The sequence below is a fragment of the Malus sylvestris genome, chromosome 4 (assembly GCF_916048215.2).
Source record: "Malus sylvestris chromosome 4, drMalSylv7.2, whole genome shotgun sequence".
Taxonomy (NCBI): Eukaryota; Viridiplantae; Streptophyta; class Magnoliopsida; order Rosales; family Rosaceae; genus Malus; species Malus sylvestris.
In genome coordinates, this window is record NC_062263.1 from 5,772,807 (window position 1) to 5,838,043 (window position 65,237).

The 65,237-nt window shown below is 40.9% G+C and overlaps 3 protein-coding genes and 1 pseudogene across 4 annotated transcripts; 2 read left to right on the forward strand and 2 right to left on the reverse strand.

The window, feature by feature from the left end:
* Positions 1-2,125: 2,125 nt before the first annotated feature.
* On the reverse strand, positions 2,126-4,044 carry LOC126619956 (50S ribosomal protein L35, chloroplastic). Of its 2 annotated transcripts, none has more exons than XM_050288393.1 (3): positions 3,696-4,043; positions 3,299-3,415; positions 2,126-2,403 (listed from the first exon to the last, which is right to left on the reverse strand). In XM_050288393.1, exons 1-3 carry the CDS (start codon positions 3,972-3,974, stop codon positions 2,326-2,328), a joined length of 474 nt encoding a protein of 157 aa, XP_050144350.1. In that variant the 5' UTR covers positions 3,975-4,043; the 3' UTR covers positions 2,126-2,325. The 2 variants fall into 2 exon arrangements, with proteins under 2 accessions (XP_050144350.1, XP_050144351.1); XM_050288394.1 differs by lacking the exon at positions 2,126-2,403 and adding an exon at positions 2,614-2,737 and having other exon boundaries at positions 3,696-4,044.
* Positions 4,045-4,977: 933 nt separating this feature from the next.
* Positions 4,978-11,283, reverse strand: LOC126619615 (T-complex protein 1 subunit alpha-like). The gene is made up of 17 exons (XM_050288028.1): positions 10,990-11,283; positions 10,826-10,890; positions 10,110-10,199; positions 9,939-10,025; positions 9,773-9,832; positions 9,577-9,627; positions 9,139-9,234; positions 8,869-8,934; positions 8,517-8,734; positions 7,994-8,090; positions 7,285-7,371; positions 6,735-6,869; positions 6,484-6,588; positions 6,036-6,164; positions 5,820-5,941; positions 5,469-5,559; positions 4,978-5,365 (listed from the first exon to the last, which is right to left on the reverse strand). Exons 1-17 carry the CDS (start codon positions 11,060-11,062, stop codon positions 5,285-5,287), a joined length of 1,653 nt encoding a protein of 550 aa, XP_050143985.1. The 5' UTR covers positions 11,063-11,283; the 3' UTR covers positions 4,978-5,284.
* An 8,011-nt stretch (positions 11,284-19,294) lies between these two features.
* Positions 19,295-25,558, forward strand: LOC126620074 (uncharacterized). Its single transcript, XM_050288545.1, has 2 exons — positions 19,295-21,131; positions 25,386-25,558. The coding sequence occupies exons 1-2, from the start codon at positions 20,454-20,456 to the stop codon at positions 25,431-25,433; spliced, it is 726 nt and encodes a 241-aa protein (XP_050144502.1). The 5' UTR covers positions 19,295-20,453; the 3' UTR covers positions 25,434-25,558.
* Positions 25,559-29,576: 4,018 nt separating this feature from the next.
* On the forward strand, positions 29,577-60,708 carry LOC126619738 (uncharacterized; annotated as a pseudogene).
* Positions 60,709-65,237: the final 4,529 nt, after the last annotated feature.

Here is a 65,237-nt window from a genome sequence, read left to right on the forward strand (position 1 = left end):
TTAATAAACCTTGGGCTTGAATTATTTTGAAAGAAATCTTGAATCATAGGAATAATAATATCTTTAACCTCTTCTCAACAACCTTGGTAAAAAGCAGCACAAAGACCATCAGGTTCGGGTGCTTTCAAAGCACCAATGTTATTCACCGCTTCCCAAATTTCCTCATTTGAAATACATTCAAGTAGTTTCATATTATGCGTATGATCAATGCAAGGAGTTATGATATCAACCATTGTAGCCAATGTCTCCTGAGAAGGGGAGCTATCACAAGAAAAACGCAGTTTAAATTCCTGCACAAAAACTTGCTCTAGACCTTCCCCATAATTCCACCAGAAACCATTACTATTTTTAACATTTTTTATTTCATTTCTTTCTTACGGATAGAAGTCACCATTTGAAAATATTTAGTATTTGTATCTCCTAATTGACGCCACTTAACCTTGGCTTGTTTAGCCCACATAATTTCCTCTTACTATAAAACTCTGTTAAGCTCACTTCTAATTTTAACCTCTTCATCCATGCTTATAGAGTTATCCTGATCCCTCATAATTTTATTTTGAATATCATAGAGAGAGGTTAAAAGCTTATATTTACCATCTTTGACATTACCAAAGGTCACCTTGTTCCACTTCCTTACCAAATACTTGAATATCCCTGCACAAACAACAAAATTTTCTTGTGGCCTTGAAGTATTTGTACAAGTCCAAGTACTTCTGACAAAATTCCTAAAATTAGGATGACGTAACAACTTAGCTTCAAATTTGAAGGAACAAGAGCCTTTTCTGACAGGGTTTACATTATTAGTAAGATGGGACTATGATCCGATCCAAAGATAGCAAAATTATGGGAAATCAAGTCGCCCCTATTTAGAAAATTACTGAAGTTATTCATGTAGGTAGTAGTATTGAAGCAGCCCCCAAGCTTTTCAGTGAAGTCCACAATATTATTGAAGTCTCCAATTAAACACCAAGGGTGGTTTGCCGGTTTATCCGCTAAAATTTGATCCCAGAGATTAGCTTGTAAATGTTTAAGAGGATAAGCATAAACAAAGTTAATGAATTGCACCTTATCATTATGCAAATCTTTAACTACACAGTGGATAAAACGAGGTGAAGAGCTAAAAACAGTAATGCTAATGGAAGATGAGTTCCAGAACAAACAAACCCCACCAGCTCTGCCAGTGGGATTGCAGCAAAAAAAACTGATCAAAGTGCCTACTGTAGAAATTGCTTTGGACCTTGTCTATGGACATCTTAGTTTCAAACAAGTAAAAAAGGTCCAGCTTAATCCAAGTACACAAAAAACTAAAATTACTATTAAAATCAGGTCTCCTAAGACCCCTACAATTCCATACCATGCACTTCATTGATCAATATTTTTTAGCTCACAATCATCCAATACAATGGCAAACAATCATCCAATACAATGGCAAACAACCATCCAATACAATGCTGAGTCAATACCTTTTCAATTTAGCAAATTGGGTCGCCCAAAATATTTTAATCATTGTTTAGTAGAGGTGGAAAGTAAAACTTGGCCCCAACAAGATAAGATGAACTTAAACTGAAATTAAAATTTGAAAAGTTGGTTGAAGAGTTGATAATGTTGATTGAGTAAACGCAAGGCCAACATATTAAGTAAACCCAAGGCCAAGGTCATACCTAGCTAGCATTTTCAATTCAGTTCAATCAGTAACTGAGTAAACCACAAGATTTAGGAAACTAGGGGATACAGGATTCCAAAGCACCTTGGCAACAGTCAAAAAATGAGAACCCGCTAGACATCTACTTATCCATAACTATACCATTACCTCATCACCTTCTCTATAACAGGATTACCACACCCCAGTTTAACGCACAGGGAAGACTAAGTGCACGATGTAACAGCAGTTAAACAATCCGCACACAAATGCTAAAAACAATCCTTCCATGGTACGATGAATGATAAATAAAAGAAGATAGACCTATTCTATCAATGATAAATATAAGTTTACAATTCATAGCACAACACTGACACTCCGTCTCACGTGCAACTAGGCTCCCCAAAATGAAGTGCATAGAATAAAATGCATTGTAGCATGTTATCATATTGTCTACATTTTCCAGCAGACCCAAGTTCTAGAATCTTGCAAAAGAGGAAACTACATAAAAAATAAGTGTTTCCATGATATATGTCCGTAAGTTGAAAATGTAACAGCAACACCCTCAATAGACAAGGAAATAAAGATCATTGAAGAAAAAAAAATATCAAACTCTTGTACAAAGATTTGAGAAATAAAAGAGTACATGTCAGAAATTCCATTCGCATCAAGTTTGCAAATCACCTTTACTCTGCCTTCCTATTTACTTTTAGATATGGCAAGGCTCCAATCACGTTGTCATAGTCACTTCGACTAACTGCATGCTGCACATAGCAAAAGCCAAACTAACATAAGAAACCGAGTAGCAGTACTAAACCTGTGGGCATCTAGATGGTGGGGGTGTGTGGATTGAGTGCTGGGTAATTGGTGGGCTATGGACCTATGGTTCATTTAGATGAGCTGTATGTGTTCATTTCGACGAGCTAGATGGGTTTATAAGAACCAAGTAACATAAGAAAACATTATTTTTTCCCTTTTCCCATAAAGAGCTCACTCCAAAGCTTCTCCTTCCCCAATTTCAACAGTTCACTCTTTCCAAATTGCAAGCTATTGAGGGTATTGCCTTGCCTTTTGAAGTTGAGCTTTAAAACAAGCCAACTAAAAAATAAATAAATAAATAAATAATCACACCGATAATGATAAATGCTATGAACATATGAAGCATACAACAGACAAGATAACAAGTAATGGATGAGAAGACAATCATTATTTCTATAGAACAAGAACGAATGATAAAGCGATTGCAAACTATGTACCACTTTTTTCAAAGTTCACGAACAAATTGTTGATAAGTGAGAAGGAACCATTTCTTGCTCAAGTTCCACTTGAACTGGTTCTAAAAGTAATCAGGGTTCAGAATGAGCCCTTAAAATCATGGTAATATCGCAAATTAAATTCAAACCTAAACTCCTTGAGTCAAACATTGAATAAAAAGGTCGTACCCAGTGCACAAGGCTCCCGCTTTACGCAGGGTCTGGGAGAGGTGAATGTCGGCTAGCCTTACCCCCATTTATGGAGAGGCTGCTCCCAAGTCTCGAAACCGAGACCTACCGCTCATGGGCGAAGGCACTTGAGTCAAACATTGAATGTTTCAAAGAAAATCATTCTATAACAAAACACCAGACAATTGAAAGTGGAGATAAGTTATACAAAACGCACCATTTTGGAGAGTCGAGTTCTCCTCTTGGCATTCTTCTTTACAAGTAAATGTTGCTTTCCAGCTCTCCTCCGAACTATTTTTCCTCTACCCGTCACCCTGAAGCGCTTCGCCGAAGCCTATCAACAATAATTCACCAAATACTTACTACTTAGATGACAAAACAAATAAAATTTTCAAGGCTAACAATTAAACAAGAAGAAACAACGGCCTAAGCTGGATTTGATTGGGGGAATTCACAGTTCAAGGTTTCACTAAGAATTTATTCGGTGGACTACTATCAAATTCGAATTCACTACTATACCAATAAAGAAGAGAATCATAATATCAACTCCAGATTCCAAATTGCTTATTTTCCAAAGATTTTCTCAGTAACCAAACAAAAATGACGAACAATACCTTGTGGGTCTTCATTTTGTAGCCTTTGGCGGAGACGATGGTAAGAGAGCTAAGGCGGCGAGGAGGGGTGGAATTGATAGCGCAGAGCTTGCGGGGAAGAAGCGAGTCCAACCCAGAAATGCTATGCGATTGCGAGGAACTGAGTCTCAAGGGTTTGGGCCTCTTGAACCTACCGAGTTGAACCGAGCCGTGATTGAGTTGAGTTGGGTAAGAGCACGATGGGTAGTATCTCAGACCAAACGATGCCGCCATGGTCATGGTTACACCTACACAAGCCATTCTTACACTCTCTTCTTCCGCTGACAGCAAACAAGCTTGTGGATGAAGTTTGTGTTCCTCATATCCTCATATCCTTTGTGTTATACACGGGGCTTGGGTCATCTCGCTTCCGGACCGATTTTATATGGGCCGTTTGATGCACATCCTACGGCTGTCAATTAATTTTTCTTTTCTTTTTAATAGTTTTCACATACGTCACCCCCTGCACTACCAAAAAACAATTACGGAGGACATGGTAGCCCATCCTTATTCAGCACATGCACCAACGAAGATTGGGGGTGGTTACACTTAAACCTGGCATTCGTGTCGTCTTTTCCGCGTTTGTGTCGTTTTCGTGTCATACCCGATATCTTAACAGGTCATGTCATGTAACACCCGTTAAAATAAACGGGTAAAATGACCCGACCCGAAATCGACCCGATAATATTAACTGGTAATATGACCCGACCCGTTACCCGTTAAAGAAAATATATTTTAAACCAATAAATAAACAAATGAAAAACATAATACTAAATAAGTATATACATATCATATTGTCACATCCAAAACATAAAACACTATTTTCTTTTTAGTATATTTTCACTTACCTAAAGTCTTTAATAGTTTTCTAATTAATGTATAAGTGTAAAAAAATATAGAAAAAATATATAAACGCTCGTAATGACAAGCTTTACAACTTTCATGAAAAGTTTAACTTCGAAATTCGCCACTATAATCATATAAATCATAGATCAAAATTTAACCGTTGATTGTTGTTTACATTTACGCTTCATTGTTCTCATCAAATTTTGTTTTTTTCTGATTTTCTTTTTTGAAAACTTGATCTATTAGATGATGCAGGAAGATGAACGGTTTAGATCGTTGAAATTATATTAAGAGTTTTATGGGTGTATAGAAAATACCCAAAAAATATCACATATTAAAAATTAATTCTTGGCTTATAGGTTGGGTGAAGAAATGAAGTCAGGGATTTGGGATGGAGGACAGGGGTGAAGATCGGGTATTGAAGTGTTTAATTTGTTGGATTGATTGATTTTCTGTTTGAGATCAACAAGAAAGATGGCTGTGTAGAAAATCTGAGATGCAGGACCAAAACCCCCAAAACCCACTTCCTCTAACCAGACCAAACCGTTCCCTGAATATCAGGGTTTAATAGTAATTGAAATTCCCACACAAATCTACATGACCAAAATCCTCCATCTGATTCTTCTAGTGCACGCAACGAACGTTAAGTCCTCTTCGGGCACAGACTCACTTCCCACCCATTGACATTCTGCTCCGGAAACAAACAGACAAGGAAAAGTTCAAACTTAACCCTCTTGACTTTCATCCTTGGCTAGCCTGATCATGTCATCAATTCGGAGAATTGTAATAGCTGCTTCAGTTGCAAACTGCCAAACCGAAAAAGTTTCAAGTTTACAAACATTGCAAGGCTGTTGGTTATCTTCACAGATTATCCTAAATTATTACTGATTTGTATGTAGGATTTGGTACCTGAATGATCTTCACTTTACTCATTGCAGGCTCAATGACTCCGGCTTCTAGGTTGTTACGAACTTCCCCCTTTACTAGGTCTAAGCCCATGCTGCAACAATAGTAGAGCGTTCACCGTAAGTATGCAGCCACAGAATGTGCAAGGATTTTATGCACCCAAGAATCATATGACGGAATATAATTTTAGTTGCACTGTCATCATATTGGCATACTTTTGTAAGTCTATTGTTGCATATGAGCAAGTCTAATGACAATGCCACAGAATTCAATATACAGACACCGCAAACAATGACGACTGTGGAAACCAAAAATATAAAATTGGGCAGAATGCCCTGACAATACTCAGAATACCTAGAATAATCCTTATCCTTCTTGTCAGTCCTGTTTGTTGCCTTGGTTTGTGCCCTGTGGTGGTTGGCCCGTAGTATTGAAACTAAATCTGTAGAATCCTTGGCAGCATTGACAGCAAGAACCTAAACCAGATAAAAGTCACAATAGAAACACCATTAACATACGAAAAATAGCAGAACACAACAAAAATACAATTTGCAATAAGATGTTTAGAACCTTTGGTATAATCAACAAAGATTCAGCAAACTCGGCAATTGCCAACTGCTCACGTGATCCTAATGTTGTAGCAAAACCCTCCAAATACAGAGACAATGCAGACTCAACTGCACCTCCACCTGGTACTACCTGTACGGTAAATTCATCAATGAATTAGATATGTAAATAACAAGAAACTCTCAATGAAAAGACGACCACCAAACTCGGTGGTGAAACCTTCACAGTTTTATCTTCATATTTCCATTGAAAAATACATTTCATGTTCTTCCACACCTCCCCCAAAAAATTGCATTGCACAAATCAAATAAATAACCATAAAACCCATTTCGCATGAAAAAAAATACCTCATTAATAAAAAATAGCGTCAAATATAATTTCGTTCAGAAGAAAGTAAATTTAAAATGGTTCTGATCCTTTTCTTATCACTTATGTAGTAAATAAATTATACCGTGTTAGATTCTAGAGTCCTCTTGACAATAGACAAAGCATCATGAAGAGCTCTTTCCATCTCATCAAGCATATAGTCATTTGCACCTCTGAGAATCAATGACACCTGAAAAGAATACATTCAGAAAATCAGTCCATACCATAAGATTATAAATAATGTCCTATATATAAATGTATAAACTTCACAAAAACTTGAAGCAATTAGAACTCAACATCAAGCACGGAAAAATGTTAAAAATTAATTAAACTCACTGCACTGTTATTTTTGGTTCCTTTTATCAAAATCACATCATCATCAGAAATGCGCTCCTCCACAACTTCATCTGCAGATCCAAGAAGTGACGTATCAAACGTTTCCTCCCCTTCCATATCAGCGAAAGTTGAAACCTACAGATAAAAAACAAAACCAAGATGACATAATTATTCAACATATGGATCTACTTTCTGATAAAAAAAAACACAAATACAACATTTGTGAACAAGTTGATTGCTTTCGGTTAAGTATTGTTTAGTACTACACCGATGTATTGTTTCAAGAGTTCACTGATGTATTGTTTTCAAGTATTCCACCGAAAATTTACGTTTAGCTTCTTCACACTTTTGTTTTTGTATATTTATGTATTGTTTTCAATTTATAGGCTGATGATCAGGACATGACACATGATGATTCCAAAAGAAAATAGTATTGCAAAAGAAACTATTTCCATTGAACACAAGTGATAGCTGAACTCCAAAATAAATCCAAATGAAAATTAATCTGCTAGACAATTATATTATTAGAGAAGCACATGAAGAATATTACCATTGTTGCACCTGTAGCCTTAGCAACATGGCGCATATCTTCTTTCTGAACACGTCTGACAGCAATAGCCCCAGCCTCCACAAAATACTGAAATTACAATCAAGGATATAAAGTTTATGCAATCGCCAAGCTTAATACACCTGGTGCATGTGATAAACATTCATATACCCATGCTGGAAATATATAGAAGTACATTTGTATTTTGTATTTTCATAGCTCATTGTATGCCGAATAACGATAAAGGAGTTAAAATAAAGAGAGTACAACTACTAGTTCGTCTCATAACATGGTTATGTTGAGACCTCAAACTTCTGCATTTCTGTATTAAACAACAGCATATCTTATAGGCTTAAACACGTATTGAAGAGGATAAGAGTAACATATCGTAAAGATGATACACAATTTTCAAATAAGAGAACCTACAAAAGAAAAACAATTGCCAAAAACATTAACCGTGAGTGTTCAGCCATTCAAATTTTTGGCCAGGTCCAAAGGCATATGACCAAGCTAAAATTAACCCATAATATATAAAGACTTAAAAATAATGATAATAAGGGAGCTGCTATTTGCAATCCATAAAAATCATCATGCACTCCTTAGAAAAAAAAAACAAAATAAAAGAGAGAGTGCAGGATATTTTATTGGAGTGTTAATAATCTAGTACTTCAAAATAAAAAAGTTAGAGAAACAAATCACAAAAGAATCTTGCCTTGAGTGCCATGTCGTCAATCCCTTTTGTGGTCAGAATAACATTTGCTCCAACTTTCAGAAGTTTCTCAATACGCTCTTTTGTCATATCAGCTTCTCTGCAGAGATAAATATCATCAGTACATTGCCAAACATACAATTAAGCATCAAAAGATGTCTTTTTATGACATAACAATCTATCAATAAAGAAAAAGTGATTGAAATTCTTTCCCAAGCATAAGCAATCCCAAACCTATCTATTTGAGGCAGTTAACATCTGCACAAGCAAATTCCATAATTCTATTTGGGCCTATCAATTTCACTGATTAAAGGGCAATTGAGCTAAGTCTTTTTAGCAGTATTGAGAAAAGGATTACATAATATATCAGCAGAATCACCTATTCTATACCACAGCATGCTAACTGTATTCATACCCTCCAACGCATGCTATGGACAGGGTCTGCAAAGCTGGCTGCGTGATATACATATACAATGATATGACATATACAACTTAAAAAGAAAAATAAGGTACATCATCTTATCACCTTTGGCGAATCTTTTCAAGCTCCCTGGGATCACTAACTAAAACTTGGACACCCATTTGCATTTTGGTCTTTTGAAGATTAAAGTCAAGACAGGCAATCTTCGCAGGGGAAACTCTCAGTGGCATTCCTTGTGCAGCACGGCCTGTGTTTAGTGCATAACCAGTTAAGAGATAGCTATCTCTTGCACTTTTTCCATGAGCTTTCAAAATATTAATCCCCTGAAAATCAAAAGAGCAACTAAGACAAAGTACAAAGGTAAATACAAACAAAAGATAGAATAACACAAGGAAGCATATGAGCACATGACGGAAACTTCATGACCATGGGTATAACACAACTACTAAGTGCCAACCTTGATTGGGTACTTGACTTCCCCCCGAGCATTGGTCATCTTTACAGCTTGTACGGCATCTACAACCTAGAAAAACCAATTATATACTAGTATCGTTAAAACACAAAAGGAAAAAAAAAAAAAAAAAAACTAAGGGTTTAACTTTTGCTCCTGAAACCACAGATAAGATTGCCAATTAATAAACTCTACACAAGAAAAGGAGTTCATATGGGTGACAAATCCAGCAACATTAGCCCTTAAGAAGATAAAATTTAAATCCAAACAGCATACCATATTTGCAAAGAAGTCACTGTCACCGCCTATCAACTTTGAGGACATGCTTGTCTTTGCACAATTTACTAGAGAATATTTTCCAAGCTTGTCAACCTGGAAAAATCAAAACACAATCAATTAAACAAACAGGAACACTTTTTGTATAAAATGTTTTACAGATGAACCACAAAATTTCTATATGTCAAAGCATATGGCCTAGAGACTATCATGAATTGTGACCATGAACATATGAGCAGTAAGCCTTCTTGGCAAGAGTCAATTGAATATCCAAAACTATTAATTTCTGTTCACAATATATGCAACCCTTCCAAACATCTAAAAAAGTTTAAGAGAGAATTCCCGCATACTCTGTATGGCCAAAGTGAAATTTAATCCAACAACAAGAGACCCTTCTACTACACACATCGAAATAAGATTTCTCTGAAGGGGCCTCACCTTCACAGCTAACTTTTCCTCAACATATTTGCATGCTTCCCTCATAGCAAGCTGTACAGAGGGTGATACGATCAAACATAAGAGGTTCAAATACAATAGAACAGCATCATGTTATAAGCCACAAAATATTTTAGAAGCAAATGCAGTTGCTAAATATAGAATCCGAAACAGAAAAGAAACAAGAATAGGTGCTCACTCTGTAACCACTGATTATGGATGTTGGGTGAATCTTATTCCTTACAAGATCATTTGCTCTCTGCAGAATTAGAAGCAAACCGTTGATTCCCAGTTAAAATCTTTTAGAGTATAAGATTGCTTCTAGAAAAGCATATGGGGTGAGGAGAAAAACCAGACAGGATTACCTTAAGCAACTCTGCAGCTATAATGACCACTGACGTCGTCCCATCTCCAACTTCTCGATCTTGAAGCTCAGCCAACTCCACAAGCACCTACACATGTATAAATGCATTTTCAGACATGTATAAATGCATCTATAGTATAATATTTGCAAGAAATAACTAACTTTTACACACCTTGGCAGCAGGATGCTCGACTTCTAACATCTTGAGTATAGTAGCTCCATCATTAGTAATAGTCACATCACCGATATCGTCGACAAGCATCTGCAATGACCAACCAATAAACATAGTAAACCAGATGAAACCCTTGCATACTTAATTTATAATATTGTGCAATTGGGCTATAAGATGCAGTGTTTTGAAAAACATCAACTCCACTAGTGATTTGAAGCATACGAATTCACCATAAGGACAAAAATAAAAGAATGAAACTCCATACCACTATGAGGGGCCCCTTTTTGAGTGATTATGGGCGAGCCAAAATGACTTATAGAGTGCTTAGCAAAAATTGAAGAGTGATTTAAATGAGATTTAAAATCACTTGAAGTAATTTTATGAAGAAGCCCAAGTAAGGTGCTTCTCCTTGGAAGTGAATTTTTTGAAGAATCAGGGAATCTTACAGGGCTTCTAATCAAACTTTTGAAATACCAAAATCACTAACGAGTAAAAGCACTTCTATAGAAGCACTATTGATGGCAAACATAAAAAATTAACTGAATTTTTGAAGCTTTTAAGTAGTAAAGTACACCAAACAACATTACTAGTGGTATAAAGTACAAATAAGCCAACTGAAACCTCATACGCACATAACATCTCAGATTCATACAAATATACATATATATATATATATATATATATAGAGAGAGAGAGAGAGAGAGAGGGAGAGAGACCTTGTCGAGGCCAACGGGGCCGAGTGAGGATTTGACGATGTTTGCAACAGCTTGGCAGGCCATCACTGTGTTCATCAAAATAAAGTCGGACAAAATTAGCAGCATTTCAGTAAGAAACCTAAAATGGAAAACCCACAAGGGGGAGAGAGAAAGACAGAGAGTACCATTTTGGGTGCGGACGTCCTGACCGTACTGACGGTCGCCCAAGATATCGGGGGTCTGAGAGGACATGGTCATCGAAGAGACAGAGAGAGAGCAGAAACCCTAGATAAACCCTAGATCGGATCTTTGGAGGAAGAAGGGAACCGAATGAGAGAGAAGTAGAAGGTGTTTACTGTAAAAGCTGCGAGTCCCGAATGTTCTCAACACACCCAAACGCAAAAGCACTTCTTTCTTCGGCAGTTCAAAACGGCCTGCGCCAATTTTGCTACACTGCGCAAAATCGGAAGGGTTTTCATGTGCGACCACGTCGTTTTGATTCAGAGTCCACAATACATCCCAAATAAAGCCCGCTATTCTATATGGGCTTTGTTATGGGCCTGGACCTCTTTATTGGTACTCTTTTTGTTTTCGGATCTTATTAACTCCTTCAAAATAAAAGGTTTTTTTTTTTTTTAATACATCGATATTTTTACATTAAAGAGAGGTGAGTTCGGCTAAGCCACACAATGAGCAGCCTAATTTGGTATCAAATTCTCCTACAATGCCCTAGGCTGCTATGTGGTTTTCGAGCTCATTGGGACTTCAAACTAGGCGAAACGGAGATGACGGGTGCACATATGGCTGGTTCTCTATTGAAAGAGAGCTTCGATCTGGTGTTAGTATTGCTTTTGAGTATTTGGAAGGAACAAAATGCATGCATTACTTTGGAAGGGATCAGCCTTATCCCCAGTATGCAACTTAATTACAAGCTCAAGCATGGTTGCTTGAATACAAAAGATGGCATGATGTGAAGCCGAAGTGCAGAACAGACAGGTTACAGAAATGGAAGAAATCGGAGGAAGGATGGATTAAATGTAATTTTGATGGCGCTTCGGATGAGAACGGAGCATTATGAGGCATTGGGGTAATGGTCGTTAAGAATGCCTTGGGGGAGTTTAACGCTGCCACCGTGAAGAAATTAGGCGGGGTTAGCTTGCCCATGCTTGCCGAGGTTGCTAACTTGCTGCTGCTCGTAAGCAGTTTTGTTTGCACAGCAGTGGCCAACGACACAAGTTGAAATGGAGGGTGATGCTCTAGTGGTGATTTCTGCAGTCTAACTCAATGTAGCAGTTAACAACGACCCCTTTGGACATCTCTTGGATGATACACGCAAGATTTTGCAGTCCTTCACGAAGTGGAAAGCTTCTTTCGAACGAAGAAAGACGAATAAGGTGGCTCATCGTTTAGCTAGGCTAGGTTTAAATTTAGAACATCCAGGTTCGTTGTTCGAGGAACCTCTTGTTGGAAACATTATCAACATATATGATAATCCTAATCACTTGTATAAACTAATTAGAACTCTTACCTGAAGAAGACATTGTCTCAAGTTCACAACAATTTTTCGACTCACTCAAGCCCTTAATATTCTTATGGTGATAGAACCTTATGTCGAAGAATGAATGCTTTGTGAGCAAGGAATTACACATATATATTGAAAATAATGACAACCAACTCTCATCTATCGTGGGGTGTCGGTTATAGTCCCATTGTACCAATAATTGAAAGTAGTGAAGTATTGGCGAGGTCTGATTCGCACAATGAATGTGTTTCCATTAATATATGAGATCAGTTTATCTACGTATTTCACTCTTAATGAATTTGAAATACCAACATTTATCTTAACCTTTATCATAACAAGTTGAGTCCACATAGGATTCTTACATTCTCCCACATGGACCTTAACTAGTTATGGTTTACAAGATGTATGCCAATGCAAATTCATTCCTTAGTGATCACAGAGAGTTTACGTCCCTAATCATCATATACACATTTGCCAATATCCATTAAAAAGTTGAACTCCAGGAAATAATACACGTAAAACTATTGCATTCACCCTGAAATCACATGTTTTAAATTTATATCGCATAATGCAAGTGAAATTGCATTTATACATATTCTATATTTGTTCACTTTACTTCTCCAACATAATATCCAAATCCTTTTCATTGATTGAACTCAGAATGCTTAATTTCAAAATACTGATTCAATACCATTTTAAGTCCCTGCATTATAAAATTCAGTCAACATGCTCTTTGGAACAAGGATTAGACATTTTATTGCATGCTAATAATTAAGAAAACTCCGCCGTGTAAGTTTATCTTACATTGCCGGTCCCAAGCCCGGATAAAGGAGGAGGGGGAGGGCGTCAGGTAGTCGACAGCCGGCACTCCATGATCACGTCGAATCTTTATGAAAATGAATCCAGAACGAAATCGCGCTAAAGCTAGGGCGTCACCCGTAAGTGGCGCGCTGTGTGGCCCGAGCACAGTGATAAGTGAGCAAGGGTCGCTGTATCTCCATCGGCACCCGGATGCAGTGTTAAATGAGCAAGGTATTAGGACAGATGATACATCATCCATTTCTGTTAATGATAAATAGTTTGGAAAAACTAAATGTAGTTAGTTTTGCTATTAGTTGTGGTTAGTTAGGATTGTACAAGTTTAGTTAAGGAAGCTAAGGGTATAAATGTAAAGAGCCAAAAGGCTATATATATGTACATCCATGTAATTGTTTATTCAGTCAATGAAAAACAATCTTACAGAAGAAGATTTGTTTCTTTATGGTATCTCGCCTTTTTTGCTTCACAGCATCGTATCCATCTTCCGCATCGATCGATCTTCTCTTGATCGATTCTTGGTGTTTCAACTCTGATTCTTCACTCTTTCTTCTCTGATTTCTCTTCTGTTCGTCGATTGATTCTTGTTCGAGATCATGGCTTCTCCGTCAGATTCGTCCCCAATTGGATCTTCTCCGACTCCAAACCCTAATTTCTCTTCTAATCCTCCTTTTCTGAATTCGTACACTTCTCTGACGATTCACAACATTGGTAGTATGGTGCCGATTAAACTGAAAAGCTCCAACTATCTTCCATGGCGAGCGTTGTTTGCTCCTATTTTCCGGCGTTATAAACTTCTCGGTGTGATTGAAGGCACTGAGATCTGTCCACCGCCTCTCTTGGCTGATCGCTCACTGAATCCAGCTTTTGAAGAATGGTATGAAAAAGATCAAAATCTGCTGATCTGGTTGAATTCCACACTTTCTGAAGAAATTATTCCGTTCACGGTTGGCGTTTCGTCCTCTCGCGAGCTTTGGGTGAAGCTTGAACAGCGTTTTGGTGGTGTTTCGGAGGCTAATATTCATCAATTGCGCTCACGCCTTCAATCGGTACAGAAAGGCTCCAATTCTATCTCGAGATATCTCCAGCAAATCAAGGAAATTGCAGATTCCTTACATGCTGCAGGTGCTTCCGTCTCTGATCGTGATCTAATTGCTGCTACTTTACATGGTTTGCCTGATGAGTTTGAGTCCTTCATTGATTCTATAATGCTTCGTTTGTCTTCGACGTCTCTGGATGAACTTCACGGTCTCTTACTTACCAAGGAGCTTTCTATGGCTCGACGGAAGACAGTCGCTTCAGCATCTGTGGTTGAACCATTTCAGGCTTTTTCTGTGCAGTCTCAGCCTCCTCTGCTTCCTACTCCCTCGGCATTTGCTGCTCAGTCTTTACCACTTCACTCTGCCTCTCGGTACAACTCCAATCGTGGCAAGCCTCCCAGGAGTCAATTCATTTCCAATCGAGGAAATCGCAATTCTCGTGGTAATTTCAATCCTAATCGTGGTAATCGGATTTATCAAGGCTCGCGCAATCATCCCGGTTCTTCTACCTTCAAAGTTCAATGTCAAATTTGTGGATCTACCAGTCATGAGGCCCTTGACTGCTTTGATCGCATGAACCCCGAGATCTGTGGTCGTATTCCTCCGGCTAAACTTGCTGCCATGTGTGTACATCATTCTGCTAAACCATCTCAGCCTTGGTTAATTGATTCTGGAGCTACATCTCACATCACCAATGATGTTGCTAACATCTCTTCTCCTACTCCCTACACTGGAGAGGACAAAGTGTATATTGGAAATGGTAAAGGTTTATCCATTCATAATGTTGGTTCCTCTTCTCTGTATACTCCTCATCATTCTTTTAAGCTGCAGAATGTTCTTCATGTTCCTTCCATGGCACATAATCTTTTATCTGCTTATCAATTTCTTAAGGATAATGATTGTGAATTAACTCTTGACCCTTATGGATCCACTGTCAAGGATCGTACTTCGGGGAGGATGCTTTTGCGGGGACCGGTTAGAGATGGTTTCTATCCCCTGCAAAGTTCCAGTACCTCTTCTCCTTCGTTACACTCTGCCTTTCTCAGTGTTAAAGCTCCTGTCCAAGTGTGGCATCAACGCTTAGGTCATCCATCTTCTTCAATATTTCGCAGGGTCATCTCTACTAATAAGCTTGCAGTGCATGGTAAATCTTCGGTTGACTTCTTCTGTTCAGACTGTGCTCTAGCTAAGAACCACAAGCTTCCTTTTGGAGTGGCTTCTTCAACTTCAACTCGCAGCCTTCAACTGTTGCACTGTGATTTGTGGGGACCTGCTTCTGTTAAATCTAGTAGTGGTTTCCAGTACTACTTACTTCTGGTTGATGATTTTAGTAAATATAGCTGGTTTTTCCCTTTGAAAGCAAAGTCTGATGTATTTTCTACATTTGTTATCTTCAAAAACTATGTAGAAAATTTACTTGGAAATAAAATACAAACTTTGCGTTCAGATTCAGGGGGTGAGTTCACTGGTAACTCTTTTGCTTCCTTTCTTCGCACACATGGTATTCTTCATCAATTTAGCTGTCCGCATACTCCTGAACAAAATGGATGTGCCGAGAGGAAGCACCGCCATCTTGTTGAAACAGCTCGTACTTTACTTGTTGCTTCTCATGTACCTCATGTGTTTTGGGTAGAAGCCTTCTCGACTGCCATATACCTCATCAATCGCCTGCCCATCTCTGGTCTTCCAATCTCTCCTTGGGAAATTTTATTTACTCAGCCGCCGGATTATTCCAAACTCAGAGTATTTGGCTGTCAATGCTTCCCATGGCTCAAACCTTATGTGCATAGTAAGCTGGATGCTAAGAGCAAGAGCTGTATATTTTTGGGCTACAGTCTTCAACACAAAGGCTATCGCTGTTTTGATCCTATTGACAACCGAGTATACATCTCTAGACATGTAATTTTTCATGAAGACGCATATCCTTTTCAGTCCCTGCCTCTTCATTACTCTCGGTCAGCCACTGCTTCTCCAGTTTCTTCTTCTTCCATGGACCTTTACTTTAGCAAGTTTACTCAACCTGCTAATCCAGGTGCTGCTACTTCATCTTCCTCTAGCCCGAGGTCTCTTTCTACACCAGGTGCTTCTCCTCCTGCCTCTATGCCTGCCAGTCCTGCTGTATCACCAACTGCAAATCCTGATGTCTCACCACCTGCATCTCTGCCTGCAAGTTCTGATGCATCACCACCTGTGCCACGCCCTCTTCCCATTTCTGTTAATGTTCATCCTATGATTACTAGATCTAAGGCAGGAATTTACAAACCTAAGGCTTATGCAGCAACTAAACATCCACTCCCAGTTCCTCTTGATTTTGTTCCAAGCACCTATTTACAAGCGTCTAAGTATGCTCACTGGAGGGCTGCTATGCAGGATGAATATAATGCATTACTATCTACAGGGACTTGGTCTCTAGTTCCTTCTCATTCCACTCAAAATGTCGTCGGCTGCAAGTGGGTGTTTCGTGTCAAGACAAAGGCTGATGGTACTGTTGATCGATACAAAGCCCGGCTAGTGGCCAAGGGCTTTCATCAGCAAGAGGGAATTGATTTCCAAGAAACTTTTAGTCCAGTTGCTAAACCGGTTACCATTCGAATTCTGCTTACTCTTGCTGTTCAACACAATTGGTTCTTAAATCAATTAGATATTAGCAACGCATTTCTTCATGGTGACTTAAAAGAGGTTGTTTACATGCAACAACCCCCTGGTTTCATTGATCCTCTCCTTCCAGATCATGTATGCAAGCTCAGAAAATCGTTGTATGGCCTCAAACAAGCGCCTCGCGCTTGGTTTGATAAACTGTTTCAAGCATTACATGCTCTTGGTTTCACCCAATCCTCCTCTGATGCATCTTTATTTGTATTGCCTGGTCCTCAGTTGGTTATAGTTCTTGTGTATGTGGATGACATTCTTGTCACTGGGCCTAACTCCACTCTCTGTCATCAGTTTATTCAGCAGCTAAGTGACAGATTTCCGGTGAAGGATCTTGGTCCTTTACACTATTTTTTGGGGTTGGAAGTTCAGAGGTCTTCCCACGGGATCTTTCTTCATCAAACGAAATATTTACTTGATCTTCTACAGCGGACAAATATGGAGGGTGCAAAGCCTTGCTGCACACCTCTTGGCTCTCAAAAACTGGATCACAGTGGGTCACTTCTCTCCACTCCGACTGAATATCGGTCTCTTGTTGGAGGTCTTCAATACCTCACCTGGACTAGACCGGACATTGCTTTTGCTGTTAATCAGTTATGTCAATTCATGCATGCTCCGCGTGATCAACACTTTCAGGCCGCTAAAAGAGTCCTCCGTTTTCTCAAAGGTTCTTTTTCCCAAGGACTGTGGTTTACCAAAGGTTCTGTTGCTCTCTCTGCCTACTCAGATGCTGATTGGGCAGGCTGCACATTTGATCGGCGGTCGACTACTGGTTATTGTGTTTTTCTTGGCTCTAATCTCATCAGCTGGAGTGCAAAGAAACAAAGCACTGTTGCTCGTTCTTCTACAGAAGCCGAATATCGGTCTCTGGCTCACACTGCTGCAGAACTCACTTGGGTCTGCAAAATCCTTCGTGACCTTCACTGTTCTATTCCTACACTGCCTACTCTGTGGTGTGATAACATCTCCGCCATTTCCTTAGCTTCAAATCCTGTATTCCATGCTCGCACTAAGCATGTCGAGATTGACTACCACTACATTAGAGAACTGGTTTTAGCTCATCTGCTTAAAGTGCAGTTTGTGTGCAGTGCTGATCAATTGGCTGATCTACACACCAAGTCCTTGTCCAAAACCAGATTCCGCTACTTGTGTTCCAAGCTTCCTCTTGGCATCACTTCTGATTCCTCCTCTCGCTTGAGGGGGTGTATTAGGACAGATGATACATCATCCATTTCTGTTAATGATAAATAGTTTGGAAAAACTAAATGTAGTTAGTTTTGCTATTAGTTGTGGTTAGTTAGGATTGTACAAGTTTAGTTAAGGAAGCTAAGGGTATAAATGTAAAGAGCCAAAAGGCTATATATATGTACATCCATGTAATTGTTTATTCAGTCAATGAAAAACAATCTTACAGAAGAAGATTTGTTTCTTTACAAGGGGGCTATAGAAACTTCTTTTCGAACGACTCCACTCAAAGTTGTTTGGGAGCATATGCTCCTATCAACTTTACACGGGACACACAAAAGTACTTTAATCCTATTAGACGGGGAAGGGTGAAGAAGCTAGGACAGAAGGGTAGAGTTCAAGAGAGCAAAATGCGTTTAGGAACGTGGAATATAGGAACCTTGACGGGAAAATCTATGGAAGTAGTAGAAGTTATGGTGAGGAGAAGGATAAATATTATATGCCTACAAGAAACTAAGTGGGTTGGTCGTAAGGCAAATGATCTAGAAAACTCAGGGTTTAAACTATGGTATTCGGGCACAAATAGAACGAGAAACAGTGTTGGCATCATCGTGGACAAGACCTTGACACAAGATGTTGTAGATGTCAAGAGGGTAGGAGATAGAATCATGGCAATCAAGATTGTAATAGGACAAGAACTTATCAATGTGATTAGTGCGTACGCACCTCAAGTAGGGTTGGATACGAGTTCGAAGGATAAATTTTGGGAAGACCTTGGAGACTTGGTGCAAGGAATTGCTCAGACGGAGAAGTTATTTATAGGAGGAGATTTAAATGGACACGTGGGCAGGGAGACAGGCAACTATGGAGGTTTTCATGGTGGCCATGGTTTTGGGGAGAGAAACGAGGATGGGGAAGCTATCTTGGATTTTGCAATGGCATATGATCTCTTCTTAGCCAATACCTTCTTTAAGAAGAGAGAAGAACATGTGATCACCTACAAGAGTGGGTCGTCAAAAACACAAATAGATTTTCTTCTAATGAGGAAAAGGGATCGTATAACTTGTAAGGATTGCAAAGTTATACCAGGAGAGAGCGTGGCTAATCAACATCGCTTGTTGGCGATGGATGTACATATCAAAAGAGTGAGAAAAAAGAACAAGACTTGGAAGTGCCCAAGGACTAGATGGTGGAATCTAAAAGAAGAAAAACAAGCCATTTTCAAAGAGAAAGTAATCACCCAGTGGTGTGGGATAGAGAGGGGGAAGCTAACCAAATGTAGGATTCCATGGCTAGTTGTATCCGAAAAGTAGCAAAAGAGGTATTAGGAGAGTCCAAGGGCTTTGCCCCACACCAAAAGGAATCTTGGTGGTGGAATGAGGAGGTACAAACAAAGGTGAAGGCTAAGAAGGAATGTTGTAAAGCCTTATACAAGGATAGGACCGATGAAAATGGTGAAAGGTATAGAAAAGCGAAGCAAGAGGCGAAGAAAGCTGTGAGAGAAGCTAAGTTAGCGGCTTATGACGATATGTATAAGTGACTAGATACCAAAGAAGGAGAGTTGGATATCTATAAACTAGCTAGAGCAAGGGAAAAGAAGACAAGGGACCTAAACCAAGTGAGGTGCATCAAGGATGAGGATGGAAATGTTCTTGCTACAGAGAACGCGGTTAAAGACAGATGGAAATGTTATTTTTATAATCTTTTCAATGAAGGACATGAAATGAGTGCTTATTTAGGGGAGTTGAGTAACTCAGAAGAGTGTAGAAACTACTCTTTTTATCGTAGAATTCGGAAGGAAGAAGTGGTTGTAGCTTTGAAGAAGATGAAGCATAGAAAAGCAGTAGGCCCAGACGATATACCAATCGAAGTGTGGAAAGTTTTGGGAGAGACAGGTATAACATGGCTCACTGACCTTTTCAATAGGATTCTGAAAACGAAGAAGATGCCAAATGAGTGGCGAACGAGCACTTTGGTGCCTATCTACAAGAATAAGGGCGATGTACAAAATTGCATGAACTATAGGGGTATTAAGCTAATGAGTCATACAATGAAGCTCTGGGAGAGAGTCATTGAGCATAGATTGAGGCAAGAGACACGGGTTTCGGACAACCAATTCGGGTTCATGCCAGGGCGCTCAACCATGGAGGCAATCTATCTCTTACGAAGATTGATGGAATGATATAGAGATGGGAAAAAGGATTTACACATGGTCTTTATAGATTTGGAAAAAGCGTATGATAGGGTCCCAAGAGACATTCTTTGGAGGATTTTAGAGAAGAAAGGAGTACGAGTAGCATATATCCAAGCTATACAGGATATGTATGAATGAGCAAAGACTGCCGTAAGAACTCATGAAGGACAAACCGAAAGCTTTCCCATAACTGTAGGATTACATCAAGGTTCATCCTTAAGTCCTTACCTTTTTGCGTTGGTAATGGATGAGTTAACAGGACATATTCAAGATGATATTCCTTGGTGTATGCTTTTCGCAGACGATATAGTGTTGATAGATGAAACTCAGGAAGGGGTAAATGCAAAGCTTAACCTTTGGAGAGAAGTGTTGGAATCTAAAGGTCTTCGCCTAAGTCGATCAAAGACAGAATATATGGAGTGCAAGTTCAGTGCAAATGGAGGCCAAAACGAGTTAGGGGTGAGGATCGGAGATCAAGAAATAACAAAGAGCGACCGTTTTCGTTACCTAGGATCTATCTTGCAAAAGAACGGAGAATTAGATGGAGATCTCAACCATAGAATACAAGCTGGATGGATGAAGTGGAAGAGTGCATCAGGCGTGTTGTGTGACCGCCGTATGCCACTAAAGCTCAAGGGAAAATTCTATAGGACGGCAATAAGGTCGGCGATGCTGTATGGCACAGAATGTTGGGCGGTGAAGCATCAACACGTACACAAAATGGGTGTAGCGGAGATGAGGATGCTTCGTTGGATGTGTGGGCACACGAGAAAGGATAAGATTAGGAATGAGGATATCCGGGGTAAAGTAGGAGTAGCCGAAATTGAAGGAAAGATGAGAGAAAATCGGTTACGGTGGTTTGGACATGTGCAAAGAAGGCCTACTGACGCTCCGATTAGAAGATGCGAATATGGGACAGAGGTTCAGGGCCGAAGGGGTAGAGGCAGACCTAGGAAAACTTTAGAAAAGACCCTAAGAAAAGACTTAGAGTACTTGGATCTAACGGAGGACATGACACAGGACAGAACACAATGGCGTTCTAAGATTCATATAACCGATCCCACTCAGTGACTTGGATTTTCCAAGTCTCCAACCGAGAAGTTTTCCTCACTCGGGAAATTAAGGGAACATTACCTCAACCTACATGCTCCACTCACAAAGCTTCAACATACAAGCTTCAACAAAAGAAAATTCAAAGAACTTAGCGAAGAAGGCTTTGGTGTATTTAACACAATATGTTGAAATGAAAGAAAACTTATTTATTGATATCCCCGATAAGTTACAAATATGTACATATACTTGAGTCAAAATAAACAAACAAGAGGGAGCCTTCACAAAGGTTGCTTAGGAGAAGTCTCAGCAGTTGGTAGAGCCCCAGAAAGAGAAGGCACCGGAGGGGGATCATTCGGAGCCTCAGTACTGGACAGAACCCTAGAAGGAGGAGGCATCAGAGGTTGATCATTTGGAGCTTCATTAAGCGGTACAGCCCCAGAAGACGAAGGCAATAAATGCCTTTGGAACAAACCCACAAATCTCTGATGATCAAGTAAAGCCTGACCATCAGATTCTTTCATTTGGTCAAGCTTCATCTTCATGTTTGTAGCATAGTCATGTGCGAGCCGGTGCAACTGTTTATTCTCATGCTTGAGCCCTCTAATCTCCTGTTTGAGACTCATCACTTCAGCCGCCAATGATTCAACTTGGCGGGTTCGAGCAAATAGGCGTTGGGCCATATTAGACACAGAACCTGCACACTGAACACTGAGAGCCAGAGAATCCTTAACAGCCAACTCATCAGACCGTTTGGAAAGTAGTTTGTTATCTTTGGGAGTGAGAAGGTTCCTGGCCACTACCGCAGCGGTCATATCATTCTTCATCACGAAATCCCCAACGGTAAGAGGACCAGTAGGGGAGACGAAGGATGGGCGCCATATGTTGTCTGGAGAAGGCGAGGCTGCCTCTTCAACAAGGTTCAAGTCAAAACGACGATCGGAGGGGCCATACATTTTCAAAGGTGTTGAAGAGAGAAGAGGTCGGACAAATCAAGATCTTAGAAGTGCAAGAATGGAGCTTCTACTGATGGATATTCAAGTGTGCTTTGGAACTTAATGTCAGCCTCTATAAAAATCTGCACTCGACGAAGCTTCAGAATTCGAAGAGGCGCCTGCTCAGAAATCGAAGAGGCGCCTGCTCAGAAATCGAAGAGGCGTTTGCTTTCTCAAAAGCTGGGCTGCTCAGAGACCACGAGGGTCGATCTCAGAAATCGAAGAGGCGTTTGCTTTCTCAAAAGCTAGGCTGCTCAAAGACCACGAAAGCCGATCTCAGAAATCGAAGAGGCTTGCTTTCTCAAAAGCTGGGCTGCTCAGAGACCACGAGGGCCAATCTCAGAAATCGAAGAGGCACCTACTTTTCCAGCCTTGTCAGCACCTGTCACACGCACACTCAGCTTTGCGGAAATTATGGGCATTCTGTCGAAGATTTCTGGCGAAGTAGAAAGCACATGAATCGTACTGTTCAATCACCCACTTCCCACACGCAACAGTAGCTCATGGGTACCACAGATAACTTTGCCAAAGTTCTCTGACAAAGTTGAGACACGTGAAGCTTGCAGCTCCCACTACATCGCTCTGACCAAGAAGGGTAAAAGAATAGCAAAGAAACAACACTAACAAAGTTTAGACACAAATTTTGAAGGTCTAGCTACCATATTATTACCCACAAGGGTAAAGAAACAGTACCACTGCTGGATAATTGGAAAGTCCCGGTGTGTCAACCTCTAGCAAACATGCCCAACCTTTACTCACATTCGAGAAAACACTCCCAACAAGATTGCTTGCTCCAAAATCGAAGAGGCACCGCCCTCCGAATCTCGAGAGCCAGACTCCCAACATGATTACTTTCTAAAAAATCGAAGAGAGGGTAAAGGAACAGTACCACTGCTGGATAATTGGAAAGTCCCTGTGTGTCAACCTCTGTGCTTCGTGGCAAGGTAGACTAGCAAACATGCCCAACCTTTACTCACATTCGAGAAAACACTCCCAACAAGATTGCTTGCTCCAAAATCGAAGAGGCACCGCCCTCCGAATCTCGAGAGCCAGACTCCCAACATGATTACTTTCTCAAAAATCGAAGAGACACCGCTCTCTGAATCTCGAGAGCCAGACCCCCAGCAAGATTGCTTTCTCAAAAATAGAAGAGGCATCGTTCTCCGAATCTCGAGAGCTAGATCCCCGACAGGATTGCTTGTTCAAAAATCGAAGAGGCACCACTTTCCCAACTTCAAGAGCTGGATCTCCTTGGATAAAGCTTGTCTGTAATCTTCACACGCAACATCAGCTTTCCAGATACTACAGACCACTTTTTCAAAGTGCTCTGACAGAGTTAAAACATGTGAAGCTGGCAGCTCCCACTACCGTGCTATGACCAAGCAGGGTAAAGGAATAGCATTATTACTTGATGTTAGGGAGACTCCTATATATGTCGACCTCCATCCCCAACGGACAGGCAGACCTGCAAAAATGCTCAACCCTTCTTCTTATCTGAGAGGGCACTCCCAACGAAGCCTTTCGAAATATTCAGCTTTCTTTCCCCCTGATAACACCTCTGTAAACAAGCTATACTAGAGCAAGAATATCTCATATCATCAGGGTTAAAAGCAAGAGTATCCCATATCATGCTTTTTCCCTGTCTTTTCCTTTGGCCTTGTTCTTACCTGCAAGACAAGGAGAATGAGAGCAATCAGTCAGCACTTGGAATCAAGCTTCCAGCCAGGAACTGACTGCCTGGAACCCCTTACCTGATTACTTACCTGGCATTGCTCTCAAGTACTCATCTTCAACATCTTATGCTTCCAGGGAAGATACCGCATCTGCCTGAGGAACAGATAGGGCAAGTGAGAAGGATACAAGGAAGCATGTGGAGACAAGCGTAACAGCACACGTGCCGATACATCCACTACTCTGTCAAAAGCAAAAGTATCCCATATCAGCAGGGTCGAACGTACTCTAGATTTAATGGACTTGTTTTGACCCTCAAATTCTTCAGTCGGCCTTATACTCTGGAGGAAACCAGAAAACCCTCCAGCCCAGTTCAAGAATAAGCATGTGGAAAGTTACTTCTTCAAAAGCAAAAGTATCCCATATCATCTCTTCTCATTTTTCTTCTCTTTATCCTTCATGCTGCCTGCAAGATAGGGAGAATGTGAACAATCAGCCGGAGCTCTGATTGCTTACCTTGTCTGTTACCTCTTTCAGCAGATCCCCTAGCTCGGCGACTTGGGGGACTCCTACTACATGGTTTGTATCGCGCTTGACCAAGCCTGAAACTACAAGTAAGCTTCAAGTGAAATTGATACGTTACCTTGTGCATCTCCACCAGTTACAGATACCACCCCTGGATGGAGGAAGAGTACTTCCAGAGAAGATGCCACATCTACCTATGAGACAGATAAGGCAAGTCAAGATGATACCACACTCCGGTACTTAGAAGTTTCGTGGTTACGAGATCATTCTCCCACAATATTTCCTAATGTCATTTGTACTAAATCATTCACTTGTACTCACTAAAGGAGAGCTTGAACCTATGTACTTGTGTAAACCCTTCACAATTAATGAGAACTCATCTATTCCGTGGACGTAGCCAATCTGGGTGAACCACATACATCTTGTGTTTGCTTTCCTATCTCTATCCATTTATATACTTATCCACACTAATGACCGGAGCAATCTAGCGAAGATCACAAAAAGTGACCGTTTTCGCTACCTAGGATCTATCTTGCAAGAGAACGGAGACTTAGATGGAGATCTCAACCATAGAATACAAGCTGGATGGATGAAGTGTAAGAGTGCATCCGGCGTGTTTGTGTGACCGTCGTAGGCCACTGAAGCTCAAGGGAAAATTTTATAGGACGGCAATAAGGCCGCGATGTTGTATGGCACAGAATGTTGGGCGGTGAAGCATCAACACGTACACAAAATGGGTGTAGCAGAGATGAGGATGCTTCGTGGGAGGTATGGGCACACGAGAAAGGATAAGATTGAGAATGAGGATATCCGAGGTAAAGTAGGAGTAGCCAAAATTGAAGGAAATATGAGAGAAAATCGGTTCCGGTGGTTTGGACATGTGCAAAGAAGGCCTACTGACGCTCCGGTTCGAAAATGTGACTACGGGATAGAGGTTCAGGGCCGAAGGGGTAGAGGAAGACCTAGGAAAACTTTGGAATAGACCCTAGGAAAAGACTTGAGTACTTGGATCTAACGGAGGACATGACACAAAACCGAGCACAATGGCGTTCTAGGATTCATATAGCCGACCCCACTTAGTGGGAAAAGGCTTTGTTGTTGTTGTTGTTGCTAATAATTAAGAAAAACTTATACTTGCAATGTTAGTGATGAACTTGAAATAACCTGAACTGAAAAGCAATAAGTGAGTACTTTACATTTTTACTCACACACTTTTGTCGAGTAAAACCCATCATCCACTCCCATAGTCGAAACATGATATTTGAAAATTCCCACAGCAAATGGCTTAGTCAAGGGGTCTGCAAACATCAGTCTTGTATCAACATGCTTAATTTTGGTTTCCCCCCTTCTTCACATGTTCCTTCACTGATAGATATTTGACATCCATCAATCGAGTGGCCTCAGATTTCTTGTTGTTTCTTGAAAAGAAAACGACTACTTTGTTGTCACAATGTATGGTTAGTGGTCTTTGAATGGTGTCTACTATTCTCATAAATGTTATGAGATTTTTCATCCATAGACCTTTCTTAGTTGTCTCAAACAAAGCTATAAACTCAGCTTCCATGGTCGATGTAGCCAAGGCCTTTTGCTTGGCACTTCTTCATGGTATTGTAGCTCCTGCCAAGAAAAATAAATATACACTCGTTAATCTTCTATCATCGACCCAACTTGCGAAGTCGGAGTCTGAGTATCCCACAAGCTCTGGTCTTACACCCTTTTGTATGTCAGCATGAATGACTTAGTCCTCTGCAAGTACCTCAGCACCTTTTTTGGCAGCAACCCAATGTTGTTCCCAGTTCGACTGAAACCTTCCCAATACACTAATCGCAAAAGCAAGGTCTGGTCTTGTACAAACTTGAGCATACATTATCTCAATCAATGACGCATACAGTTTGGTTGTCATACCTTGCTTTTCAAGATCATTCTTGGGACATTGCAACTTGTTCAACCTATCTCCTTTCCCCATTGGCTCTTCATCATTTGAACACCCATACATATTAAATTGTTAAAGCACATTCTCTATGTATGATTTCTATGAGAGTCCAAGCATCCATTTAGCTCTATATCTGATGATTTCTATCCCAAGGACAAAAGAAGCATTTCCCTTGTCTTTCATCTCAAAAGTTTTAGGTAGCAAAGCTTTTGTTTCTATTAAGAGGTTCATGCAATTGCTTGCTACAAGAATATCATCCACATACAATACGAGAAAAATGTACCTTGAGCACAGATCTTCAAGTATATGCAGTCATCTATTTTATTCTCATTAAACCCAAAATCATTTACTTTCTCGTCGAACTTAAGAAACCATTGCCTCGATGCCTGCTTTAATCCATATATGAATTTGTTCAATTTGCAAACCATTCCTTCTTCTCATTTTTTCACGAAACCAAATGGTTGTTCCATATATATTTCCTTATCCAAATAGCCATTGAGAAATGCCGTTTTGACATCCATTTGGGGAAGTTTAAGATCATAGTGGGCCACCAATGCAAGGATAATTCGTAGGCTATCTTTTGTTGTGACTGGAGAAAATGTCTCACTGTAATCAACCCTTTCAGCTTAAGTGAATCCTTTCACCACCAATCTTGCTTTATACCTTTCAATCTTGCTTGTTGAATCATTCTTCGTTTTGAAGATCCATTTACACCCTATTGCCCTTGCATTCTTTGGTGCTTGTACCAGGGTCCAAACTTTATTAATTTTCATGGAGTTCATTTCTTCCACCATGTCATTTCTCCATAACTCTGTGGTTGTTCAGATTGCATGGCTTGTGTTGGAAAACTAGGAGTATATAATATTAACAAGTATCCCAGATTACATATATTCAACTACGTGCGATACCTGAAGTAGCCATGCTTTTGGTTGGAAATGCAATTCTTCTACTTGTTTAAGACCTTATGTTCCAAAGGTGATAGAACCCTCATTCACAGAACAATTCTTCACAAGCAGGGAATTGAATTATATAGACACAAGCCTCATCTAATTTCCATCTATCGTGGAAATCAGTTACCTGCTGTTACCGGCAGTTTTCATCGAGTAATGGATAAGTAGTTATCATTTGTTGCATGTTATCCACGTATCCTTGCTTATAGGAAGCAGTTTTTCCACGTATGCAACTTACATCAGATTGTATTGTTACCAAACACATTTCATCCTTCACTAAATGATAGTTTAATCCAATTAAGTTTCTAACAGCTTGATCAAATGTTGTTAGATCCTCAATGATTCCCTTAGTCATCTCAATCTTTTGATAATGAACAAAATAATCGTCGGGAATCGCTGATCTTCTTATTCTTGGTGGCAGTGTTCTTCTCTCAACAATGGTTTGTTGCTTAAGTGACCTGCTTCTTGCTTAAGATGAAGAACCTTGCCATTTCCATTGCTTGATTATCACTGACTGCATGATTGTCATCTTCTAGTGACAACTCATTCAATACTTGCTGTACATGTAGAGTTTCTTGACTACGCTACATGTCATCGAAATTAATTGCTTGACTGCCAAATGGTCCATCAACACTTCATTTTGGCAACACCACCCCGGTTTTATCGAACCATGAACTTGAACACTCCCCATTTGAACTTAGTGAATTATCATCTTCCTCAATAAATTTTGCTAAGCTAGTCTTGAAAATTTTGAGAGAAAGATTTGGAGAATAAAACTGATATCCCTTAGACTTGTCAGGGAGCCCCATAAAATTACATGAGATAGTTCTTGGATCAAGTTTCTTCTCTATGGGATTATATATTTTTGCTTTTGCACGACAACCCCAAACATGCAAATAATTTAGGCTAGGCCTACTTCCAGTCCATAGTTCGAACATAGTTTTATTCACTGCCTTGGAAGGAACACAATTTAAGATATGGTTTGCCATCTTTAAAGCTTCACCCCATAAGAATTGTGGTAGTGTCGAACTAGCCATCATGCTTCTAACCATCTCTTTAAGCATTCTAGTTCGCCTTTCTACGACACCGTTTGGTTGTGGCATGCCTGATAATCATTATCAACATATCTGATAATCCTAATCACTTGTATAGACTAATTAGAACTCTTACATGAAGAAGACATTGTCTCAAGTTCTCTTACTTGAAGAAGACATTGGCTCAAGTTCACATCAATTCTTCTACTCACTCAAGCCCTTAATATTCTTATGGTGATATAACCCTACTCACATCAATTCTTCTACTCACATCAATTCTTCTACTCACAATGACATCCAACTCCCATCTATAGTGGGGTGTCAGTTATAGTCCCACTATATCAATAACTAAAAGTAGTGGAGTATTGGCGAGGTCTCATTCAAAGCAAGATGAATGTGTTTCCACGAATATAGGAGATTAGTTTATCCACTTATTTAACACTTAATGAATTTGAAATACCAACATATATCTTAAACTTTATCACAACAAGTTGAGTCCACGTAGGATTCTTACATCTTCCAATGTAATTTCCGATCTTCTATTAGAGGATAGTATGATTAGTTAAGTTATTGGTGCGAGACGCTCTTTTTTTTATTCGACCATGTTAAAATCTTCGGTAAGCCCATTATTAGCACCTTATCCTCTGTTTGTATGTATACCCCTTTATTTAATGAATATCGTCCTTGAATTTCAAAAAAAAAAATCATATCACTAAATTGTTACTCCTGATGAAACAACTAACATTCAAAATGTTAGGAATTTATGAATTAAATGGTTTTGTAAAATGAAATGGATGTCAGCATAAGCTTACTAACTAGAAAATTACAAACAAACAAAAAAAGGAAAACTTTTCTTCTTAACCAAACACTCGTTTCTTTATTTCTTTATGTACCCAACACCTTATCTTATCTTACGCACACTCTTCGTAAAATAAAAAATTCTCATCTAAAAAAGTCAAAGACTGTTGCAGTTCAAATTTCATCAGAAGTGTGGTTGTGTACATCCTAATAGATTATTTGTGGAATTCGATCAATATTGAATTTGTATTACTTGGAAAGCAAATATAAATAACCATGAGAATATGAAACACAATTTCAAAACTAAATTTATATTCTCATATCTTCTTCTTCTCCAATAAATAAAGATCCACAACTCATACTCCCACCCCCAGAGAGAGAGAGAGAGAATTTGAATTTGAGAAATTAAGATGAAGAATATGGCGAGGGTTTTGAAAGCAACAGTAGCCAACATTGTTTCTTCTCCTTCAACTTGTTCACCTACAAGGTGGTTGGTGTTGGTCCTCCTTTGCAATTCCACCTCGCAAGAAGATTAATTGCATCCAAGGCGGCCGACACCGTTACTAAGCCTCAGATTCTGGCTTCTTCTTCCTCCTTCTACAGTGACCTGTGCCTCAATATCTTTTTCAACATGCGACCCCCATCACCAGCATCCGTCGCCCATAGTTCCCATACTTACATTGCCCTTATTAACTCTCTTAAGCAACAGCTCCCGATCGCTTAGTCCCACAACCCCCTTATCACCATTAAGCTTTGTGGATTCAAATTTCTTCCTCGATCTTGGACAAAATTGCACCTACAAAATAAATAACACCTTTGGTTATGGCCACAAGCCTCACGCGCCCACGATGAATGGGGGGCTTTGGCCGAAGAACCTCCGATGCCAAAGTTAGAATTTAGAGAGAAATAGTATTTAGAGAATTTTGGGATTTTTGCAAGAGTATTCGAATCCGTTTTTTGGTGAGAATGGGATCCCATATATAGGGATCAAAGGTGGCTGGCCATAGCTAGGGTTTTTTGCTTGAATTTGGTTTAATTAGCCCATTTATTGGATGTTAATTGACTAATTAAACCAAAGGGAATGCTTTTTGTGGTTATGAAAAGGTTATAATGAATAATTAAATAATTGGCTTAAAAAGGGAAAAAAAGAGTAAGGAAAAGGTGGAAAAAATAAAGGAAATGGCCGTCCCCTTTATGGAGGAGGATAACCGGCCATTAGGGTATGTTTTTTGGTTTAATTGCTAATTTAATTGACAAATCAATGAGTTTATTAGGTAATAATCCCATTAATTTGTTAATTATCTCAATTTATGTGGAATAATTGGTAGGTTATGAAGTAACTACCTAAAATGTGGATGGATGAGATAACTATGAATTTGTTACCTTCATTTAGGCACTTTTGACTTGGTTTAGGGATGATTGCCTGCTGCTTGCACGTAGGAATCCCAGTATACCTCAAGGGTATTTTTGTCATCTTTTACCCAAGAATCCATGTGTCGCCTTGTGATTATTTTTGGCTCCATAAATGCCCCCACACATGTTGGGCTGCTTGCAGGAAAGGGCAACAAGTGTAGAGAATTTCTCGCTTTAATAGGAAATTATATCCTTCTAGGAAAGGGAAATAAATTTCTCTCAAAGCCTATTTAAGTCCACCTTAAGTGGGTTATTAAATCAACTTTGGAGAGCGATTTATTCTACCCTACAAGAGAGAGATAACTTAGAGGATATTTGTTCCCCCTCATTTAGCAATCTTCTACATCTTGCCCGTTCAAATGATCGTCTTTTGTTGCTTTCTTCGTCTTCTTCGTGCCGCACTGAGGTAAGAAAAAATTAATTTTCCTTGTCTTCTTCTTGGATGGTGCTACCGCGGGGAAGCCGTCGGGGTGGTGCAGCACGTCGGCTGGCATGGGCCAAGAGTCGGCTCGGCATGGACCGATGAGGTATTGTGGCAAGGACCACTGCTTTAAGCTGCTCGACTTGGCTAGAACCAAGGGCAGCTTATGTGGCTGGGGCCGTGGATTGTGGCGCTGGGGCGCAGTACTAGGCGAGTCACATGGCTCATGTCCTTTTAGGCTTTTGGGCATGACGCAAGCTAGGCCGGTGATTGAGAGAAATGAAGAGGTTGCGGACCTCATGAGCTGCTGGAATGTTAGGTTGAACTTCCCTGCTAGGTACCACGAATGGCGTTGACTACTTTAACTATTTTCATCAGGAAAATTGTGGGCTGCTCCCAAAAGATGAGGTGAATAGGATCAAGGCGGATGCATTGGCCCGTCCAATCATGGTTGTGGATCATGCTGCAAGTGAAGGTGGGAAAATGGATCTTCCCTGCTTGCTCAAGAGATGTCGGCTGAGAAAAAACCAAAGACTTCTTTCGCTCGCACGGGTTCGCCGACTGCCTCCAGGTTTGTGATTGACTTGACTTTTTCCAAAGGGACGAAAAATGAGGCTGCTAGATCTGAGCATGTGGCGCCTGCTATGTCAAGAATGGCTAGTACGATTGCTGATAGGATTTTTCAGCATAAAGGTCATGTCGTGCCCCTAATGCCGAATTTTGTACCAAGACGTCTGTTGGGAGCTAAGTCTGGTTCACCTTTGGAGAGGCTTGCTATTATGAAGAACGATAAGGTGGACTTTGCTGATAAAGTGGCGCCAAGGCCCATTCCTTATGCTGCTGAGACTAATTCGCCTGCTGGGAATGAGAAGACTGCTAGCGTAGGTAGCTGTGAGAAATCCACTAAGCCTGCTTCTGGGGAGGCTGCTGAGATCTATGTGCTTATGAAACCAGATCTCTTGAAAACATGGATGCTTGTGCCAAGTTTGTTGATGGCATTAGAAATGTGTTTGCCCAAGCTCGTTTGCGAGGCATACGACCCAATATAGAAGGACTGCTCTGCTTGCTATGATGCATATATAGCAAGGCTGCTAATGAGACGGTAAATACTATGGCAGATTCTAAGCTCGTTGCCTATGCAAAGGATGAAAAGTTGATTGCTGCTTATAATCAAGTGATCCACTTCAAGGAATCGTCGATAGGCTTGAACCTCAAGTGTTGGAACTTCAAGGTGTACTGAAGATCAACGAAAGTCTGAAGAAGGAAGTGGATGAGCTGCAGAGCATCCATGTTGGTCTGCTCGAGGAGGATGAGTAGCTGAAAGGTGAAAAGGCTGGGCTTGGGGTTTTGAGACCTTATCTATTTCTCCGGAAGACTTGCTTGATTTTACTTTTGAGGCTTCTATTGGTGAAGTAGTTGGAGAAGTTAGTGCCCAGGCTGGGGCAACCGAGGGTGAAGCACCGGATGATACCGCTGCTAAGAGCGTCGCGGCTGCTGAAGGTGTGGCGACCGATTAGTCGTGGGATGTCCAAGCTGCTATAGTCTTCTAAGTAGCCTTTAGGATTTTATTTATCTTTTCTTGTAGCTCTTGTTTTGCTTGAACTCCTTCGGCCTTTGCTAATTGTTTATAAACATGTTTTCCTTCGCTTTTCTTCATCTTCGCTTCTTTTGTTCATGCTTTAACCTTTAGACATGATAGACCAATGACATGCATGCTAATTTTTTATAAGCAGACAAGCTCGTGTAGCCTATGCAGCCATAAGTGTTGGTGTAGAACTTTGCAAAGCTGTTAGCCATTGGGTTGGCAGCCGGATGCTTTACTTACAGAAGCAGACAAGTCCGCGTAACCACTAGGCTGTTAACCTTGACTTTCTCCAATTTCGTAGGTTGCGTAGCAAGTATCACAACACTTTAGGACTTGGTGTAGGTTGTTTCGCGCTTAGCAGGTGAAGCTTATCGACTACGTAGCATGTCGGCAGTGGATAAAACTTCGTAAATGCGTGCTAGCTTGTTTAACCTTTCACAAGAATGTGCAGTTGTATAAGTTTAGCGGGGCTTTACTGCTCGAAGGGTAAGCCGTAGGCGGTCTTCCGAAATCCGTAGGCTACCTTAGTGCACTCGGTAGCAGCTTTAGGGTTCTAGGGCAGCCGTCTGTAAGGTGTACTGCGTAATGTGCCCCCTTCGTCTCTAGGGCCCAGTTTCCCACGAATTAGGCTAAGAGACCAAAAATCTTTCAGTTAGCTAAGCCTTGAAAAAGACCATTGTGGCTACTTCTAGGAATCCCGGTGCAAGCCATCGTGCATCTAGTTATACTAGGGTAGCCAGACTCATCCACGTCTGGATATTCGGAGTATAAAGTGTATCCTCTTGTCTTGGAGAGCTGACCCATATGGGTGTCGGGGAATTGGTTTACCTTCTCGTACTGGAGAGCAATTAGTTTACCCTCTCGCACTGGAGAGCATGGTTGGTCTCTCGGAGGGGGGCGCAATTCCTGCGATGGGTCCCTAAGAAGGGCTCAGTCTTCTTTTGAAGTGCCAGAGTGATCAATTGTTGTAAGCATGTAACCGAGCCAAGTTATGATTACTTCTGAATTCCTCATTGAAAAATGAGTGAAACGAACGAGAACTTAGCTGTAAGGTAGGAACTACATAACAACTGGATAATCCTCGACTTGTGAGGTGGTGCCATTCGAGCTTCTTGAGTCTTCGGGTTTTGATGTAGTGGGAGGTCACACATGGTACTTCTTCAGATTGTATTCGCTCCACTACTTTTCGATCTTTTTATCGTTTCATGATGGCGAGGGTGTAATTACTCTTGCCGCCTATTCTACTGATCTTGTACGGACCTTCCCAGATGAGATCCATCTTTTTGGAGCCTTATTTGTGGGCAATGATGAAGGCTTTTCTTAGGACTAGATCTTTGGGCTGGAACTGCCGAATCTTGGCCTTTTTGTTATAGCTGGAAAGGAACTACTGCTGGTAAACTGCGATACGAGTGATAGTCTGCTCACATTTCTCCTCTGCCAGATTTAAGCTTGTGGCCATCTCCTTTCGGTTGCTCGTCTTTTGGTGGTGCGATATGCCCATAGACATCCAGGGAGTTCGTTTGGCCATTTTCTTTTCTTACTAGTAGGGGATTTCTTGTGGTAGTCAAGGATCCTCTTGGTAGATACTTTGGCCTGCTTATTGCCTTAAGAATATCTTGGTGTAGACATGTGCTGCTTGATGCCATATTTTTGGAAGAACTTCGCCAAATCTTTGCCCACGAATTGCGGGCCGTTATTGGTGACGATGGATTAAGGGATGCCAAATCAGTAAATGATGTTCTTCCATATGAAGCGCTCTATGTCCGTCTAAATCGTGGTCGTCATGGGCTCTTCTTTTACCTATTTGGTGAAGTAGTCGGTTGCCACGATCATCATGCCTTTACCCCTAGTAGTCTGGTTGGTGATTAGCTGGGAATCAAAATGAATTGAAAGCTTTTTCACCGCCAAGTCTTTTGTTATTCGAAGGCCTGCTAGTGAGGTTTCGTAATCTGCTTCATTGTTAGATGCTTTAAAACCTAGAATGATCGCCTGCTCGGGCATCGAACCGCCTGGGTGACAAGGACCATGTCTGCTCTTGAACCTTTGTAGTTGGATGCGCTGTTGACATGCAAATGCCAGAAGTCTCCATCGGGTGGAGCAAGTGCAGCTGAAGTGTGCTCAACTACTTTCGGGCCATCATTGGGCTGCTCTGTTATGTTGTCAAAGCTAGGCGTGAAGGCGCGATAGCGAGCCATGGAACTAGGGCCATGTTACATGTGGCAGGAGATGCTCAACTGCCGGTATTGGGACACTCTAGAGCTGAATAATGGAACAAGGGTCAGCTAGGGCCGTATGACGCGCAGCATGAGGTAGTGTTCAACTGCCGGTACATGTTGCTCTTATGTAGAATTTTCTGGGGCGACGAGGACAAAACTTGCTTATGAGTGTTCCTTCCAGTGTTCGTTTGCCCTTGGCGTGTCTTTTGGGCCGAGTTGTTGCGTTCGTCAGAAAACTTTGCATTCGCTAAGGTCTACGCCTTTATTGTTGTGCGTTTGGATTCGGTAGAATAGTACGTCATGATGATGATTGCGTGCGTTTGAAGGTAAAACTTGAGCTTTCAGGTTACAACAAATATTGCCAAAGTTAACTTTTGAATTTCTACTAGCATCGATAAGAGGTTTTAAACTGTAGAATACATGTAGTCGGGCCCCCAGCTCTTCTCGCATGATGATAGAGCTTATTACTGGTCTAGATACCGTCAAACACGCGAATAAGTCTTCTACTGCTTCCGGTTTGGATAGTAGGGATGTGACGTCAGGTACTTCTTCAAGTTTTTGAATATGCATTGGCAAGCCTCGTCCCAAAGTGCATGCTTCTCTGCCAGAGCGAAAGAGTCTGCCAGAGTTAGATATTCTTTCATGATCAATTTTTCGAATAGCGGGTGGTCTGCCGGAAGTCCTTTTTGGAAGGCTACTCTAGCTATCGAGTCGTTGCATCTGACTATCCTTACCTTATCTACTTTGAACCTCCTCACATGGTCACGAAACGACTCATTTGGGTTCTTCTTGACGTCGAACAAATGGTCAAACTTCTTTTTGATCGAGCGATAGGATAAATATTCTTTGGTGAAAACCAAAGAAAGTTCGTAGAAATTCTGGATGGATTGTGGTGGCAGGGTGTAGAACCAATCTTGCGCCTCACTTTGTAAAGTGGTGGTGAATATCTTGCACATGAGATCATCGTTGTTTCAATAAAGGATCATTGCGCTTCAGTAGTGCTTTAAGTGTCTCTCCGGGTATTCATCCCCTTTGAAAGATGTGAAATGTGGCATGCTGAACTCACGTGGAGGCTCTGTCTTCTCGATCTCGTCCGTGAAGGGTGACCTGCTTATGTTGGTCATGTTCCATCGTAGTGCCTCGTCGATGACCTCGTTGCGTTGGAAATCATGCAATCGCTTGGTCAATAGTCTCTCTACTTCTTCCTGAATTTGCCTTTGTTAAGGTAGCTGAGCTCTCGGCTGCCTCCAGCCATGACTTGCTGGTTTAGGCTGCTCTTCCATGTGTTTGGCTCGTCTATGCCGCGGATGCAGTGCATGTGGTACGTTCCTAGCAGGTAAGCGAGTTCTTCGCAGGCTGCTGGTTGAACTTGAGCTGGATTGAGTGACTACTTCTTTCCGTCCGTCGTGCTACCTACTCTGATGTGAGGTGGATAATGCTCCTTGCGGGCTTAGCCGCGAATAAACACTTTACCCAGAAGGTTGCTCATGTTGACTATCGGAATGTGACCCCAACCGTGAATGTGTGCTCATCCGTGGGCCTAGTCGAGAGTGCACGCTCATCCGCGTGCTAAGACGGGAGTATACGCTATCTCGAGGGCCCAATCGGGAATGTATACTGCCCGAACATTCGGCTCATGGCTGGTCGAGTGGCTGCTTGCTAAGACGCTGCTGGAAAGGTTTGTCTGCCCTTATCCTACTTCAGGATACCTCGTTCGGGGCACGTTGGATCCCGATACGTTGCAAAAGTTGATTCACCAAGGTTGTCTGTTGTGCAAGGGCACTCGTCAACTCTATGACTTGTCGAGACAAGTGTTGTTCGCCATTTGGATTGGAAGAGCTTGGAAGGAATGCGCCTCCTTGGGCAATGGAAGGGTGGTAGACTCCGGGCGCGAGATTTGAGTTGGGAAATGTCAAATCTGCAAAAAAATGTGGTGAGAATACCCTCGACTCAATGGTTAGTCCGGATGGTTGAGATAGTCTTGGGCCGACTTGGGCTGCTTAGAAAGCCACGGAAGCATGCTGGGTCACGAGAGCAGGCTTGGCCGTAAGAGTGGGCTGCTCGACTGGAGCAGGCTGGGCCACGGGAGTGAGCTGCTCGTCGGGAGCATGCTGGGTCATGAAAGCAGGCTGCTCGGCAAGAGCAGGTTGGGCTGTGAAAGTGGGCTGCTCGACGGGAGCAGGCTGGGCCACGGAAGTGGGCTGCTCGACGGAAGCAGGCTGGACCATGAGAGTGGGCTGCTCGTCAGGTGCAGGTTGGGTCACGATAGCAGGCTGCTCAGTAGGAGCAGGCTGGGCCGTGAAAGCAAGTTGCTCGGCGAGAGCAGGCTGGGCCACGGGAGTGGGCTGCTCGATGGAAGCAGGTTGGACCACGGGAGTGGGCTGCTCGTCAGGAGCAGCCTGGGTCACGAGAGCAGGCTGCTCGGCAGGAGCAGGCTAGGCCGTGAGAGCAGGTTGCTCGGCAGAAGCAGGCTAGGCCGCGAGAACAGGTTGCTCGGCAGGAGCAGGCTGGGCCACGGGAGTGGGCTGCTCGACGGAAGCAAGTTGCTTAGTATGTGATGCATGCGAATGCGAGGCTTGGGCTCGGGCCTGTGCAAACTTGGATGGCACGGCTTGGGCCGTGGCCTTGGTGCCGTGAGCCTTGGATGACACGACTCGGGCCGTGGTGAAGGCACCATGGACCTCGCCACAGGTGGCTACCTCGGTAGCCACCGCGGTGGTTCCCGTGGTGGAAACTCGTGGTGGTGGTGCTGCTCCACTTATTGTCGCATTTAGCCTCACGGATCTCTGCAATCCCATTTCTTGAACATGAGAATTTTCACTTGTGGAATTTTCTAAATTTCTAGCCATTATATTTTGCTTATACGTTTTATCAAAGAACATTTGCAAGTAAAAAATTCTAATAATAAGAATGTATTAAAAATATTCAAATGGACTAGAAAATAAAGAAAAAACCTTTTTGTGCGAGAATCTTTTACGAGTATGGATTTCAACTCTCAATGAAAGTACCAATTTGTGGATGCAAATTTCTTCCTCCTTGATCTTGGACAAAATTGCACCTACAAAATAAATAACACCTTTGGTTATGGCCACAAGCCTCACGTGCCCACGATGAATGGGGGGCTTTGGCCGAAGAACCTCCGATGCCAAAGTTAGAATTTAGAGAGAAATAGTGTTTAGAGAATTTTGGGATTTTTGCAAGAGTATTCGAATCCGTTTTTTGGTGAGAATGGGATCCCATTTATAGGGATCAAAGGTGGCCGGCCATAGCTAGGGTTTTTTGCTTGAATTTGGTTTAATTAGCCCATTTATTGGATGTTAATTGACTAATTAAACCAAAGGGGAATGCTTTTTGTGGTTATGAAAAGGCTATAATGAATAATTAAATAATTGGCTTAAAAAGGAAAAAAGGAGTAAGGAAAAGGTGGAAAAAATAAAGGAAATGGCCGGTCCCCTTTATGGACGATGATAACCGGCCATTAAGGTAGGTTTTTTGGTTTAATTGCTAATTTAATTGACAAATTAATGAGTTTATTAGGTAATAATCTCATTAATTTGTTAATTATCTCAATTTATATGGAATAATTGGTAGGTTATGAAGTAACTACCTAAAATGTGGATGGATGAGATAACTATGAATTTGTTACCTTCCTTTGGGCACTTTTGACTTGGTTTAGGGATGATTGCCTGCTGCTCGCGCGTAGGAATCCCAGTATGCCTCAAGGGTATTTTTGTCCTCTTTTACCCAAGAATCCACATGTCGCCTTGTGATTATTTTTGGCTCCACAAACTTATTTACAACCTATCCATAAATCACTTTTATCCAGAAGCTTTGTCTGTGACCACGTCTTGGCTCCACGACAACCACCCCAAAACTTTCACGCACAACCTTGACTCTGTCGATAGATTGTACACCATTGTTCATATTCTCTACAACCTTCTCCTTCCACAGGATCAGTAGGAGATAGAGGTGGAAAAGATGGAGAAGAAACACCGCCAGTAATACGATGGCAATCTACATTACAAGTCATTGCACAACTGCGCTATGAATGTTTTTGTGGACCGCCTCAAGTTTGATATTCAAAAGATACAATAGAACAAGCTAGAACTCAAGCCGTCTGATTATTTAACTGATGACGAAGATCATTCTCAGGAGCATAATTTTGTTATACATCTTATTGATGTTGATGCTTTTGCTAATCTTTACGTTTCCGAGGTCGCAAATTGTTTCCTCACCACATTCCCCTTCGATGCCCATGTCATCCGTGCCATTGTGTTGTGCGAAAGCACTGTTAGTGTTTGATTAACTTTTGAGCTAGATTTCTCTATGTATTTGTAATCAATTCAACAAGTAATTGAAATGAATTCAAACACTGAATATCAGAGATGAACTTTTGGGAAGGAGTACGTTGCTTCTTCGAATCTACGTTGGATTCGATTGACCAAAGTCGGCATACAATGTAAGGTTTATAGTCGTTGGTACCCATGCACACACACTTGCACCGTGACTGTGATCACTTGCACGTCACATGTTTTCATTTAACATCTAACAAACTAGACACGTGGCAAGCTATACACTTGTCATTCCATTACATTATTTGACTACCAACTACTTTAACACTTAGAACATTTTCGACCTTCACTTCTTCTTCCTTTCTTTAACTACACATCATCTGTGATCCAACTGATGCTTATCCACCAACACTCACTTCTAAGCTAGTAGCTGGTTTAATTCCAAGCTTCTCTCTGAGTGTGCAGAATTGATCTTTAGGAAGTGCCTTGGTGAAAATATCAGCAAGTTGATCTTCTGATTTGCAATAGATTAGCTTAATGATGTTTGACTACAATGTTTTTCGAATGTATTGATATCTTCTTCCAATGTGTTTTGTTCTTTAATGAAACAAAGGATTTTTTTTTTGTCATAGCAATGGTAGATGTATTGTCATAGTAGATGGGAGTAGCTTCAGCTTATTTTCACCAAAATCTTAAAGCACAAACCTCAACCACACAACTTGAGTGGTTGCTTCAGTTGCACTCATATCCTAAGCTTTAGCTGTTGACAGGGCAACACTATGTTGTTTAAAGCCCAAGAGAAAACCCCACTTCCAAATGAGAAAACATATCCAGATGTGTTTTTCATATCAATTTCATCCCCACTCCAATCACTGTCATAATAGCCTATGAGAATTGATTCTTTGTCTTTCTCATACTCAATCTCATAGTCTAAAATGCCTTGTATATATCTGAGCACTTTCTTTGCTATTCCCAAATGCTTCTTTGTAGGTCCATGCATGAATCTAGCAAGTAAGCTAGCTGCAAACATGATATCAGGACTGGTTGCAGTTAGATACAAAAGACTTCTAACTAATTGCCTATATACATTCTCATCTGTTTCCTCACTCTCATCATCTTTCTTAAGTTTGCCACTCACCACCAATGGAGTACTAACAAGCTTACAGTTCTTCAGTCCAAATTTCTACAGTAGACTGACTGCATATTTCCTTTGATTAATGAAAATTCCATATCCAGACTAAAGAATTCTTATTCCAAGGAAATGATATAGCAATCCCAAGTCTGTCATTTTATATATTTTCATCATGTCACACTTGAATTCTTCTAGAAACTTAGTGCTACTACCTATCTAGATAATGTCATCTACATAGATTGAGACAATGATGCTTTCACTTTCTCCCCTTGACTTCATATACAAGGTTGCTTCACTTGGACTTCTGATGCTTTCACTTTCTCCCCTTGACTTCATATACAAGGTTGCTTCACTTGGACTTCTGGTAAATCCACATTTGTGCAGATGAGCATCAATTTCTTCATACCAAGCCCTTGAAGCTTGCTTTAATGCATATAAACCTTTCTTAAGTTTGTAGACCTTATCTTTTGCACCTTGCATAATATAACCTTTTGGTTAATCAATGAAGACCTCTTCTTGCAACGCACCATTCATAAAAGCTGATTTCACATCTAATTGGAACAACTTCCAATTCTTTTAAGCTGCTAAGGCTATGAGTGTTCTGATGGTATTCACCCTACTTAGGAGCCCGACGTCCTCGTCGGCACACTCACACCACACGGCATAGTGGCTTTGATACCATTCTGTCACATTCGGTGCTCCACCTCCCCCAAAGTTGTTTGGGCTTTGTTTCAGACCTGAAGAGGAATCTAGTGGTGGTGGTAATTGGAGGAAAACGTTTCAGAATTTGAGGAATCTTCACCCGAACCTGTCACACCCACTGACGGTTCTTTACCATTTCAAGTCCAAATTTTACCAATTTTAGGGTGGAATGGGTTGAGGGAACGTGGTGGAGTGATTTCCAGGTGGTGGCTCATCTTAAATCGCCAAAATTTGACCAGAGAAGCCGTCGGAATCCATCGGATATTCACCCCTTCGCAAGTCAGGTCGCAAGGAACCGGGAAGGGATCCATGATCCCGTGTTGCTCTCCCTCTCTCCCGTTCCCTCCTCCTTTTCCTCCTCTTTTTCCCCTTGAAACTCCTCTTCCTCTCTTATTTTTATTCTTCCTTCTCTTATTTTCTTATTTTCTTTTGTTTTTTCTCCAGTCACTCACGTGGCCTCCTTTTACCAAAATAAGGCTCCTACAAATCTGGAGCCTTCCAGATTCCTAGTAAAATGACTTTTTGCCCCTACCTTTTTTTGTTTATAACTTTTTCGTTATAACTCAGTTTTTCAAATGGTTTGCGCCTACACATTCGCTAAATCAAGCTCTATCCAAAGATACCAGAAATACGATAAAAAATATGAGGATAAAAATACATCCTCATATAATTATGTTTAGCCACCTAGGAGCACTTCTGTCATTTCCACTTCTCAATGGATTTTACAACATAAATTATAATAATGTCTGAAAACAAAACTTTAAAATTTCCCAATTCTATTTCCATAACCATAAATCGATTTATTTTCAATTTTCACCACATATTCATAATTATGAATATATAATTCATGTATTTAAAATTTTAGGGTATTACATTCACCTCCCGTTAAAATAAATCTCGCGTGATCCACTAAGAAGTTCTCGCGTGAGTTTCCAGAAACAAAACCATGAGGGCGTGGCCCAAAGCGAACAATATTGTGCTATGGCGGAGCCGGTCTGGGATGTGACAATTCTGATCAGCAAGGATTTGCTTCTATTTGTCTCATTCACTTCTTTCGATAATGTGAAGCCATCATCAACAAAGCTCCACAGGTTGTGAGATTTGAAAATTGTTTTCATTCTGATACACCAGAATTCATAATTAACTCCAGTGAATATTGGTGCAAGAAGATCAGTGCTAGATCTAGCCATTTTATACTTCTAAGTTCTTCGTTGAAAACCCATACGAACACTCACAAATTCACAGATTCACTCCCAGATTCAAATCCAACTTGGCTCTTAGGCCATGTTAGTGTTTGATCAATTTTTGAGCTAGATTTCTCTATGTATTTGTAATCAATTCAACAAGTAATTGAAATGAATTCAAAGATTGAATATCAAAGATGAACTTTCGGGAAGAAAGAGAGTATGTTGCTCCCTCAAATCTACATTGGATTTGATCCACCAAAGTCGACATACAATGTGGGGTTTATAGTCGTTGGTACCCATGCACACACACTTGCACTATGACTGTGATCACGTGCACCTCACATGTTTTCATTTAACATCTAACAAACTAGACACGTGGCAAGCTACACACCATTGAGATGTTATAATCTTGTCTGTCCATTACATTATTTGACTTAGGGGTGGGTTCGGTTCAAATCGGTTCGGTTTTTTGCCAAAACCGAAACCAAACCGAAATTTTGGTTCGGTTCATTTTTTTTCAGTTCGGTTTTTTCCGGTTTGGTTTCGGTTTTTTTTTTTGTTTTTTTTTTCAAAAAATGAAAAACATTGAAATTTAAAATTTTAACATCTCCAACATAATCATAACATAAACATTCTAACTAGAATTAAAGACAATGAAAATAAACATTTAAAGTTGAACTAAAATCATCAATCAAGTCTTCCAAAGTCCAAACTAACAACCTCGCAACACAAAAATCGTACAAATGACTTAGAAAAGTTAACTTGTATGATGTTGTTCAAAGATCAGGGTTGTTTGCTTGTAACTGCATGTTGACAACTTGATTAGTAAAAGTAATGCGTGGGTGGATTTATTTAGTGTGTGTTGGATTCTTCATCATAAATTACGCAAGTAATCTACCTGAAATAAATGTTTATGGATTCTGTTACATGTTATATAAGAATAGATTTGGAAAAGAAAACTGGGGCAGAAGTAGACAGTGCTATGGAGATGGATGTAGGTACTTTAGGAAGAGGTTTGGTTCTAGAACCTTATATGGGGGAGAAATAATAGGTTAGGGTTTAGAGTTTTTAGAGGCCTTTTTTTTAATATTTTGAGCATAAAGTTTGGCAACACATTGGGTTTAGCACATTTTAACTTACAAATTGGGTTTAGAAAATAATACCCAAAACAAATAATTAAATAAAAAAATTAATTTAATTAATTCGGTTTGGTTCGGTTTGGTTCGGTTTCTAGATCACTAAAACCGAACCGAACCAAAAGAATTCGGTTCGATTTGGTTTTTTCAATTCGGTTCGATTTTTGTTGGTTTTGGTTCGGTTTGGTTTTCGGTTTTTTGAACCCACCCCTAATTTGACTACCAACTACTTTAGCACTTAGAACATTTTCGACCTTCACTTCTTCTTCCTTTCTTCAGTTGCACAACATTTGTGATCAAGTTGCCATGCTTATCCACCAACAAGCACTGCCAGGAGGCTTTTCCCTTTGGTGTCACAATCGCAACAACCAGAACAATCATCAAAGGAGGATGACCAGTGGAAGCGGCTGAGGAATGAGTTCTTGGCGCCTTTGCAAAAGTACTACAAGCGTCAGGGCAGGTTCAACTCGCGAAAGTGGGGTGTGGATATTAAATATTTGGATGAGGTGAAAGCCTCAGCAGCAACAGCAAGCAACGACAATTTAAACTGCGTCGTAGAGCCCGATGCTTTGCTTCCACACTTTATCATATGATATTTGTGGATGCAAATTTTCTCCTCCTCGATCTTGGACGATTTTGCACCTACAAAACAACTAGCATCTTAGGTTAAGGCCAAAAGCCTCACGCGTCCATGATGAATTTTGGGGGGGGGGCTTTGGCCGAAGAACCTCCGATGCCAAAGTTAGAATTTTAGAGAGAAATAGTGTTTAGAGTATTTGGAATTTTTTGTAAGAGAATTGGAATGACTTTTTGGTGAGAATACGTGCCTATTTATAGGATTAAACTTACCCATTTTTCCTTTTGGTATGGCCGGCCTTGATGGTTTTTGTGGTGATGATTTTGGCTTAATTAGCCAATTTATTGGCTAATTAAGTATGAAAGAAGTAAATGGGAGGTTATAAAATTATTTATTTGTATAAATGGGGTAGTAAAATGGGGAAAAGTAAGAAAGACTAAGAAGAATGTGAGGTGGCCGGCCACTACCTATTTTTGGGGTGAATGGGATATATTTTGTGATTAATTGGGTAATTTAATTGATGTTTAATGGATTAATTGGGTAATTAATCCATTAATTAACCAATTAACATTATTTTGTAGGTTACCTTGCAAAAGGGAATTTGATGAGATGGACTTTGAATTGGTTACCTCTTTTGGAGCATTTTTTATTTTGTTGAAAGATGATTCTCCGCTACACACGCGTAGGAATCCCAATGTGCCTCAAGGGTATTCTTGTCCTTTTTTATCCAAAGATCCACATGTCACCTTGTGATTATTTTTGGCTCCACAAATGCCCCCACACTTGTTGGGCTGCTCGTAAGAAATGGCAGCAGGTGTAGAGATCTTCTTGCTTCAGGAAACGTAGGATTGCTTCCTATTTTGATGTTGATTCTCTCTTTAATTGGAAATTAGGTCTTTCTAGGAAAGGGAAATAAACTTCTCTCAAAGCCTATTTAAGTCCACTTTAAGTGGGTTATTAAATCAACTTTGGAGAGCAATTTATTCTACCCCACAAGAGAGATAAAGTTAGAGGATATTTGTTCCCCCTCCTCTAGCAATCTTCTACATCTTGCCCGTGCAAAGGACCGTATTTCGTTGATTTCTTTGTCTTCTTCGTGCCTCACCGATGTAAGAAAAATTTAATTTTTCTTGCCTTCTTCTTGGATAGTGCTATTGCGGGGCAACCGTCGGGGTGGTGCGGCACGTCAGCTGGCAGGGGTCAGGAGTTAGCTCGGCATGGGCCGAGGAGATGTCGTGGTAGGGACCACTGCTTGGGCAGCTTGGATTGGCTTGAGCCAAGGGTAGCTTGTGCGGCTGGGGTCTCGGATTGTAACGTTGGGGCGCAGTGCTAGGCGAGTCGCATGGCTCATGCCCTTTGGGCTCTTGGACTTAACTCGGGCCAGGCTGGCGATTGAGAGAAATGAGGAGATTATCGGTCTCATGGGCTGTTGGAATGTTGGGTATGCAGGCCTCTTGCTTGCTGGTCCAAGAGGAAAAACTGAGGGATAAGCCAGTATAGGTTGAGCTCTCATGCTGAGTATTGTGAATGGCATTGTTGAAAGTGGAAAGAAGAGATCTTCCCCACCTTAGATTCAAGATCTTAAGCATGTCGTTTATGAGCTTCGTTCTGCTGCAAAAGATGAAGAGTTGATTACTGCTTATAACCAAGTGATCCACTTCAAGAGAATCGTCGATAGGCTTGAACCCAAAGTGTTGGAACTTCAAGGCGTACTGAAGATCAATGAAAGTCTGAAAAAGGAAGTGGATGAGCTGCAGAGCATCCACGTTAGTCTGCTCGAGGAGGATAAGTAACTGAAAGGTGAAAAGGCTGGGCTCAGGGTTTTGATACCTTCTCTATTTCTCCGGAAGACTTGCTTCATTTTACTTTTGAGGCTTCTATTGATGAAGTAGTTGGAGAAGTTAGTGCCCAGGCTGGGGCAGCCGGGGGTGAAGCACCGGATGATACCGCTGCTAAGAGCGTCGCAGCTGTTGAAGGTGGGGCGACCGAGTAGTCGTGGGATGTCCAAGCTGCTATAGTCTTCTAGGTAGCCTTTAGGATTTTATTTGTTTTTCCTTGTAGCTCTTGTTTTGCTTGAACTCCTTCGACCTTTGCTATTTGTTTATAAACATGTTTTCCTTCACTTTTCTTCATCTTCGCTTCTTTTGTTCATGCTCTAACCTTTATACTTGATAGACCAGTGGCAGGCATGCTACTTTTTTATAAGCAGACAAGCTCGCGTAGCCTATGCAGCCGTATGTGTTGGTGTAGAACTTTGCAAAGTTGTTAGCCCTACGGTTGGCAGCCGGATGCCTTACTTACAGAAGCAAACAAGTCCGCGTAACCACTAGGCTGTTAACCTTGGCTTTCTCCAATTCCGTATGTTGCGTAGCAAGTATCACAACATTTTAGGACTTGATGTAGGTTGTTCCACACTTGGTAGAGGTGAAGCTTATCGACTACGTAGCATGTTGGCAGTGGATAAAACTTCATATATGTGTGCTAGCTTGTTTAACCTTTCACAAAAATGTGCAGTTGTATAAGTCTAGTGTGGTTTTACTACTCGAAGGGCAAGCCATAGGCAGTCTTCCAGAATCCGTAGGCTACCTTAGTGCACTCGGTAGCAGCTTTAGGGTTATAGGGCAGCCGTCTGTAGGGCGTACTGCATAATGTGCCCCTCCGTCTCTTGGGTCCGGTTCCCCACAGATTAGGCCAAAATACCCAAAATCCTTTAGTTAGCTAAGCCTTGAAAAAGACCATTGTGGCTACTTCTAGGAATCCCGATGCAAGCCATCGTGCATCTAGTTATACTAGGGCAGCCAGGCTCATCCACGTCTGGATATTCGGAGTGTAAAGTTTATCCTCTTGTCTTGGAGAGCTGGCCCATATGGGTGTCAAGGAATTGGTTTACGCTCACGCACTGGATAGCAATTAATTTACCCTCTCGCACTGGAGATCATGGTTGGTCCATCGAGGGGCGCAATTCCTGCTATGAGTCCTTAAGTATGACGCAGTCTTCTTTTGAAGTGCATGAGTGATCAGTTGTTGTAAGCATGCAGCCGAGCCAAGTTGTGATTACTTCTGAATTCCTCATTAAAAAAAATGAGTGAAACGAACGAGAACTTAGCTGTAAGGTAGGAACTGCATAACAACTGGATAATCCTTGGCTTGTGAGATGGTGCCCGTTGAGCTTTCTGAGTCTTTGGATTTTGTTGTAGCTGGGGAGGAGTTGTTGCTGGTAGGCTACTATTCAAGTGATGGTCTGCTCACGCTTCTCCTCTGCCAGATCTAAACTTGTGGCCATCCCTTTACTGTTCGGTTGTTCGTCTTTTGGTGGTGCGATATGCCCATAGACATCCGAAGAATTCGTTTAGCCATTTTCCCTTCTTGTTGGTGAGGGATTTCTTGAGGCAGTCGAGGATCATCTTGTTGGATACTTCAGCCTGCCCATTGCCTTGAGGATATCTCGGCGTGGACATGTGATGCTAGATGCCATATTCTTAAGGCACTTTTGTACTAACTCCTTAGCATCTTTGTGCATGGTAGGCCAATAGCAGCCTGCGTTAAGAGCCTTCTATGCTAAGGATTGGCCTCCAAAGTGGTTTCCATGTACACCTTCGTGGATTTGATCTTAGAACTTTCAAGTTATCGGGAGGTGCTAGGCAGCGGATATGTGATCCAGTGTGGGATCTTTTGGATGAGAATGCTATGACACTTAGGCTGTTGGTTCCATCTCTATGCTTGGCTTATCAAGATATTCCACCGAAATAGAGTGTTTTGAGTTGGTGATCGAGTGCGGAGCCTAGGCCGGCTAGTACGTCTGCATGGGCGTTGTCTGCCCGGGGAACTTGAGTGAGAGTTCAAGTCTGAAATGCCTAAAGATGCTTACGTACTTTCTCTAGGTATTACGTCATCGACATGCAAATGCCAGAAATCTCCATTGAGGGAGTAGGTGCAGCTAAAGTGTGCTCGGCTGCCTTCGGGGAACCGTTGGGCCGCTCTGTTGCGTTGTCAAGGCTAGGTGTAAAGGTGCGATAAGGAGCCGTGGGGCTAGGGCCATGTTACATGTAGCAGGAAATGCTCAATTTCTGGTATTGGGCCACTCTAGAGCTGAATAATGGAGCAAAGGTTGGCTAGGGCCATGTGACGCGTAGCAGAAGGTAGTGCTCAACTACCGGTACATGTTGCTTTTATGTAGAATTTTCTCGGGCAACGAGGACAAAACTTGCTTTTGAATGTTCCTTCCAGTGTTCGTCTACCCTTGGCGTGTCTTTTGGGCCTAGTTGTTGCGTTCGTCAGGATTTGGTGGAATAGTGCATCATGATGATGACTGCGTGCGTTTGAGGGTAAAACTTGAGCTTTTAGGTTAGAACCACTATCGCCAAAATTAGCTTTTGAATTTCTGATAACATCAATGAGAGCTTTTAAACTGTGGAATAAAACTGATAACATCGAGGAAAGCTTTTAAACTGTGGAATACAGGTAGTCAGGCCCCCAGCTCTTCTCGTATGGTGATAGAGCTTATTGCTGGTCTAGATACCGTTAAACACGTGAATAAGTCATCCGCTGCTTCCGATTTGGATAATAGGGATGTGACGTCGGGTATTTCTTCAAATCTTTGAATGTAAATTGGCGAGCCTCGTCCCAAAGTGCATGTTTTTCTGCCAGAGCAAAAGAGTTTGCCAGAGTTAGATCTTCTTTCATGATCAATTTTTTTGAATAGCGGGTGGTCTGCTGGAAGTCCTTTTTGGAAGACTGCTCTAGCTATCGAGTCGTTGCATCCGACTATCCTTGCCTTCTCTACTTTGAACCTCCTCACATAGTCGCGAAGTGACTCCTTTGGGTTCTTCTTGACGTCAAATAAATGGTCAAACTTCTTTTTGATCGAGTGATAGGATGAATATTCTTTGGTGAAAACCAAAGAAAGTTCGTAGAAATTTCGGATGGATTGTGGCGGCAGGGTGTAGAACCAATCTTGCACATCGCCTTGTAGAGTGGTGGCGAATATCTTACACATGAGATCATCGTTGTTTCGATAAAGGATCATTACGCTTTGGTAGTGTTTTAAGTGTCTCTTCGGGTCTTCATCCCTTTTGAAAGATGTGAAATGTGGCATGCTGAACTCGCGTAGAGGCTCTGCCTACTCGATCTTGTCAGTGAATGGTGACCTGTTTATGTTGGTCATGTTCCATCGTAATGCCTCGTCAGTGACCTCGTTACGTTGGAAATCATGCAATCGCTTGGTCAATAGTCTCTCTACTTCTTCCTGAATCTGCCTTTGTTGGGGGTAGCGGAGCTCTCGGCTACCCTCAGCCATGACTTGCTGGTCTAGGCTGCTCTTCCATGTGTTTGGCTCGTCTATACCGCAGATGCAGTGCATGTGGTGCATTCCTAACAGGTGAGCGAGTTTTTCGCAGGCTGCTGGTTGAACTTGAGCTGGATTGAGTAACTGCTTCTCTCCATCCGTCGTGCTGCCTACTCCGATGTGAGGTGGAAGATGCTCCTTGTGGGCTTAGCCACGAATGAACACTTTGCCGGGAAGGTTACTCATGTTGACTATCGGAGTGTGACCCCAACCATGAATGTATGCTTATCCGTGGGCCTAGTCGAGAGTGCACGTTCCTCCACGTGCTAAGACGGGAGTATACGTTATCTCGGGGGCCCAATCGGGAATGTACACTGCCCGAACGCTCGGCTCGTGGCTGGTCGAGTGGCTGCTGGAAAGGTTCATCTGCCCTTGTCCTATTTCGGGATACCTCGTCCGGGGCATGTTGGATCTCGATGCGTTGCAAAAGTTGATTCACCAAGGCTGTCTTTTGTGCAAGGGCGCTCGTCAACTCTATGACTTGTCGAGACAAGTGTTGTTCGCCATTTGGATTGGAAGAGTTTGGAAGGAATACGCCTCCTTGAGCAATGGAAAGGTGGTAGACTCCGGGCGAGAGATTTGAGTTGGGAAATGTCAAATCCGTGAAAAAATGTGGTGAGAATGCCCCCAGCTCGATGGTAGGTCTGGATAGTTGAGATAGTCTTGGGCCAACTTGGGCTGCTTGGAAATCCACGGGAGTAGACTGGGCCGCGGGAGCACGCTGGGCCATGAGAGCAGGCTAGGCTGCGAAAGTAGGCTGCTCGGAGTGTGATGCACATAGGTGCGAGGCTTGGGCTTAGCTTGGCAACGCGTTGAGTTCGCGTTGGGCTTGGAGTGACATGGCTTGGGTCGTGGCCTTGGTGACGTGAGCCTTGGATGGCACGGCTTGAGCCGTGGTGAAGGCACTATGGACCTCGCCACGGATGGCTACCGAGGTAGCCACCGTGGTGGTTCCCGTGGTGGAAACTCGTGGTGGTGGTACTGTTCCACTTATTGTCGCATTTAGCCTCACAGATCTCCGCAATCCCATTTCTTGAATATTAGAATTTTCACTTGTGGAATTTTCTAAATTTCTAGCCATTATATTTTTCTTATACGTTTTATCAAAGAACCTTTGCAAGTAAAAAATTCTAATAATAAGAACGTATGAAAAATATTCAAATGGACAAGAAAATAAAGAAAAAAAAACCTTTTTGTGCGAAAGTCTTCTACGAGTATGGATTTCAACTCTCAATGAAAGCACCAATTTGTGGATGCAAATTTTCTCCTCCTCGATCTTGGACGATTTTGCACTTACAAAAAAACTAGCACCTTAGGTTAAGGCCAAAAGCCTCACGCGTCCACGATGAATGGGGAGGCTTTGGCCGAAGAACCTCTGATGCCAAAGTTAGAATTTTAGAGAGAAATAATGTTTAGAGTATTTGGGATTTTTTGTAAGAGAATTGGAATGACTTTTTGGTGAGAATAAGTGTCTATTTATAGGATTAAACTTACCCATTTTTCCCTTTGGTGTGGCCGGCCTTGATGGTTTTTGTTACAGCCCGTCCCGAGATTCTATATATCGAGGTTGTGAAATGATAAAATTACCCTTGACGGTTACTAAGGTATGTGTGTGACATGTTATTGATTATGCATATTTCCTAAGTTTTGGAAAATTTAATTGGATTAAAGGTTATATGTATTTTTGTGGTTAGGGAGTTAAGAAAAATGGATGGTGATGGTTTTGGGATGGACCACACACACATACACACGGGTCAAACCTCTCTCTCTCATTCCCCATGCTCTCTCTCTCTCTCTTCTCTTCTCAGTTCACTCTCTCCCTCTCGAAAACGTACGGACGAGACCAAATTCCCTCTAAACATCACGGATCGACGCCAAAAAGGTAAGGTTCTTCATCCTTTCGACCTCCTGAGTCGTTTGGTACTAGTTTTAGAACGAGAAACCTTAGAAATCATGTTGAAAACCCGAGGTCCGATTTGAGTACTGTTCATGCATTCGTGATGTGTTGATTTTCAGGGAATTCTAAGCTTATAGTGAGCTTAGTGAAGTCCTAAGGAAGCTCGGAGTGCTTAGTTTGAAGGTTTTGGACGTTAGGATCGTTGAGTTCGAAGTTGGCCGATTTTCTTGGAATTTCTCCGTTGATATTTCGTAGTTTTTAGAGCCTTAAAGTAGTGTAACGTGAATCTACATGCTTAGGGCTTCATTTTGATATAAAATGCGTGAAAAATGGTTGAGAAATGACAGAGAACAAGGAGATTGAAAAATCTCCAGTTTTTCGACGACTGGAGGTTAGGGGTGATGCGCGTGGGGGCGCGTGCTGCCTCGGAAATTTTTTCTGAAAATATGTCGACGTCCGTGACGTCGAGTAGGTCACTGTGGTATATTCATATACCCAAATTGAGCACCGTATGAGAAGTTATTACGAATTTTCGGTTATGTGCTTTAAATAACGTTATTTTAGTTGTTTCGCATATAGGTGATACCTATCCCGAGGATGAGCGCATCCAGGGACGTCACGGGGGTTACGACCCTTCGACTTATCAGTGAATGGGCAGTTATTTTCTGTTATTACCTATATACTATTGATTTTCCCAGAAATTGAATTTAAATGAAAGTATGTTTTCAAATGCCATGCATGCATATTATGAATGATATGAATTAGTAATTGATGCCTATATATATGAATTGGTGTTGTGGATGCATAGGTGAGTATCAGGTGAGTTTTATGTTATTTATGTGAATCATTGATGATGTGAATTATGTTGAGAGCTCATAACCTGCACCTCTGGTGTTAGTGCTTATAGTATTCACCGCACCACACCGCACGCTCAATTTGGATCCAAGTAAGTGCATGTCGTACAGACCATGAGAGGGTTCCGACATGCTAGTCGTACAGATCACTAGAGGTGGTTCCGACTGGTAGGTGACCTTAGATTATGTGCACAGATGATTGATGAGAGAAGCAGTAGAGCATATTTATAGACTACTTCAGGTAGTTTCGACTTATGTGCAGAGTAGTGCCGTACAGGTCACCGTGGTGACTCCGGTTGGTTTGGATATTGAGCTATGGAATTAACCGTACAAGATCAACTGCAGGGTCTCCGGTTGATTCATTATGTCACCTGTTATATTGATGCATTCATAATCTGTTATTGACATTTATGGCATGGCATATTTTCTGGAATTGATAAAGATTCGTGATTTGAGTTATATGAAGAGTTATATGCGTATTATGTTAATTTCTGGGGAAGTATACAGGTTTTACAGCGAGGGGTTAGAATTGTTTTTTATGAAATGTTTTCGAAAAGCTTTGGTTTTACTGACCCACTCAATTTTGTTTTACGCCCCTCCAGGTTCTAGTTAGCAGCGTTGGTGGCCCACGAGGATCCCCACTGCGTACTGACAGACTTCATAAATGTAGGACCCACCTGCGGGTGTTGTAATTTAGTTATAGTCCTACTTGACTGCACCTAGTTATTGTGCTCTGAAATTGTGTGTTTCGCACTTAAACTTACTCTAGCACATTACTTGGTTATTATTGCTAGTATTTTGTTTTTGTTTATTTGTATTTCTCTTATCTTTTACTTCCGCGTCGCACTTTTGGTTACGTCACACTCACGTGACGGCCAACATGCCTTGATTCTAGGATCGGGGTGTGTCAGTTTGGTATCAGAGCCTAGGTTGCAGTCATGTATAAATTGTTAATACTTTAATGATCTTTTGGTGTCTTCTGTCAGAATTATGTCGCCTCGTATGGAATCACGCCGTGCTTCTGAGTCTAATTTCCCTGATATAACTCAATTAGGGGAAGCGATGGCCCATGCCTTTCAGAATGCAATCCGTCCTCCTCCTCCTCCTCAGAGAACACCCTTGGAGACTATGTATAATCTGAAATTGGACCGTTTCATGGGTAATGAGGGTCATGAAGGGGCAGAAAAGTGGTTAAACCATATTGAGAAGACTTTCCAAGTGATGCAGAGTCAAGGGAATCTTCCTGCTAATAGATGGGTGAAGACCACTACTTGGTTTTTAGGACGAGAGCCAGTAGCTTGGTGGGTAAATCAGACTAAGTTTATGTCACCTGAGATGGCAGCTAACTGGGAAGTATTCAAAGAGAATTTTACGAAAAGATTTGTTCCTCCGGAGTACATTGATCGTAAGAAGCAGGAGTTCACTCAACTGAAGCAAAAGAATATGTCGGCGCATGAGTATTACAGGAAATTTACAGACTTATCTCGTTATGATCCTGATACAGCTGGTAATCAGGCAGAGATGTTTCGCCGTTTTAAGCTGGGAACTAAGAGGAAATGGTGGACTTTTGCTAGTACGCTTCCTTGCACCGATTATCATGAGTTTTCTGAGATTTTGGTTCAGATGGAGGATTCCGACAACCTTCCTAGTAACAGTGAGGATGATGAAGATAAGAATGATAATCAGAAGAAAGATGATAGGGGTAAAGGTATCTCCACTCAAGAACCCCGTAAGACACAGAATTTCAAGAAAAGTGGAGCGAGTTCGAGTTCTTCTAGTGGAGGATTTAGTGTCACAGGCCCGAGAAGAGGTGGAAGATTTGCTGGTGGACCCAGGTTTCAGAGACAGAGAGATTTTGGTGGTGCTGGTGGTTTTGGTGCTCCGTTGTGCCGTCGTTGTAACTTCAGACATCATGGAGAGTGTAGGAGAAATGGTAGTGGTGGTGCTTGCTACACTTGTGGACAGATGGGACATAGGGCTGCTCAGTGTTCCTAGAGTCAGCAGAGATCTCAGCAGTCTACTATGCCACCTCCAGCGCCGATTCAGCAAAATTTTGGATCAGGCAGTTATGGTCAAACGAGTCGTTGTGGTGCTTATCACTACCATGGTGATATTGCTCCCTATGCTTCCGGACAGTATCAGTACCCCCAGGATCCTTATTCTCAGACTGGGTATTCCCAAGACCCTGGAAGTTATACTTCTTATTTTTCCATGCCAGCTAGTGGATCTCAGTGGCATCAGGGAGGTCAGCTCCGACAGGGAGAAGTTGCTGCTAGCAGTGCAGGACCGCCTAGGCAGTCTAGCCAGCCAGGACATGGACGTACTTCTCAGGGGCGAGGTAACCAAGGCAACAGAGGTCGTGGTGGACGACAGCAAGCTCAGGAACGTGTTAATCACATCTCACTGCAAGATGCTCAGAATCATCCGGACTTGATTATGGGTACGTTAAATATCCTTGGTCACTTTGCTAGAGCTTTGATTGATTGTGGTGCTACACATTCTGTGATTTCTCATACGTTTGCTCAAATGACTCAACCTCACCCTACACCTCTAGGATTTGATTTAGAGTTTGCTATGCCTAGAGGGGACAAATGTTATGTTGATAGTGTTTACCCAGGGTGTCCAGTGATGGTAGATGGTGTGGTTATGCCAGCTAATCTTATCCCGTTAAATATTGTGGATTTTGATGTGATTTTAGGGGCAGATTGGTTGCATTATAATCGTGCCCATATAGATTGTTATGGGAAGTCAGTTACTTTTCATCGTCCTGGACTACAAGATGTTACTTTCGTGGGTGAAAGCAGTGGGGTGAGACATGGTGTTATTTCTGCCATGAAAGCAAAGAAATTGTTATCGAAAGGTTGTCAATGATACTTAGCACATGTAGTGTTAAATGATGTTGTTCCTAGCAGTGTGGAGGAAGTTGGAGTAGTCAGGCACTATCCTGATGTATTTCCAGACGATTTGCCTGGATTGCCGCCAGACAGAGATGCGGAGTTTTCGATTGATTTGCTTCCAGGTACGGATCCTATATCTTTGACTCCATATAGAATGGCTCCAGCTGAATTGAGAGAGTTGAAAATTCAGTTACAAGAATTAACTAATAAAGGTTTCATTCAACCTAGTACTTCTCTTTAGGGAGCTCCGATGTTGTTTGTAAGAAAGAAAGATGAAACTTTGAGATTATGTATTGATTACAGGCAATTGAATCGGGTAACGATTAAAAACCGTTATCCCTTACCTCGTATCAATGATTTGTTTGATCAGCTTAAAGGTGCGTGTGTGTTCTCTAAGATTGATTTGAGATCTGGCTATTATCAGTTGAAGATTAAAGATGATGATGTACCTAATATGGCTTTCAAGACCCGTTATGGGCATTATGAGTTTTTGGTGATGCCATTTGGATTGACTAACGCACCTGCAGCTTTCATGAGACTAATGAATGAGGTATTCCAGCAGTATCTTGATAAATTTGTCATTGTTGTTATCGATGATATTCTGGTATACTCTAAGTCTAAAGCAGATCATATTCGACATCTTAACTTGGTATTAAAGAAATTGAGGGAGCATCAGTTGTATGCCAAGTTCAGTAAATGTCAGTTTTGGTTGAATGAAGTGGCATTTTTGGGGCATGTAGTATTGGCATAAGGAATTCAAGTAGATCCTCAAAAGATAGCAGCAGTGGAGAATTGGGAACAACCACGAACCGTCACTGAGGTACGGAGTTTTCTGGGTCTAGCAGGTTATTATTGACGGTTTGTTCAAGTATTTTCTATGATTGCCTTACCACTAACGAAGTTAACCAGGAAGGATGTTAAGTTTGAGTGGGACGAGAATTGTGAGCAAAGTTTCCAGCAGTTGAAATATTGCCTCACTCATGCTCCGGTATTGGTACTTCCTGATGATAGCGGTAACTTTGAGATTTACAGTGATGCTTCTTTGAATGGTTTGGGATGTGTTTTGATGCAGCATAATAGAGTGATTGCCTATGCTTCTCGACAGTTGAAGATTCATGAAAGGAATTATCCTACTCACGATTTTAAGTTGGCAGCCATTGTTTTTTCCTTGAAAATTTGGAGGCATTATCTCTATGGTGAGAAGTGTAAGATCTTCACAGATCATAAGAGTCTTCAGTATCTTTTCACTCAGCATGATCTTAATCTTCGTCAAAGAAGGTGGATGGAGTTATTAAGTGATTATGACTGCACTATTGAGTATCATCCGGGTCGTGCAAATGTGGTAGCTGATGCACTAAGTAGGAAACCTCAAGGTCGACTCAATGCTTTGTATGCTTGTCGTGTTCCTCTTCTTGCAGATTTGAGAGCTACTGGAGTAAAGTTGGAGTTAGAAGAACGAAGAGAAGCTTTTCTTGCTAATTTCCAAGTCAGGCCAGTTTTGGTCGATCGTATTCTTGAAGCTCAGATGGCTAATGAGGAAATCCAAGAAATGATTCAATTGAGAAGTGAAGGGAAAAAGAAAGACCTTAGGATTCGAGAATCAGATGGCATGTTTATGTAGGAGAACAAAATGTATGTGCCGAATAATGAGGAATTAAAGAAGGAAATTCTGGATGAAGCACATTGTTCAGCTTATGTGATGCATCCAGGAGGGACTAAGATGTACCATACCATTCGACCATTTTATTATTGGCCGGGTATGAAGAGGGAGATTGCAGAATATGTTAGTAGGTGTATTGTTTATCAGCAAGTTAAAGCTGAAAGAAAGAAGCCTTTTGGTCGGATGCAACCACTTCCTGTTCCTTAGTGGAAATGGGAAAATATAACTATGGATTTCGTGTATAAGCTTCCTCGTACACGAAATGGATTTGATGGTGTTTGGGTGATTTTAGATCGACTTACTAAATCAGCACACTTCATTCCAGTGAGGGAAAAGTATCATTTGAATAAATTGGCTAAGTTGTTCATCACGAAGATTGTGAAGTATCATGGAGTTCCAGTGAATATTGTTTCTGATCGAGATCCAAGATTTACTTCTAAATTTTGGGTAGCTTTTCAGGAATCTGTTGGTACGAAATTGCTTTACAACACTGCTTATCATCCTCAAACCGATGGGCAATCAAAGAGGACTATTCAGACATTAAAGGATATGCTGAGATCTTCAGTGTTACAGTTTGGTGATTCTTGGCATGATCGCCTAGACTTGATGGAATTTGCCTACAATAATAGTTTTCATTTGAGCATTGGTATGTCACCATTTGAGGCACTTTATGGTAGAGCTTGTCGTACGCCATTGTGTTGGTCAGAGGTTGGCGAAAGAGTGCTTGAGGGCCCAGAGATTGTAGATGAGACTACTCAAAATGTTCAGGTGATTAAGTCTAACCCGAAAGCGGCCCAGGATCAACAAAAGAGTTTAGCAGATAGACATGCTACTGATCAAGTTTATGATGTGGGTAATTTGGTATTCTTGAAATTGTCACATTGGAGAGGTGTAGTGCGGTTTGGAAAGAAGGGCAAGCTAAGTCCTAGGTACATAGGACCTTATGAGATCACTGAGAGGATTGGTGAAGTTGCTTACAGGTTAGAGTTGCCTCCGGAGTTATCTAAGGTACATAATGTGTTTCATGTCTCGATGCTTCGACATTATGTTTCAAATCCTTCACATGTGATTCCTCCTCAACCCTTGGAGATTAATCCGGATTTGACGTATGATGAAGAACCAATGACTATCTTGGATTGGAAAGACAAGGTTCTAAGGAATAAGACGGTGAGCTTAGTAAAAGTATTGTGGAGGAACCACTCAGTAGAAGAAGCTACTTGGGAGACAGAAGATCAAATGAGAGAGATGTATCCGAGGTTGTTTTATGAGTATTAAGTGGATTGTTTGGTTGTATGAATTTCGAGGACGAAATTCTATACGGAGGGTAGATTGTCATAGCCCGTCCCGAGATTCTATATATCGAGGTTGTGAAATGACAAAATTACCCTTGACGGTTACTAAGGTATGTGTGTGACATGTTATTGATTATGCATATTTCCTAAGTTTTGGAAAATTTAATTAGATTAAAGGTTATATGTATTTTTGTGGTTAGGGAGTTAAGAAAAATGGATGGTGATGGTTTTGGGATGGACCACACACACATACACACGGGTCAAACCTCTCTCTCTCATTCCCCGTGCTCTCTCTCTCTCTTCTCTTCTCAGTTCACTCTCTCCCTCTCGAAAACATACGGACGAGACCAAATTCCCTCTAAACATCACGGATCGACAGCAAAAAGGTAAGGTTCTTCATCCTTTCGACCTCCTGAGTCGTTTGGTACTAGTTTTAGAACAAGAAACCTTAGAAATCACGTTGAAAACCCGAGGTCCGATTTGAGTAATGTTCATGCATTCGTGATGCGTTGATTTTCAGGGAATTCTAAGCTTATAGTGAGCTTAGTGAGGTCCTAAGGAAACTCGGAGTGCTTAGTTTGAAGGTTTTGGACGTCGGGATCGTTGAGTTCGAAGTTGGCCGGTTTTCTTGGAATTTCTCCGGTGAGATTTCGTAGTTTTTAGAGCCTTAAAGTAGTGTAACGTGAATCTACATGCTTAGGGCTTCCTTTTGATATAAAATGCGTGAAAAATGGTTAAGAAATGACGGAGAACAAGGAGATTGAAAAATCTCCAGTTTTCCGACGACCGGCGAACTAGTTCAGCGACTGGAGGTTAGGGGTGATGCGCGTGGGGGCGCGTGGACCCATGCCCATCCCGGCGCGTGCGGCCTTGGAAAATTTTTCTGAAAATATGTCGACGTCCGTGACGTCAAGTAGGTCACTGTGGTATATTCATATACCCAAATTGAGCACCGTATGAGAAGTTATTACAAATTGTCGGTTATGTGCTTTAAATACCGTTATTTTAGTTGTTTTGCATATAGGTGATACCTATCCCGAGGACGAGCGCATCCAGGGACGTCACGGGGGTTACGACTCTTCGACTTATCTGTTAGTGGGCAGTTATTTTCTGTTATTACCTATATACTATTGATTTTCCCAGAAATTGAATTTAAATGAAAGTATGTTTTCAAATGCCATGCATGCATATTATGAATTATATGAATTAGTAATTGATGCATATATATATATATATATATATATGAATTGGTGTTGTGGACGCACATGTGAGTATCAGGTGAGTTTTATGTTATTTATGTGAATCATTGATGATGTGAATTATGTTGAGAGCTCATAACCTGCACCCCTGGTGTTAGTGCTTATAGTATTCACCGCACCGCACGCTCACTTTGGATCCAAGTAGGTGCATGTCGTACAGACCATGAGAGGGTTCCGACATGCTAGTCGTACAGATCACTAGAGGTGGTTCCGACTGGTAGGTGACCTTAGATTATGTGCACAGATGATTGATGAGAGAAGCAGTAGAGCATATTTATAGACTACTTCAGGTAGTTTCGACTTATGTGCAGAGTAGTGCCGTACAGGTCACCGTGGTGACTCCGGTTGGTTTGGATATTGAGCTATGGAATTAACCGTACAAGATCAACTGCAGGGTCTCCGGTTGATTCATTATGTCACCTGTTATATTGATGCATTCATAATCTGTTATTGACATTTATGGCATGGCATATTTTCTGGAATTGATAAAGATTCGTGATTTGAGTTATATGAAGAGTTATATGCGTATTATGTTAATTTCTGGGAAAGTATACAGGTTTTACAGCGAGGGGTTAGAATTGTTTTTTATGAAATGTTTTCGAAAAGCTTTGGTTTTACTGACCCACTCAATTTTGTTTTGCGCCCCTCCAGGTTCTAGTTAGCAGCGTTGGTGGCCCACGAGGATCCCCACGGCGTACTGACAGACTACGTAAATGTAGGACCCACCTGCGGGTGTTGTAATTTAGTTATAGTCCTACTTGACTGCACCTAGTTATTATTGCTCTGAAATTGTGTGTTTCGCACTTAAACTTACTCTAGCACGTTACTTGGTTATTATTGCTAGTATTTGGTTTTTGTTTATTCGTATTTCTCTTATCTTTTACTTCCGCATCACACTTTTGGTTACGTCACACTCACGTGACGGCCAGCATGCCTTGATTCTAGGATCGGGGTGTGTCAGTTTTTGTGGTTATGATTTTGGCTTAATTAGCCAATTTATTGGCTAATTAAGTATGAAAGAAGTAAATGGGAGATTATAAAATTATTTATTTGTATAAATGGGGTAGTAAAATGGGGAAAAGTAAGAAAGACTAAGAAGAATGTGAGGTGGCCGGCCACTACCTATTTTTAGGGTGAATGGGATATATTTTGTGATTAATTGGGTAATTTAATTGATGTTTAATGGATTAATTGGGTAATTAATCCATTAATTAACCAATTAACATTATTTTGTAGGTTACCTTGCAAAAGGGAATTTGATGAGATGGATATTGAATTGGTTATCTCTTTTGGAGCATTTTTTATTTTGTTGAAAGATGATTCTCCGCTACTCGCGCGTAAGAATCCCAATGTGCCTCAAGGGTATTCTTGTCATTTTTTATCCAAAGATTCACGTGTCGCCTTGTAATTATTTTTGGCTCCACAATATTTGCACGATGCAATTGTTGGGGAGGCGGCTGAGCTTCAGTGGAATGCGTTGCTGCGCAAGCACAAAGAGGGTGGTCAGTTCAAAAACTGCTTTGTTGTATGTAACATGGACAGAATTATGGGCGGGGCAATGGAATTGATGGCCAGTTTCGGACTTTTTGTGAGTGAACTGAATGAAGAGCCGGCCTGGAAAGGAAAGCTGATCAGTTCCGCTCCTCTGTGGCATTGTCATTGGGTTGATGCTCTATGATCCGTTGGCATTCATCATCTCTTATTTGACATAATTTCTTGATCTCTCTCTTAGTTGTTTCTTTGCTTGCTAGCTACCAGCATCTTCTGCTCCGAATTTGAAAACTATTCGGTATATTTGGTTGAGTATTATTGATTCATTTACTGAAATCAAGCTTATTCAGTTCTTAATTTTACTTATAATCTTTAGTTAGGGAAGTTATTCCTTTTTTTGTTACAAGTTTGAACCAAATTAATTAAGGAAGCCATTGCCATTTGTTATTCAGTTTTTAATTAAGCTCATTCATTCAGAGGAAACGAAGCCATTGCCATTTGTTTTGTATAACTTCCTTTCGATCTTCAAACGGAATGAGGATTAGATATAAGTGCAAAAGGGTCTAAATCACTTGAGAATTTGGAAGCACCACAGCTTTGCTGGTTAAATACATTACGAGATGTTTTCCCACACTTTCCGCATTCAGTTCTAGCTAGAAGTAAAAAAAGAGGAAGGGATAGAAATGAACTACTGGACAGAAAAAAGAAAGAGGTTATTCCCTGAGAGTGCTCTTGCTACGGTTAAGCGATCTTCGGATAATTCCTTGATGCTATATATTGCTCAGCTGCAATGGGATTTAGAAAACGATTTTGTTGTGTTTGTGCTCAACTCCGGAGTTGGTTCATCGTGTTTTTTCTTTCTGGTACTTACTGTCATATCAGCACGATTAGTTACAAGTTAGTTAATCACCTACTTATTATTTTGTGCCATTCAAATCTGCAAGCACGGGCAGTGGTTATGTCAATAATTTCATGTTTGACATATTTCCCTACGTTTAGTTTTGAAGAAATGCATATAGACCAACCAACCTACATTTTGACATCTTCCCATCATCAACCCAAAAAATAAGTAAAGAAACCCATTTCCATATTCCATACGCAAAATATTGCATTAAGGGAGTGAATCCACACTTTTTGTGAGCATGCAAGGTCAGATAAGAATGTAAGGGCCTGTTTGGTGGGCCAGTTGGACTATATGTTGTGACCAATTAAAATGGATTTGAGTTCACTCCGTTGTTTGTTACGGCAAACTATGAGATGAACTAGATTATACATGATGAGATATGAATCTATAATAAAGTGAGCTATCTAACTTATCATATCGCACAGGTTATAAGTCTTGTTTTACAAAGCCTAACCTGATGCCCATTCCTGTCTAGCCCACCAAAAGAGCCCAAGAGTATAAAAAGAAAGTCCTTTTGTGATTCCCTAATATAAGTGGGATATGTATATTGTATTTTTCATGTAAGTTTATGAATATATATATAAATTTGTGAAATTTTATCATGTCAGTTGCATTGTGAGGATATGTTCATGACACTTTGTAATTGCATGCCTAATTAACCCTAATTAGCCCAATAAAAAAGGTCTTTTTCAAGATATCATTCGAGTTGCATTGCAAGGATAAGTTCATGACAAGAAAATGGCATTGTAATTGCATGACTTTCAAGTTTAGAAGGGTTTGTTCGGTCCCAACTCAATCTCCACCCCTCCAAAACCAAATTGAATTCCATGGGTGTCTATCGATACCGATCGTTTTTCCCCTCTTCACTGAAGGTGCTCCTAGATGTAATCAAAACACAACAAAATGATTACCTTCACCTGAAGAGAAAGGTGAGAAGCCTCGAAAGTAATAACCAAAATGTTGACTCTAAAAAGCTAGAAAACTTTCATGCGAAGAAGGCGGCTTTTCTAAGAGACGTGGAGGAGCTTCAGAGTCATAGGAGAGTTGTTGAAGATTTCCAAGATGCAGAAGCCCTCTGCGAGCTTGCCTCTTTTGAGTAGCATGGTTGGAAGATGGAAATCTTAATAAATGATGATAACTCTGGCAATTTCAAAAGGGAAGTACACGATACGGTCAATAGGGTGGGGATAGAGGTTACTTCTCTATCCCCACCCTCTTGCCCGCATCGTGTACTTCTCTTTTGAAATTGCCAGAGTTATCATCATTTATTAAAATTTCCACTTTCCAACCATGCTCCTCAGAAGAAGAGGCAAGCTCGCAGAGGGCTTCTGCATCTTGGAAATCTTCAACAACTCTCCTATGGCTCTGGAGCTCCTCCACGTCTCTTAGAAAAGCCGCCTTCTTCGCATGAAAGTTTTCTAGCTTTTCGGAGTCAACATTTTGGTTATTACTTTCGAGGGCTTCTCACCTTTCTCTTCAGGTGAAGGTAATCATTTTGTTTGTTTGATTTCTTTCTAATATTCAAATAATTATTGTTTTCTGCTCCGAATTTGAAAACTATTTGGTATATTATGTATTTGGGTATCCTAAATTATAATATATGGATGATTGAGTATTATGGATTCATTTACTGAAATTAAGCTTATTCAGTTTTTAATTTTAGGTATAATCTTTTAGTTAGGGATGTTATTCCTTTCTTTGTTACAAGTTTGGACCAAATTAATTAAGGAAGCCTTTGCCATTTGTTATTCAGTTTTTAATTAAGCTCATTCATTCAGAGGAAACGAAGCCATTGCCATTTGATTCGTATAGCTTCCCTTCGATCTTCAAACGGAATGGGAATTAGATGTGCGTACAAAAGGGTCGAAATCACTTGAGAATGTGGAAGCATCACAACTTTTCTGGTTATATACATCACGAGATGCTTTCCCATATTTTCCGCATGCAGTTCTAGAGAAGTAATACAAGAGAAAGAGATAGAAATGGACAGAAAAAAAGAATGAGATTGTTCCCTGAGAGTGCTCTTGCTACGGTTAAGCGATCTTCGGATAATTCTATATATTGCTCAGCTGCAATGGGATTTAGAATACGAGTTTGTTGTGTTTGTGAACTTGTGCTCAACTCCGGAGTTGGTTCATCGTGTTTTTTCTTTCTGGTACTTACTGTCATGTCAGCACGATTAGCTACAAGTTAGTTAGTTAAATACCTACTTATTATTTTGTACGTGCATCTAATAACTGCATTAAGCTTCCTTACTTTTTTCTTTTGAGTCATCACCAACTCATTGTTTTGTGCATCCCAAACCGGCCAATTCAAAGAGACTTCCCAAGGAGGGTATCTGTATCTCAAATTAAACAGTTCAAACAAAATCTCAACATCGACACTTAAAATGTAATTGCTTTTACTGGTTCAGTTTATCTCATTTAAGTTATAATGGTACCGCAATTTTAATCTAATTAAGGTAATGCGCTCTCAATTAAAAATCTGTCACTATTGGTTTCTTAACTCATCAAAACATACATCTATGGTTTTTTTCCGTCAACTCAAGCAGAACTTCCGTCAAAATAAGCAATGTTGGAAGAACGTTGCTAAAATTCGGTTAAAGTTGAGGGACCAATACTCCAATTGAGTTAAAAGTGAGGGATCATTCCTCCATTTAGGGTTAAAGTTGAGAAATCATTGCTACAATTTTCTCATTTAGTTTTTCACATTACCCCTTGGTTCAGTCTCATGTGCTTAGCACCTAACTCATTTTGAGGTAATAATTCCCAACTCATGAACATTTAACCTTAAAAATTAAATTCCGATAAATAATGAAAAATAACACAACCAACCCATTCTTGTCAATGATTTTCACCACAACTCCTTTTTATCTTTATCATTTGACCAATTAGGTTCTCTAATATGATCTTTTGACATCATGAAAATTTGAAAATGAAAATAAATAGTTTGGTAGCGGGTAGGAGGGAAAAAAAAGGGAGAATTGAATGAATAAAGTTAATTTTTGTGAATTTTAAACAAATACATGTCACTTAGTACTACGATCTAATGGTATTCTTCTCACTTGTAGGTGAGAGATATTATGTTCGATTCTCGTTTAAGGCGAATTTGAACCACATTATTGCTAGCCCACTGTGAGGCCTAACCCACTCCCCAAGTCTTAGTTTGATTCTCATCTAAAGCGAATTTGAACCACATTATTGCTAATTCATTGTGAGGCCTAACCAATTCCCCACCTCCTTAGTAGTGTACATAAGTATTGATAAGGTTTTGGGTGAATTTTAATTTAAATAATTTTTAGAATTTTTTTAGCTGTTTTAATTTTGGGATTTGTTTTTACAAGTAAATTTGCTCATATCAATCTCAACCGTTCGATTTAATGCGATTATAAAAGAATTTTGTTTTTTTGTTTTTTAATATGTACCGTTGGATCTTCCATATCATAATAGTTGAACGATCAAGAAGTACTAGTTGGGATCTGAAAAGGTGTTTGACAAAGCTGTCAACAATGGGTCACAACCGTTATAGTTTTGTCATGAAAAGGTGTTTGACAAAGCTGTCAACAATGGGTCCCAACCGCTATAGCTTTGTTGCGTACTGGCTAGTTGAGTTAGTTAGTGCAATGTGAGTTAGTGCGCTGAGGGTGGGCACAAGACATGAGTGTTCAAGTGCATTAATGGACCACCCCTATATTCTTAGCTCAAATTTTGGGCAGAATCTAGCTCAAACCAAATTTTCTCCCCACCCTTTATTTTAGCTCAATTTTTAGAAAAGCTTTGCAGGGTTTCACTACTTAAAACTTAAGATTTAAT

Excerpts from the sequence above, each read along its gene's own strand:
- LOC126619615 (XM_050288028.1), bottom strand. The coding sequence starts at position 11,062 with ATGACCATGTCCTCTCAGACCCCCGATATCTTGGGCGACCGTCAGTAC. Across the intron at positions 10,026-10,109 it reads TCGAGCATCCTGCTGCCAAG|GTGCTTGTGGAGTTGGCTGA; the intron begins GTGTGTAAAAGT and ends ATACATGTGTAG. Across the intron at positions 6,870-7,284 it reads AGGCTACAGGTGCAACAATG|GTTTCAACTTTCGCTGATAT; the intron begins GTAATATTCTTC and ends TTTTATCTGTAG.
- LOC126620074 (XM_050288545.1), top strand. The coding sequence starts at position 20,454 with ATGGATGAGTTAACAGGACATATTCAAGATGATATTCCTTGGTGTATG. Across the intron at positions 21,132-25,385 it reads GATGCGAATATGGGACAGAG|GTTCAGGGCCGAAGGGGTAG; the intron begins GTTCAGGGCCGA and ends TACGGGATAGAG.
- LOC126619956 (XM_050288393.1), bottom strand. The coding sequence starts at position 3,974 with ATGGCTTGTGTAGGTGTAACCATGACCATGGCGGCATCGTTTGGTCTG. Across the intron at positions 3,416-3,695 it reads ACAAAATGAAGACCCACAAG|GCTTCGGCGAAGCGCTTCAG; the intron begins GTATTGTTCGTC and ends TATTGTTGATAG. Across the intron at positions 2,404-3,298 it reads GAACTCGACTCTCCAAAATG|CATGCAGTTAGTCGAAGTGA; the intron begins GTGCGTTTTGTA and ends TGCTATGTGCAG.